Source organism: Apodemus sylvaticus, chromosome 6 (assembly GCF_947179515.1).
Source record: "Apodemus sylvaticus chromosome 6, mApoSyl1.1, whole genome shotgun sequence".
NCBI classification, from domain to species: Eukaryota; Metazoa; Chordata; class Mammalia; order Rodentia; family Muridae; genus Apodemus; species Apodemus sylvaticus.
The window spans coordinates 19,171,123-19,232,070 of record NC_067477.1 but is presented as its reverse complement, the minus strand read 5'-3'; the positions used below and the strand labels follow the sequence as shown (position 1 = coordinate 19,232,070).

Genomic DNA, 60,948 nt, shown 5'->3' with positions numbered 1-60,948 from the left:
AGTAAAAGAATAGGTCATTCATTCCAGCCCAAACAGATTTAGAAACAGCAGGGGGAAAGGAAAACTCTCTCTTTGGCTGCCTTCCATCACTGAATGTATTTTCAATCTGAGTAGATTTGTCAGGCCTGGAGAGAGCTGGGGAAATCGAAACCTATCTCATTGGCTGTCTTCTGTCAGGTGTGTATCTTCAAAGAGAGTAGACTAGTCAGGCCTGGGGAAATGGAAACCTATCTCATTGGCTGTCTTCAGTCACTGGGTGTATCTTAAGGGAGAGAAGACTTGTCAAGCCTGGAGAGAGCTGGGGAAATCGAAACCTATCTCAGTGGCTGTCTACCGTCACTGGGTGTATCTTCAACTAGAGTGGATTTGTCAGGCCTGGAGGAAACGGAAACCTGTCTCATCCTCTAGTTTACATTACTGGGTATGTCTTCTTCAACCACAGTAGAATTTTCCACTCTGAAAAGAACTAGATTTTCCAGAAACGAATGCGAGATCCAGCTGGTAGTGGGGGTGGGGGGAGTGTCAATTGGGATCTTCAGGAAGGCTTCAGTGGGTAGGGCCAGGACAGAGACCCTATTCAGATGCCCCTAGGCCTAAGAGGCAGAAGTCCTCGGACACTGAGGGGAGGCCAATGTACTGGCTCTCTCAGAAGTCCTCTAGTTCTCACAGAGGCACCTATCTTTGAAGGCAATAAGATATTTTTCCTGAGCTGATGCAATGAGATAATTCAAGCCAGACTAATTATATATAGGAAGATTTATTGGGAAGCAGTTCTCAGTCAAGATCACTGATCCCAAGGACCAAGTTCAGGGACCTTACTATGGGGGTAGGAGGATGAGACAGAGAGAAATGTGCATGCACCACTAGAGATCAGAAGTCCAGAAAGAGGCAGTTAGACACCTGAGTGTCTGGATAATATAGGGAAGAGGCCTAGGTGAAGGGCAGCCTGACTTCTGGGCTGGGCAGCTCAGGATTTGGGGGAGGGTATGTCAGGGAGGGACTGAGGGATGCTGGGAGAACCTGGAGGCCAGGTCTGGAACCTGGAGGTCAGGTCTGCTTGTCCTTGGGTCTGAAACCAAACTGTAGGTGTGTTCCTAGAAGGATGGGACCCCAGGCCCACTAGTCCCTGCAGGCTAGAGGGTAGGAGAAGTGAGCTTCAAGTTTTAAGAGTATCAGAGCTTGCCCCTTGAAAGCAGCTGGACCATGCCGGTTTGGTGCCTAATATCTTTGCTATGGCGCCTTCTGCCCTGGAGCAAATGACTTGCCCTGTATGAAATGGCTCCTTATTCCCAACCAGAAGGAGGATCTGGGATCCCATTGCTAGGGCCTAGCCCACAGTGCCCAGCGACTCTGAGTGGCCTCTCTCTCTAGCCCGGAGCCATTCAGTGTTTTCAGGTTGGTTGGTGGAATCCAGCTCTTGGTCTCCAATCTCATCAAAACTCCAATTCATTTCATAGGTTTGGTTGGGAAACTTGACTGTTCCTCATGGTGTTGTCTGGCACAGGGACACTGGTGGCTTCCATTGCCTCCAAAATAGCATCTTCAGCAGCCATGGTCAAAGCTGGAGGGGCAGTCTCTGGAAGCATTCTAGCTGGATCACAGGGTGAGTGCCCGAGGAAGAGTGGAGAGGGGCTGGGAGAGGGACCTTTTCAGAGCATGCAGCAGCCTGACCTCAGAGCTGCCCACTGGCTCACATCCAACACAGCCTCAACTGTGAGAAAGCCCCGAGGGAGGCAGGACCAGTGGATGTGGCTGGGTCTGAGTCCCTAAAACCTCAGACCTGCATGCTTCCCAGGGTCCTCCTCTGAGATTTCAGTCCCTGGTCTCTGGAGCTGGGCCCTTGTCTCGACCAGCAGGACAGTCAACAGGGTCCCTGGAACTACCTAGGGAAAGGTGAGAGACAAGAGACACGAGAGATGGACAGCAAGACAGAGTCTGATCAAGCTGTCAAATTTTATTTTTTTACACAAGGCAAGCAAGCAGGTGTGGGAAGGGGTGAAGGGGGGAAAGTCATTGTATTCAGAGAACAATCTTAGGGGGCTAGTATCATTTCTCAGGAACAGTTTCTCAGAATTGTTCTCAGAATCTCAGGGAGGAGTTGGCAGATGCTGTAGGAACTTGGCATCATAATTTGATTATGAGGAGGTAAGGTAGAAAGGTGTTGCTATGGTAACCTAACCACTGGTGAGCCTCATTTGTTCGAGGCCACTCAGGTGAGCTCTGTATGTACTGACCATCTAGCTTACTTGGCTAATCTTTAAACTAGTACATTTCCTTCTAAAAGCAGCCTAGAGAAAGCAGGCTAGAAATGGCTGAGAGGAGTGGGGTTTGAGATCTCTGTGAGAATGGCTCCTGGCAGGTCCTCCCACCTGCTCTCACGGACTCACCCCTAGAGTACACTTCTTGTGGAATTGTTGGTCCTGCTGCCTGTACAGGCCATGGTATTGACTTAAAGTTCTCTCCTTCCTCCAGCTTCAAAGGCCTCTCTGTTTTTATTCATTAATTTCCTTTGCACAAATCTCTCTCTGCCCCAAATTTCCAACCTGCTGTGGAGATTTTCTTTATTATTTGCCTCACTGAAGAGGCAATGGATAACATTCTCAATGGATAACATCAGGTCATCATATTGGTTCTCCCCCACCCTCACCTCACCCCCCCACCCCCCACCCCACCCCCCACCCCCACCCCCACACTGAGAACAAGGCTCTTAAAAAACCTCCATTGTCCCTAGGGGAGAAAAAAAAGAAGAAAGACTAGGCTTCTAAATCTATACAGAATCTTTGTGTAGCTTCTTTTCCTTTCTGTATCACAGGGCAGACACTGTCAGCCCCACAGCAATCTCTTCATGAGGGTTTGAGTCCCTTCCATGAAGGGTGGGTTTCTGACCCCTCTCTGATCTGTGGTTTCACCCTCTAGGGCTCAGCGTGTTAGCCCAGACTGCCCTGGGCTCTGGAGCATCTGCACTGGGATCTGCATTGGGAGCACTGAAGGTTGGCACCGTTTTATCGGGGTTCCCCGCCTCTGCCTTGGCTGTTTCCCCCATTGGAGGTAACTAGCCCTGCATGACACTCCTGCTTGGGAGCCCAATAGACATGGAGATCTATCATGCCACCTCTCTACAAGCCAACTCTCACATTCCTTTGTGCTCCTCAGGGATTCAGAACGATAGGGAATCCGCAAGAGGAGGGAACATAAGATCGGTAGGATGTTAGTGAGCAGAATTGTATTGCACGCCTTTACATCTTAATTGCTAGCCTATTTACATTGGTTAGTTTCTTGAGTTTTTTTAATGGCCTCAGAGGAAGGTAACATTCTCCCAAGCCCTCTCCCATACATAATTGGGGCTCACTCTATAGCCCAGGCTAGCTCAGAGAGCACTATGGAAGTAGCCCAGGATAATTGACCTTAAGCTTAAGACAATCTTTCTGAAAAATTTGACTGGCCATCAGTGGAGTCTAGCATGCTGGCAAACTGGCAGATAACACCCATCATTAGGGGACGACCTTATTGTCTCATGGGTCATGTGCAATCAGTTACCAGACAGACAGGTAACCTCTCCTGCTTGCCAGTCAGTACCAGTGAGCAGAAAATGCCTTCTATCGTCTGGCCACTCAGCACCTGATTTGGTCCAGCCTGGATTCCATTCCCCTACCTTTTACCCCGAGGCCACTGGAGACCTGGCTAATTTCTCCAGGTTTCCTTTGGACTGCTGGCCCTTCGAGCTTCAGAAAATTCAATCTGGCCCCAGTGGCTGCAGGGGATCAGGATCCTCAATGGCTCACACTGTTGGGAACTGAGCCCATATGTCCTTAATATGACTCAATGTGGAATGTTGGTGTCTAGTTAAGGAGTTTTGCTCAGGGGAATCTAAGAAAACTTCTTGAAGGAGTAAACAATGACATGTCCCCTCAGTTCATTCACTCATGGATCTCACATAGCAGTCAGATAAAATGTTTGTATCACTGGATCTGGTCCTCTGCCTGGCTGCAAGCAGACCCTGCCATGAAGCCCCCATCCCTGCTCTGGAGAGTTACTGCCTGGTGTGGGGCCAAGGAGTGTGTCTGACAACCTGCACTGGCAAACACTGACCCTACTTTGAATCAACTAGTACTCCTATCTTGTGGGAAGGAACCCATCATGTTAGCTAGTGTGGTTTGACTGAGAATGCAAATCAAAGCTTGTCTGTTTGAATGCTTGGTCCCTCATTGGTGGGCCTGCTTAGGAAGGATTAGGGAGTGTGGCCTTATTGGAGAAGATGTGTCACTGGGGGTAGCCTTTGAGTTTCCAAGGCAACATGAGTACCTGCCCGCTGCCCTACAGCCTGTCACAGTGGTGGCTTATCCCTACAGTCAGTCAAGTCCACAGCTCTAAATTATAGAGCCAGTACCCTGTGCTCACAGAGAGGCTACACACATTTTCTAGCGACACCTACTCGCCTACTGGTCTTTTTTCTTTTTTCATAGGAGCCAGGGCAGTCACCCTATTACCAATCTGTACCCCGAGCCTCTGGCTTTTGTTTGTCTTTTGTTTTGATTTAAAGGAGCCTGCTTTTTGGGACAGGGAGAAGAAAAGTAATTTCAGACTTTTCTTCTCCACGGCGGGCAAAGCAGCCAGTAGACAGATAAAGAAAGGACAAAGCAAATTCTACCTGAAGTGTTTTGAGTTCTCCAGAGATATGTACTGGGGTCTCCCTCTTAGGGAAGTCACACAGGCCTCATTCCTTCCTGTGAGCTCAATGGGGTCAGGGATAGTGACCATTCTCATAGGATTTTTTTTCCTTTCTAGCCAAGGCTGCTGCTGCTGTGCTTGGGGGAGGTAAGTGATTTTATGCAATGGGTGCAGGTCCCCTCCTGCCTCTCCCTGTAAGCATTGACCCAGGACACCCCCAATCTGGTCCCAGTAGGCTTTCCCAGAGGTAGTGGGGCAAAGGTGGTGATGAAATGAGGGAACTGCTTGAAAGAAGGAATTAGAAAGAAGGAAGGAATGTAGTAGTGTAGAGGCAGGAGAGGCCATATCTCCCTCAGTACTCAAGTCCTCCTTTGAGAGCAGTTACCTTGTGACCTGGTACATGATTTGAATTCTTTTGAGCTCCTATTTATTACCTTGAAAGAAAAAATGGGACTGTTTCTCCCATTGAGTATTTACCAAGGGGGCTCTAGGAAGGAGTAGAGCACTTGGAATGTACTAGAGTTGTGTTGGGGTCCCGGAGTCGCTTCACATACCACTTGGACACTGATCTCACTCAGAGAAGGCTAGTGTGTTGAGCATTCATCCCAGGACTGATTGATCATGGCCTCAGGCCAGACTCAGGAGCTGGCTGATACCCTGAGACAGAATTGTACAGAGCTCTCAAGTCTGAAATACACAAACATCTGTTCCAAGTTATTTTACCAATCAGGATTTAGGGTTAGGAGACTTCCCTAGGAACATGTGTTTGTTGTACATTTATCCCTTTCCCATTGGGTATTGGTAATGAAGTGTGGTAAGGGACTTGCCTTGTCTAGCATTCATGTCTTAGTCTGCCATCCTTAGTAACGCATGTTCATGACTCTTTCTGACAGTAGGATTTCAATTCTCAGGGGGGTCTTGGGACTTAAACTTTATTTTACTCACATTCAAGGGGGAAATCTTATTTCAAATGGCTTCTTATATTGGTGTAGATACTCCTTTTATGTTGGGGTCTATTCCAGAGACAACTTGTATTGGCAAAAACCATAAAAGCTCATAGGCATATACAGGAAGTATATATTGGTTTGGACTGAAGCTTATTGAGGCTACATCTACAAAGCAGTACTAACTGACATCTATTGTGAATGGTTTCTAAGAACACCAAAGCACAGAACATTACCGAATATGCAAAAATTGGGTATGAGTAAGCTTCCTCCTAACAGTAGTAACACCATAGAAGAAAGTAACAGTAATCTGTTACACTGTTACATATTACTGTTAGAGTGTTCCCTTGTAACAGTAATCACAGCATAGGAGAAAGTTCCCTTGTAACAGTAATCACAACTTGGAGAAAGTTCCCTTGTAACAGTAATCACAGCATAGGAGAAATTTTTCTTGCAACATTAGTAACAGCTTAAAATGCCTAGGTAGACAAGACCCAGGCCTAAACACTCAGCAGGCACAATATGCTTGATGGCTTCTGACATGCTCAGTGAGGACCCCGCAGGGCTGTGAGATGCCTCCTCCAGTCACTCCAGTTGGGTTCCACTTAGGTCCAAGGCCAGGCAAGATGTTCTCCTGTAGAAACACTTACTCGGGGCTGCTCTCTTACCCCAGCATTAGGCCAAGACAGACACTGAGCCCAGCAGCAGCCTTTCTGAAGGTCTTGCTCCCAATCATAGCCAGGCAAGAACTCCACCCTCAATGACTCCCAACCTCTCCTCCTGTGCTCCCAGAATCCTGACTACTAGCGCTCTAGTTCAGAGGGGGCCTGTTGCCTTGCCCTTTTCCTTCACTCTCCAGGCTTCTCCTGAGGAGGAGTTACAGGGAAGAGGAGAAGCCCTGGCTCAGTCCCCTCTGCCCATTCTCTCCTTCTGTAGACCCCTGGAAGTCCTTCAGTGTTAATGGAGTATATTAGGCTGGAGGGATCCCGATCCCCAGACTACTTGACATAGCTCCTCTTCCCCCAGCCATGACAGTAGCTGCTGTACCACCTGTGCTGAGTGCTGTGGGCTTCACTGCGACAGGAATTACAGCCTCCTCTGTAGCAGCTAAGATGATGTCCTTGTCAGCAATTGCTAATGGGGGCGGAGTCCCAGCTGGTGGCCTGGTGGCCATTCTGCAGTCTGTTGGTAAGTGTCATGGTAGGAGGAACACAGCAAGGACAGGTCACAGCCCATTCTCTCAGTTTCTTTAGCTTCTTTCTGGTGTTTACCAGGGGAGGTGGAGGAGGGAGAGGAGGATTGTAGGATGGTTTACCTGGGCTTAACTCTCCCCTTAGGTCTAGCCTTTTCCCTGCAGAGTGAGATGGTATCTAAATGGACTATTACCTAGTGTTTGGTTATGGAGTTTCTCCTGCAAAAGTAATAGTGCTAAACACAGATCCTAAAGACTTTGGGAAATAGCATGGGTACTGTGGAGATCCTGTTCCTCCAGACATCCAGGGTGATCCTGGCAACTCTGACCCTCTCTGACCCCATAGTTTTATTTCATCATACTTTGGTCATCGTTTGTTTCTTCCTAGGAGCTGCTGGACTCTCCACACCAGCTACAGTCCTCGTGGGCTCTGCAGGGTCTGCTGTTGTGGCCAGTGTGATGGGCATCTGGGAGAGTATTTACCCTTCTCTCATGGTAACAGAGGTGGCAGACATAGTGACAGAGGTAGCAGATATGGCAACAGAGGTGGGAGACATGGGTACAGAGGTAGCAGACATAGTGACAGAGGTGACAGATATGGCAACAGAGGTGGGAGACATGGGTACAAAGGTGGAAGACATGGCAACAGAGGAGGCACCACCCAACTTGTCTAACACAGAGAAAGATTAAGTACCCCTAGGGGACAATCTGCTAACACAGACAGCCTAAGTGGAAATATGAAATAAAACCAAGTCCTTGCCAGTCTTACTGTTTCCATTCCTGTGTGCTGTCTGTACAGTAAAGGTAGGGACCTGAGCTCTCTGCAACATGGGCTTGGGATGGGTTAGGCTCGACTCTTCCTTCCACCATGTTGTCCCATTCCCACCTGGTGTAGGTGTGTGCTCAGAAGTAATGAATCTAAATATGAAGACAGAAGCTGCTCTTTGCCCTGCTACTGATCCATAACTCTAAGCACGCCACCTCCTCCTTGTGCCTCTCCCTAAATGAGGAGTTGACCCCACTGACTTCTCAGAGTCCAGCTAGGATGGGGATCGCTCAGATCCTATGCAGAGTTTTTCTGCAGGATCCTGCTTTGGGCCGCTCATCTCAAAGCCTGAAGCTGGTCTGCATTTATACCCTCCTCCCCACGGTGTGTCCAGGGCTTGTTGATGGTGGCCTGGATCAAGACCTCTGTCTGAGTCAGGTAACCCAAAGCAATGAAAAACCTCTGCCTATACTTCAGGCCCACTAGGGATATTGCATGTCACCCTTTGTATGCCCCAGCACAAGCTTTCACCAAGCTTGAGAAGAAGAACCAGTTTAGCAGTCATGCTAGTAAGTGGGAAAGAGGTAGTCTCTTACCCATTGCAGCCTAGCTCCACTCCACACATGCAGAATGGCTCCAGCTCTGGGAGCTGTGGGAGGAATTTCCCTGGGACAGGCACAGTCTTCATCTTTACTCTAAGAAACCCATCCTACCAAGCAGTGTCCCAAGACTCAAAGGTTCCCACTCTCCCTTTCATGATTTATGCAACCTTTTCAAGCAGTGGTCAGTATAATTGGTCAATTCATAACTCACCATTCTCTGAAAATCCTCAGGCCCTCATCAGTTTCCTCCAGCTGGTTTTTATACCCAGCTGATCTAGAATGACTGCCCACAGATACTAAATACAGACCACCCTTGGTTTGGCTGAGCATCACTGACAGACAGTATGGCCAAGTTAGAGTGGCTTTTCCCTTGTGTGTGTGCTGACTGCAAGGTCCTCACTGGCCAGGATAAGGAGGCTCCAAACAGGTTTAGCCAGAATCTTGTACAAGGATTGAACCAGCTTCTAGGCAAACCCCTAGGATGAGAAAGGTAATATAGGGGCCCCAGGAATCACACACTAGTCTCCCAGAGCACCTGTGTGAGACTCACCCCTTCTTTACTCCCTCAGACTCAGACACCAGGCAACTCAAACCAACAAGCAGGCATCATTGATTTTTGCCATTCAGGCATGCCCAGATATTAGGAGGAAACTTCTGAAGTTAGATGGGTATGATCCTATGAATAGGTCAATGGAGATAGAGTAAATGTATCCCCCTGCCACAAGACTTCTAGGTGTCAGTGTGGATCCTGCCCAGTTCTGCAGGATGCATCACATGGTAAGGACTGCAAGCCTTGAGTGAGGGTGTGGCCAGGTTCCTAGAATATAAGGCACTAATTTATGCCTCCTTTCCATTTTATAGACATTGCAGATGATGGTGACCTTTTTTTAATTCCATCTTGTTCCTCGGGTACCAGTGTATTAGCTAAGTGCAGTGAATTCCCTGGTGGTTTTCTGTCAGCCTCTCAGCAGTACAGTGGGGTAGCTATAGGCTGCTCATAGCCCTGGATATCCACAGCCATTGAAGGGGAAGGACCAACAGCTCAGGGATCACGGTGTTGGCTACCTCTCACCTTTGTCTCATGACAGAAACCTCATTCTGCTCTGCCTTGACTAAGGGATAAAATGAGGCCCATAAATCCCCTCAAAAGCCCTCATACCACAAAGACTGTTTCTGTTAAGGCAGAGGCCACCTAAAGCCCTCTGCCTACTGACTGTGTTGGTCATCCTGTCACCTCCCTCTGATCTCCAGGCTGAGGCTGCCTGGGAAAGTCTGAAGAATTGAAACTCCCAGCCCACAACCCCAATCAAACAGTCAGCACAGGCAAAGCTAGGCACCCCAGCCCATAGACTTTATTTTCATCCATCCTTGACATCAGGGAGGGTTCAGAAGGTGCATTTTGGAACTTCATCTCCTGGGTAGTCTGTATAGGCTTTGGGCTGAGCTCAGAGAAGTGTCATCTCCTAAGTTCAGAGTAAGGTTTCAGCAGCTACAGCAGCTGCCCCGACAGCCCCCGTGATGGCACTGGCTGTGGTGGAGAGTCCAAGGGCTCCTGGGAAGGAGACAGTGCAGTGTCAGGCAGTGGCATGGGATTCAGAGATGCCCACCCAGTTTGTCTGTGAACCCTGGGGCTCTGCTCCAGCCAGAGATATTTCAAGTGAACCAGAAGGAGAAGACAGATGTAGGTAAACTGAGATACAGGACAGAGAGCTATTCACAGAAATGTCCTTTCTATATTGCAGGACAGAGGGGCACCCAGTGTAGGAAAACACTCACTTAGGAAGGATCCAGAGCCCAAGTAGCCTGTGCTGGGCTCTTCCCTAAGTTGGCCATCCAGCACCCCTCACCCCTGGCCACACCCCCACCTCATTCAGAATAAACCAGAAAGTAGGGGCAGAACTAGAAGACATAGGCCACTTAAGAAAGAGGGACTGGAGGGAGAGGAAAGGATTCACTGTCCTTGGCTAGGACTCTGGTCCTGTTGCCTGGCCTGACACCCACTGACTGGAGTGTGGCTACCAGGCTTCCTGCTGCAACTCCACCCCCGTTGGCAATTGCTGCAGCAGACATCATCTTGGCTACTATGGACCCAGCTGCAATTCCTGACCCAGTGAAACCCACAACACCCAGGATGATGGGTGCACCTGCCACAGCCAAGGCTGTAGGGAGAGGAGCTGGGTGAGGTAGGGTCAGGGAAATGGAACCATGAATTCCTTGACTGTTTCTGGGGTATTTCTATTCTGAGGGGCATGGAAAGGGGTCACAAGGTAAAGAAATAGAGGAGGGCAGGGAGCCAGGTGGAGGCAAAGAAGTCAGTGCAGGATGTGACAGAGCCATGGTGTTGCCAGGCTGTGACAGTTGAGAAGCAGTATCCTTCACTGGGCCTGGGGTTGTGAGGGCAAAAACAACCCTGTAGTGTTCAGCAGCTCCCCTCCCAGCCTTCACCAAACCATCTACTTGCTGCTCAGCATATATCAGGCCCGGGGAAGCAGCTGCACAGGAATCCTAAGCTCATCCCTGGAGGAAAGTTAGCACAGCCCTGGCCCTCGCTCTGTGCCCAGGCATATCCAGAATCCAGTGGCCAATAAGTGCAGGGAGTGGCACCCGAATCAAAAGCCCCACGACCTCACCAGCTGGAACAAGAGACAAACCTCCTCCTAGTGCAGCGCCCACCAGTTCTCCTAGGGAGAGATGGGTAGACAGAGAAGGTTACATTCTGTGGATGGCCAGGAGTTCTTGGTGGCTTTGCTCAGGCATCCCTGTTCCCAGCTCGCCAGGGGGCTACTCACCCAACATGCTGAGTCCTCCTGGTAGCTGCTGAGTTTAGGAAGAACTTAGTGGCTTAAATCTAAAGAGAAGGACAGGCTCTCACTGGGGACCAATAGGAACAGGGCCTGCCCCTTTGGGAGGTTTGAAAGCAAAACAGGAAGTTTAAAAGGAATGTGGGGGAGGAAGTTTGAAACCAGTCCTCCATCCACCTGCTTAACTCTTTCTTGGTCTTTCTGTCTGTCTGTCTGTCTGTCTCTCTCTCTCTCTCTCTCTCTCTCTCTCTCTCTCTCTCTCTCTCTCACACACACACACACACACACAGAAGAGGAGAATGAACAATATTACAAAGACAATACAGCTGTTTTCTATTAAATCAAAACGGAAACAGACAATACCCACAGAATACACGAACTCAGGAAGAAGAATGTGGGCTCAAAAATCAGTATTTCACCTGACAGATTTTGAGAGATCATGGTGGAGCTGTGTATGGCTGAGTTGCTGCGGGCACCCAATATGTCATGTTCCCACACAGTAAATGTTTTGATGTGGTTTTTGTTGTAGCAAAACAAAGACAGTGATGAATCATACACACACACACACACACACACACACACACAAATATAGTAGATGTTTGTGTATTAGTAGAGCATTAAGTGGAAGGGTTAAAGCCAATGGGGAAACCTTTGCCATGCATAGCCGCATAGCCTGGGATGGTAACTGAAGGTATTCTGTGTTTTGTTGGTTGGGGGCCAAGTATTTGAATATTCTAGAGGATGTGCCTAATGCTCACCAAGATTATAGGTTGGGTACAGACAGGGACATTGAATGGCTGAAAACATCCCAGAGAGTTCAGCTCTGAATTGGCAGCATTTGCTATTCTCACAGTTATTCATGTTCTGATGAGGTAATTCCACTCAGGCAGGAGTCATTCACAGGTGAAGCTTCTTTCCTGGAATAAAAAGGTATCCTGACTGTGTCATCACTGTCCCACAGAGGGAACTGTTTGCACATCCAGAAGCAGTTACCTCCATCTAGGTTCCCCTTGAGGAGGAACACCACCAAGCCACTCTGACTGCCCAGGGCACACTTCACTGCAAGCAGCAGCTTTTACTGAACTGGCTACTTAGACAGACGTGGGGTGTTCTGGGCATCAAGTTCATGGACGCCTAATTTAGAGGAGATGTGACACTTTTAGCACCATCTTCTCTGACTTCAGATGAAATTTAGTTAATCAAACATTGCCTCATCTAGAAATTTCCGTGACTTCTCTTCTCCCCTAAATTGAGATTCTCCTCAAATCTCCCCCTCCCCCATTGATTCCCCCTTGGTCTCCTTATACTTGCCCTCCAGACTGCCCATGTTTACACATTACATTCTGCTCTGCGGGCATCTTCTGGTTTACCGTCCCAGCCTCTCCTTTAAGACTGTGACTTCTAATTCTGGCTTTTGTAAGTTAGCAGGGCTGAATTGCTGACACCATGGTGGTACACCTTTTGTTGCTGGTAATGTAGTTGTCTAGGGAATCTGTATCTTAGCACCCTTGTTCTTCAGAAAATGTGGTAAATTTCTGTCTTGGTCAGGGTTCCTGTTGCCGTGATGAAACATAATGATGAATAAACACCTGGGGAGGAAAGGGTTAACCTTGCTTGTACTTCCACATCTTAGTTCATAACATAGGAAGTCAGGACAGGAAGTCCTCTAGGGTGGGACCCTCATGGTGAAGCTGATGCAGAGGCCATGGTGGAATGCTGCTTACCAGCTTGCTCTTTTCCCTGCAGACACACTGTAGAATGTGCACTGGTAATCATGCAACAGGATCAATATTAGGCTGTCTTGAAATCTCCTCTGCCAGTGATATTAGTTCAAAACTTTGCAGCTATGACCTTAGGAATGTTCTTAGAACAAGGGGAAGAAGTGCTTACATCCTTTGCCACAATAGCACAAGAATGGTCTCCTTCCCAGCTCTTACTATCATTCCTCTCAGCACTACTGTCTTCCAAGCCTCTACTGCAAAGGATCCTTACCCTGCTGAAAGCACTCAAGAGCTTTCCTAGGCCAATGTCTCAAAGTCTTCCCCATTATTCCCATGATAGCCCCTTCAGCACTGTCAGAACAGTGAGCCAGGTTCTGACACCAACTTCTGTATGACTTACTTTCCTATCTCTGTGAAGAAACACCATTATCAAGGCAATTTATAGAAGAAAGAATTTATTGGAATTACAGTTTCAGAGATGAGCTAATGACCCTCTTGTCTGACCAGATGGCAGAAAGCAGGCAAGCAGGCTTGCAGATAGGAATGCAAGCAGGCAGGCAGGTAAGAATGTAAACATCTGGCAGGCAGGTGTGAAAGCAGTATTCATGCAGGTATGTAGACAGATAAGCAGGCACACATGCAGGCAGGCATGGCATGAGAGCAACAACCGAGAACTTAAGTCTGCTCCACACAAAGGAGGCAGAGAGAGGGAACTGACTTGGCTAGCTATGGGCTTTTGAAACTTCAAAGCCCATCTCCAGTGATGCACCTCCTCCAACTAGGTCCTGTCTCCTAATCCTTCCCAAACTGTCTGGGAAACAAACATTCAAATATGTGGACCTATACGGGCCATAGACCTCAATTGCCTTTGTCATCAAATAAAATTGTATAAAAGCATTTTAAAAATGCTAATTTTTCTCTGTCTTGGCAAGCTCCAAAATAAGTGAGACAGAGACTATGAGATTCATTTGATAAGCTTTAGAGTTCACTAGCTAAGCATTTCTTAATCTATTCTATTCCTCTAAGATAATCTGGCTACCTCTCAACCAAAATCCCCCACTTGGATTGTGAGTGTTGGTCTGCCTCTCTCTGCTGCAGGTGCTTTTCCAATGAGGCCTCTGGGATCCTCACCACAAGATGCCCCTATCTTCCTCTCTCAGTGTCTCTGTCTCTGTCTCTCTCTCTCCTCCTGTCTGTCTCTGCAAACATAATTCTTCTTTCCCTATTCTTTTCTACAGTACAACACCTGTGGTAGGCTTCTCAGCAAGGCCTGTAACTCCTGCTACAGGTGATCTGACAACCATGTCTGTCCCCTTCAGGCACTGGCACACATGTGGCTCATACACACATGTACATGGAGGTAAAACTGTTAAAATTGAAGTCGTTTTCTGGGTTCACCAGTTTTCATTGTCTGTTTTGGTTGTAGTCATTGTTTTGTTTTATTTTCTTTGATTTGTAGGCAGTGTTTTGCAAAGTAGCCCAGGCTATCTTGGGAATTGAGATCATCTGATGTCAGTCATATATGTGCTGAAATGATCAGTGTGTGTCCCAATGTCCAACTTGTGTCATTTTAGTTTGTTTTTGGTTTTGTTGTTGTTGTTAACACAGACAAATTTATAATAAGTTTACAAACTGACAATGATTTTACTCTATAATTTGGCTCCCAATTAAAAAAAAAAACCTGTTCCTGCTAGCTATCAGGTACACCAAAACTTGTATTTTCTGTACAGTTTTTATAGGTGGTATCATTTAATGTTGACTTAGTCATCTGGCATTTAATTTGGCCCATATACAATATTTTTTTACATTGCTCTTTATGTCTTACTCCATCGGTCCAATACAACTTATTAAATAATCCTTACCATACATTTTATGTTTCATTTTCCTGCACAAAATCATGTACTTATGTGTGTATCCATACACAGGGAGTGTATACACATATAAGTATGTAATGAATGTATACATACATATGTATGTGTATTATAGTGTGTTTATGTAATAAGCATTTCTATATATGCATTTACATATATATAAATGTGTGTGTGTATGCTTGTGCATGTGTACCAGAATACTAGTTTTGACATTTCCTGTGATACTCCAAGGAAACACTTTATTTTTGTTTTGCTTTGTATCCAAAATTCTTTGTTTTATTGGATATTATCTTTATTTAAATTTCAAGTGTTACCTTCTTTCCCAGTTTCCGCTCTGAAAACCTCCTATCCCATGCTCCCTCCCCCTGCTTCTGTGAGGGTGTTCCCCCAGCCACCCACCCACACCTGTCTCCCCACCCTGGCATTCCCCTACACTGGGGTATTGGGCCTTCACAGGACAAAGGCCCCCTCCTCCAACTGATGCCCTACAAGTCCATCCCCTGCTACATATGTGACTGGAGTCATGGGTCCCACAGCCCCACCTAGGAAATGAAATTTCCCTGTCTGTGTGACTCAATGCAGCCCTTGGCCATGCTTGGAGAGAAGAAACAATTTACTAGTTATGCTAGTGGAGGGGGGCGGGGAAGAGGCAATCTCTTCACATTGCATCCTGTCTCTACTCCACACATGCAGAATGGCTCTAGCTCTGGGGGCTGGGGGAGGAATTTCCCTGGGACAGACGCAGTCTTCATCTTCCCTCTAAGAAAGCAGTCCCACTACAGCAGTGTCCCAAGACGCAAAGGTTCCCACACTCCCTTTCATGATTTATGTCACCTTTTCAAGCAGTGGTTAGTATAATTGGAAAATTCATAACTCACCATTTCTAAAAATCCTCAGGCCCTCATCAGTCTCATCCAGACAGGTTTTTATACCCTCCCACTAACCTAGAACGAGTGCCCACAGACCCTGAGCACCCACCACCCTAGGGTCTGACAGAGCATCACTTCCAGACAGCGCAGCACAGTTAGAGTGGGTTTTCCCTTCTGAGTGACCTGACTGGGAGGCCCGCACTGCCCAGGATAAGGAGGCTCTGAACAGTTTTTGCAAAAACTTTCTATAAGGATTGAACCAGCTGATAGGCAAACCCCTAGTGTGAGAAAGATAATAAAGGGGCCCAAGGAATCACACACTGGGCTTCCAGAGTGCCTGTGTGAGGATCACCCCTTGTTCACTGCCTCAGACCCAGACACCAGAAAACCCACCAGCAGCCATCATTGATTCTGTCATTCAGGCACGTCCAGATATTAGAACTAAACTCAAGCAGTTAGAAGGGTTTGAGTATATGAATGGGTCCCAATTAATGGAGATTGCTCAAATGTTTACAATAACTGTGACTTGTAGAAAAAATGCAAAAGAAAATATTCACTTGAGCAGTAGTGGCATTTCTCTGAGAGACTGATCAACAAGAAGCCCAAAGGGGAGTCCAGCACCCCAAGAAGGAATAGCTTGGAAGATGGTCTTGTCCTATGTAAATGATTACAACTGGGAGGGGCCCTAGCTTAGGTATTGGTAGCCTGGAAGATTCAAATGACCTATCTGTCAAAGTCCTATTTCTATCAGTTAGCCACTACAGCTATGCTAATAAAAGAATCTGGCAAACTGTCTTTGGGCCAGGAACTATTTCTAACTACCACATACTGCCACATAGTCTTGAGGCTCTCTTGAAATGGTGAACACAGGAGAGGAGGATGTCCAACTCCCACAAAATACATTATCAAGAACATATCCTGGCCATGCCCACAAATAGTTCTATAAAACTTGAGTCATCAGTGCAGAAGGCAAGCTGTCAGACAACAATCAGATAGAGCATCTGTCAAGTGGCCTGTACTTGACTGATGTGTTCCAACCCATCAGACCCTACCTAACAGATGCTACACACAACCTTCTCTCTGAGTGTGCTCCCTGATAGACTCTGCATGCCCTTCCATGTCCCATCCATGTGCTCCTCTTCTAGGAAGTCTTTCCAGATCTTCCCCATGAGATCATGTCCTTGCCTCTCTGTTTTACATAGATGGGCCTGGTACCTGGCACTACAGTGAACCATATATTTTGTATCACAATTTTCTCATAAATGCCGCAATCCTTCAGCTGCAAAGACTTCTAGGTGTCAGTGTGGACATGACTGCATAATGCATCACATGGGTGATGATTGCAGATCTTGACTGTACTGTGCTTAGAGTCCTGGAACACAGGGCAGGAATTTGTGTCTCCTTTCCATTTTATAAACATTACAGATAACGGTGACCATTTTTGATCCATCTCCTTCTTCAAGAACATTAGCTAAGTGCAGTGAACTACCTCTCTAGTGGTTTTCTGCCAGCCTCTCAGCAGTACAGTAGAGTAGTTATAGGCTGCTCATAGCCCTACACATTCAGAACCATTGATGAGGAAGGACTCAGAGCTCTGTGGCCAATGGTCCTGGCTTCCTCTCACCTTTGCTTCATGACATAATCCTCTATCAACTTGACCTTGAAAAATGGACAGAGTCTGGTCCATGGACCCCAGAAAGGCTCTCACACCACACAGACTGTTTCCACTAATGTAGGAATCACATAAAGCCCTCTGCCTACTGACTGTGCTGGCCGACCTGTCCCCTCCCTCTGATCTCCAGGCTGAGGCTGACTGGGAAAGTCTAAGACATGGCACTATCAGGCCACAGCACCCTTCAAAGAGCCACCGCAAGCAAGACAGCCACAGCAACAAGCCACCTTTATTTTTCATCATTCAGTGAGGGTTTTGAAGGTGCATCTTCTTCCTTCTTCTCCTGGGTAATTCCTATAGGCTTTGGGATAAACTGGTAGAGATGTCATCTCCTAAATTTAAATATTGCCTCTTGCAACTATGAGGCTCCCATTCTCTGGAGGTTCCTGTAGCTCTTCCTCCTCTTCAGAGTCTCCTATGGCTCCTGCAGCTCCAGCTCCTGCAGCTGCCCCAAGAGCCCCCAGGATGAGGTTGGTTGATGTGGAGAGTCCAACGGCCCCTTGGAAGGAGATAATGCAGTGACAGGCTTGGCCTGAGGCTCAGAGATGCCTCACCTCTTTTTTGTCTAAACCCTGGGCCTCTGCTCTAGACAGAAATATTTAAAGTGGACCAGAAGGAGAAGATAGATGTGGGTAAAGTGGGACTCAGGACAGAGAACAATCCAGATTGAAGCCCCCTCCCTACACAGCAGGACAGAAAAGGACCCAGTAGAGGAAGACACCCAGGCAGTAAAGATTCAGAACCCAGGGAACATTCATCAGGCTCCTTCCCACTCTGCCAATGAGCAGCCCTCACTCCTGAGCCACACCCTCACCTCACCCAGAATGAACCAGGAAGTAGGCACAGAAGGAGAACACTTGGGTTACATAAGAAAGTGGAACTGAAGGGATACTAATGGAGTTACTGTGCTTGGCTTGGTCTCTGGTCCTGTTGCCTGGCCTGACACTTACCCACTGACTGGAGTGTGGCTACCAGGCTTCCTGCTGCAACTCCACCCCCATTGGCAATTGCTGCAGCAGACATCATCTTGGCTGCTATGGACCCAGCTACAATTCCTGACCCAGTGAAGCCCACGGCACCCAGGATGACAGGTGTAGCTGCCACAGCCACAGCTGTAGAGAAAGGAGCTAGGTGAAGGAGGGTCAGGGAAATGAGCCACCCAGGAATTCCTTGACTGTTTCTGGGCTCTTTCTATACTGAGGGGCATGGAAAGGGGTCCCAAGCTAAAGAAGAGGAGGATGGCAGGGAACCATGTAAAGGCAAAGAGGCCATTGGTGGATGTGACAGAGCCTTGGTGTTGCCAGGCTGTGACACTTGAGAAGCATCATCCTTCACTGCGCCAGGGGTTGTGAGGGGCAAAAACAACCCTGCAGTGTTCAGCAGCTCCCCTCCCAGCCTTCACCAAATCATCTACTTGCTGCTCCTCATACATCAGGCCTGGAGGAGCAGCTGCACAGGAATCCTAAGCTCATCCCTGGAGGAAAGTTAACACAGCCCTGTACCCAGGCATATCCAGAACCCAGTGGCAGACATGTGTTGGGACTGGCACCCACCTTAAAGCACAATGCACCCATCAACTCACCAGCTGGAGCAAGAAACTAACCTCCTCCTAGTGCAGCACCCAACGCTTTTTCTAGGGAAGACATGTGTAGACAGAAGGTTAGAGTCTGTGCACTGCAGTGAGTTCTTGGCAGGTTTGGGTCAGGCAGGCAAGTTCCCAGTCCAACCAGGGGCCACTTACTCCACATGATAAGCTGTCCTGGTAGTTGGTGAGTTGTCCTGGTAGTTGGTGAGTTGTCCTGGTAGTCGATGAGTTGTCCTGGTAGTCGATGAGTTGTCCTGGTAGGTGGCACACTGCCTACTTAGTGACTGAAATGTGAAGAGAGCAGGAAAGACTCTTGCCTGTGAACCAATAGGGTCATGGTCCACCCCTTTAAATGAGTCAGCTTCCTCTTTGATGTTTGAAAGCAATAGGACCTGCCCTCCACTTAGCTGTTTACCACCTGCCTGATGAAACACACACACACACACACACACACACACACACACACACACACACGAGAAAGAGAGAGAGAGAAGTAACAGCTGTTTGATGGTAAATCAAACTGAAACAATATGCCCATAAATGGACAAACTCAACCAGAAGAATGTGGGCACAAAAATCATTACTCTTGGGGCTGGAGAGATGGCTCAGTGGTTAAGAGCACTGACTGCTCTTTAGTAGGTCCTGTGTTCAAATCCCAGCAACAACCACATGGTTGCCCATAACCATCCACAACGACATCTGACTCCCCCTTATGGTGTGTCTGAAGACAGCTACGGTGTACTTACACAAAATTAATAAATACATCATTAAGAAAATCATTACTCTCACCTGAAAGAGGATGAGAGTTTACTGTAGAGCCGTGGCCATGTTACCAGGTAAGGTTATCCAAAATGCCATGTTCCTACACAGAAGAGGTTTGTTGAGGTTTTTGTAGTAGCAGAACAAAGAACATCATAAATTAAGGCACTTAAAATCCATGGGGTGGTGGCGCGTGCCTTTAATCCCAGCACTTAGGAGGCAGAGGCAGGCAGATTTCTGAGTTCGAGGCCAGCCTGGTCTACAAAGTGAGTTCCAGGACAGCCAGGGCAACACAGAGAAACCCTGTCTCGAAACAAACAAACAAACAAACAAACAAACAAACAAATGTATTCCTGTTTTTTCCAAGACTCTTAACATGAAAGGATGCTGAGTTTTGTCAAATGCTTTTTCAGCATCTAATGAAATGACCATGTAGGTTTTTTTTTTTTTGAGTTTATTTATATAGTGGATTACATTGATGATTTTGAACCATCCCTGCATCCCTGGGATGAAACCTACTTGATCATGGTATTCACCATCGTTTTGATGCGTTCTGGATTTGGTTGGAAAGAATTTTATTGAGTATTTTTGCATTAACATTCATAACGGAAATTGGCCTGAAGTTCTCTTTGTTGGATCATTGTGTGGTTTTGGTATCAGCGTAATTGTGGCTTCATATAAGGAGTTGGGTAGTGTTCTGTCTGTCTTTATTTTGTGGGAATAGTTTGAGGAGTATTGGTGTTAGGTCTTCTTTGAAAGTCTGATAGAATTCTGCACTAAAACCATCTGGTCCTGTGATTTTTTTTTTTTTTTTTTTTTTTTTTTTTTTGGTTGGGAGACTTTCAATGACCACTTCTATTTCTTTAGGGGTTATGGTACTGTTTAGATAGTCTATCTGATCCTGATTTAACGTTCATATTTGGTATGTGTCTAGGAAATTGTCCATTTCATCCAGATTTTCCAGTTGTTCTGAGTATAGGCTTTTGTAGTAGGATCTGATGATTTTTTGAATTTCCTCATTTTCTGTTGTTATATCTCCCTTTTCATTTCTGATTTTATCAATTTGGATACTGTCTCTGTGCCCTCTGGTTAGTCTGGCTGAGTTTATCAATCATGTTGATTTTCTCAAAGAACCAGATCCTGGCTTGGTTCATTCTTTGTATACTTCTTTTTGTTTCTACTTAGTTGATTTGAGCCCTAAGTTTGATGATTTCCTTCTGTCTACTCCTCCTGGATGTATTAGCTTCTTTCTGTTCTAGAGCTTTCAGGTGTGCTGTTAAGCTGCTAGTGTATGCTGTCTCCAGTTTCTTTTTGGAAGCACTCAGAGCTATGAGTTTTCCTCTTAGCATTGCTTTCATTGTGTCCCATAAGTTTGGGTATGATGTGCTTTTATTTCCATTAAATTCCATAAAGTCTTTTATTTCTTTCCATATTTCTTCCTTGACCAAGGTACCATTGAGTAGAGCATCATTCAGCTTCCATGTGTATGTGGGCTTTCTGTTGTTTTTTTTGCTATTGAAGACCACCCTTACTCCATAGTGATCTGATAGGAAGCATGGGATTACTTCCATCTTCTTATATTTCTTGTGGTCTGTTTTTTGACCAATTATATGGTCAGTTTTGGAGAAGCTACCATGAGGTGCTGAGAAGAAGGTATATTCTTTTGATTTAGGATGAAATGTTTATATTTATATATGTATATGCATACATACACACATATATATGTGTGTGTGTGTGTGTGTGTGTGTGTAATAATATATATAGTCCATTTGGTCAAAAACTTCTATTAGTTTCACTGTGTCTCTGTTTGTGTTTCCCTGATCTGTCCATTGAGGAGAGTGGGGTATTGAAGTCACCCACAATTATTGTGTGAGGTGCAACGTGTCCTTTAAGATTTAGAAAATTTTCTTTTATGAATGAGGGTGCCCTTGCATTTGGAGCATAGATGTTCAGAATTAAGTGTTCTTCTTGGTAAATTTTTTTCTTTGATGAGTATGAAGTATCCTTCCATGTCTTTTTTGATGACTTTTGGTTGTAAATCAATATTATCTGATATTAGAATGGTTACTCTGGCCTGTTTCCTGGGACCATTTGCTTGGAAAATTGTTTTCCAGCCTTTTACTTTGAGGTAGTGTTTGTCTTTGACACTGAGATGTGTTTCCTGTATGCAGCAAAATGTTGGGTCCTCCTTTCGTATCCAGTCTGTTAGTCTATGTCTTTTTATTGGGGAATTGAGTCCGTTCCATTGGTGTTAAAAGATAATAAGGAATAGAGATTGTTGCTTCCTGTTATTTTTGATGTAATTTTTATGTTTGTGTGGTTATCTTCTTTGGATTTGTTGAAAGAAGATTAATTTCTTGCTTTTTCTAGTGTGTGGTTTCCCTCCTTTTGTTGGTGTTTTCTATTCACTATCCGTTGAAGAGCTGGATTTGTGGAAAGATACTGTGCAAATTTGTTTTTGTCATGGAAAACCTATTGGTTGTCTATCTTGAAGCCTAATTTAGAGGAGACGTCATACTTTTAGTACAAGCTTCTCCAGCTTCAGATGGAATTTAGTTAATCAAACATTGGCTCAGATCTAGAAATTTCTAGGATTTTCCTTCTCCTCTAAATTGTCTCCTTCCTTCCTTAGTGCTCCTCCCCCACTGATTCCCATTTGGTCTCCTTACACTTTCCCATCCAGACTGCCCATGTTTACAATCTTAAATTCTGCTCTGTGGACATCTTCTGGCTTACTCTTCCATCCTCTCCTTTAAGGGTGTGACTTCGAATTCTGCCTTTTGTAAGTTAGCGAAGTTGAGTTGCTACCACCACAGTAGTTCACCAGTAGTTCCTGGTTATGCAGTCCTCTAGGGAATCTGGATCTTAGCACCCTTGTTCTGCAGAGTGTGGTAAATTTCTGTCTTAGCCAGGGTTCCTATCACCATTGGGTAGATTCGTGAAGGCTGATGGGAGCCTCTGTGTTTTCCATATTGCATGGAGAGACTGGGATTGAGGAATCCAGTCCTTCTGTATGAGAACTTTGTGTCCTCTTCATTAGAGCAACATTCCTGTGGACTCATGAAAGTCTCCATTTTCTGTGTCCGTTGTTGTTTATTTTTGTTTTGTTTATAGTCTGTATCTCCACAATGGTAGCTCATGTTGGCCTTGAACTCAGCCAGTCATCCTGCCTGAGCCTCCCAAAGTTCCAGGATCTCGAAGATGAACCCCAGGCTAGTGCTGATTCACTGACAGAATAACTTTGCTAAGCAGTTTCTAGGTTTAGGATGGCAAATAACTGGTGGCAGTTGTGTGTTGGAAATGCCTGTCACTTGTGAATACTTGTAGTGTTGGCTCCTAGGAGAGTCTGATACTGACCACAACTACAGCTGCACTCAAGGGAAATGTCTTCCCTTTATCATGTAGCAAGCCATGGCTGTCATTGGTGGCTATCTGCAAGTGACAGTTTTTCACCACCTCACCTTAAAAGCCTGTTCTTTAGGCTCAATGTGAAGATGCCGTCTTTGAGCTGGAAGTGACGAGTCTCCAAAGGTTGCCTATTCCAGGAACAACAGCCTGTATGTGGATGGGCTTGGGACACTGTGTGCTCGGTGTCTTTGGTTACCACACTCTGGAGAGAACATTCAAGGAGAACTAAGATGAGACTCCTTTTCCTGATGCCTAGTTTTTTCTGCCACATGAGGGTGCAGAGGAGCTTGTAAGAGCTTACCTTGCTCTGTGCTGACCCTCAGGATGCCAGCTGATGGGAGAATAGAACTCCTCAAGCACAATTCACTCCAGGTGGCTTCGTTTAAGGAAGGGCAGACAAAAGGATCTCTAGATTTCCTTTTTTGAGTTGACTCTTTAAAGTCTTTGAGAGGCTGGCAGATGGCTCAGAAAAACATTTGCTGCTGTTTCAGAGGACCCAAGCTTAGTTCCCAACACCCATATAGTGGCTCAAAATCATTTGTAACTCCAGTTCCGAGGCATCTGACTGTAGTATTACAGTCTTGATTTTGCCATACATTCCAGCCTCTGAATGTTTGAGGTATGATGGTTATGGTTGCCTAGGTTACTTGAAAATGCTTTCTGGTATTGCTATACATATCAGGCAGGGATTTTAGGTAGAGTAGGAAAGTCAAAAATGTCATCATGGTGTTTTTTTCCTCTTTGCTACTGACTGTTCCTTAGCTTGGCACACATTCATGATACTTATTATAAGGCTAACCTTGACTAAAATTCATTTTTTTTCTATCAATTTTCACAACATTTCTTATTGTTGACATATCCCTTGTAAGGGCTAAAGTTCTGTGTTAAGTTTAAATTACTGTGCTTCAGTGATATATGATACCAAATAATTCTGTCATCTATAAGCGCCACTTGCTCCAGGTCTGACAACTTCATAGAAGGCGTGGGGCTGATGTTTGTGAGAGATGACAAGTCACCTCTGTTTTTGCTTCAGTGAGAATGCTGGTTGCCCTAACTGTCAGTCATGCGCTCAAGGAGAGCTGAGAAAATCAAAACTTATCTAATTGGCTGTCTTCAGTCACTGGGTGTGTCTTCAAGCAGAGTGGATGTGTCAGGCCTGGAGGGAGTTAGGAAACTGAAACTTACCTCATCTGCTAATTTATATTGATGGGTCTATCTTCAACCACAGTAGATTTTTCCACTCTGAAAATAACTGGACTGTTGACAATGTTTTATCTGGACGCCCTGCCTCCACCTTGGCTGTTTCCCCATGGGAGGTAACTGGCCCTGCATATCCATCCCACACTCCTGCTTGCAACCAAGGTCTACATGAAGAAATATATAATAAGCTACCTCTCACATTTTGTGTGTGTGCTTGTCAAGGGATTCAAATAGATAGGGCATTTACCAGAGGAGGTAACATAAGATCAGTAGAATTTTAGTGAGTAGAATCTTATTGCACCAATTCACATCTTAATTGCTAGCCTAGTACATTGGTTAGTTCCTAGAATTTTCCTAATGAACTCAGATGAAGGTAACATTTTGTCCCCACTTCTCAAAGGGATCTCACTGTATAGACCAGGCTAGCTCAGAGAGCACTATGGATGTAGCCCAGGATAATCGACCTTAAACTTGTGACAATCTTTCTGATAATTTTGACTAATCAAAGAGTTGACACCACCATGCCAGTTATTACTATTCTTCAATGATAGAATAAACCATTCTTCCAAGGTCCTGGGCAGGAGGGATTGTAGGGCCTTTCCTTCTGCCAGGGACAATAAAGAGAAAGGAAATTTAGAGTTGTACCATCAGCATGTATGTGGGAGTGATGGTGGAAAGAGGCCCAAGGCAGAACTTCTGAAGACTCACATGAGCCTATGCTCTCCCCGTTGCCATCAGTGGAGTCCAGCATGCTGGCAAACAGACAGATAACACCTTAGTTAGTGGAGGACCTTTTTGTTTCATGGATCATGAAACAAACGGACAGACAGGTTGCCAGACAGGCAGGTAACCTGCTCTCCTGTTTACCAGTCAGTACCAGTGAGCAGAAAATGCCTTCTATCCTCTGGCTACTCAGCACCTGATTTGGTCCAGCCTGGTTTCCATTCCCCTACTTTTTACCCCGAGGCCACTGGAGACCTAGCTAACTTCCCCAGATTTCCTTTGGACTGCTGGCCCTTCAAGCTTCAGAAAATTCAATCTGGCCCCAGTGGCTGCAGGGGATCAGGACCCTAAATGGCTCACACTGTTGGGAACTGAATCCATATGACCTTACTATGACTCAGTGTGGGGTGTTGGTATCTAGAGTGAGGAGTTCTGCTCAGGGAAATCTGAGAAAGTTTCTTGAAGGAATAAACAATATCCTGTCCCCTCAGTTCATTCACTCATGGCTTTCATGCACCATTCAGATAAAATGTTTGTATCACCAGATCTGGTCCTCTGCCTGGCTGCAAGCAGACCCTGCCATGAAGCACCCATCCCTGCTCTGGAGAGTTACTGCCTAGTGTGGGGCCAAGGAGTGTGTCTGACAACCTGCACTGGCAAACACTGACCCTATTTTGAATCAACTAGTAGTCCTATCTTGAGGGTAGGAACCCATCATGTTAGCTCTGAGCTCTGGTTTGACTGAGAATGCAAATCAAGGCTTGTCTGTTTGAATGCTTGGTCCCTCGTTGGTGGGCCTGCTTAGGAAGGATTAGGGAGTGTGGCCTTATTGGAGAAGATGTGTCACTGGGGGTAGCCTTTGAGTTTCCAAGGCAACATGAGTACCTGCCCGCTGCCCTACAGCCTGTCACAGTGGTGGTTTATCCCTACAATCAGTCAAGCCACACCCTAAATTATAGAGCCAGTACCCTGTGCTCACAGAGAGGCTACACACATTTTCTAGCGACTACTGTTCTTTTTTCTTTTTGCATAGAAGCCAGGACTGTTACCCAACTACCAACCTATACCCCAAGCCTCTGGCTTTTGCTTGTTTTTTTTTTTTTTTTGTTTTGTTTTTTGTTTTGCTTTAAACAAAAGACCCAAAGTTTCCCACTCTCCCTTTCATGAATTATGTCACCTTTTCAAGCAGTGTCCCATATGATTGGAAAATTCAAAACCCACCATTCTCTGAAAATCCTCATGCCCTCATCAGTCTCTTCCAGCTGACCTAGAATGACTGCCCACAGATCCCACCACCCACCACCCTGGGGTCTGGCAGAGCACCACTGCCAGACAGTGCAACCCAGTTAGAGTGGGTTTTCTCTTCTGTGTGACCTGACTACAAGGTCCACACTGCCCAGGATAAGGAGGCTCTCAACAGGTTTAGCCAGACCCTTCTGCAAGGATTGAACCAGCTGCTAGGCAAACACCTAGGGTGAGAGAGGTAATACCGGGGCCCCGAGAATTACAACTGGTGATCTGGGGAGTGCCTGTGTGAGCCTTACCCGGTGTTCACTCCCTCAGACCCAGACACCAGACAATCAGCAAGCAGCCATCATGGGCTTTGTTATTCAGGCACCGCCAGGTATTAGAGTGAAACTTCAGAAGTTAGATGGGTTTGAGCATATAAATGGATCCCAATCAATGGAGATTGATTACATGTATTCTCCTGCCTCAAGATTTCTAGGTGTCAGTGCATACACTGTCAAGCACTGCAGAATGCAACATATAAGCAATGGCTGTCAGCCTTGAGTGAGGATGTGGCCAGGTTCCTAGAATATAAGGCACTAATTTATGCCTCCTTTCCATTTTATAGACATTGCAGATGATGGTGACCTTTTTTTAATTCCATCTTGTTCCTCGGGTACCAGTGTATTAGCTAAGTGAATTCCCTGGTGGTTTTCTGTCAGCCTCTCAGCAGTACAGTGGGGTAGCTATAGGCTGCTCATAGCCCTGGATATCCACAGCCATTGAAGGGGAAGGACCAACAGCTCAGGGATCACAGTGTTGGCTACCTCTCACCTTTGCCTCATGACAGAAACCTCATTCTGCTCTACCTTGACTAAGGGATAAAGTGAGGCCCATAAATCCCCTCAAAAGCCCTCATACCACAAAGACTGTTTCTGTTAAGGCAGAGGCCACCTAAAGCCCTCTGCCTACTGACTGTGTTGGTCATCCTGTCACCTCCCTCTGATCTCCAGGCTGAGGCTGCCTGGGAAAGTCTGAAGAATTGAAACTCCCAGCCCACAACCCCAATCAAACAGTCACCACAGGCAAAGCTAGGCACCCCAGCCCATAGACTTTATTTTTATCCATCCTTGACATCAGTGAGGGTTCAGAAGGTGCATTTTGGAATTTCATCTCCTGGGTAGTCTGTATAGGCTTTGGGCTGAGCTGAGAGAAGTGTCCTCTCCTATGTTAAGAGCAAGGCTGCAGCAGCTGCCCCGACAGCCCCTAGGATGGTGCTGGTTGAGGTGGAGAGTCCAAGGGCCCCTGGGAAGGAGACAGTGCAGTGACAGGCCTTGGCCTGAGGCTCAGAAACACTCACCCAGTGTTTGTCTGAACTCCAGGGATCTACTTTCCCCAGAGATATTTAAAGTGAACTAGAAGGAAAAGACAGGTGTGGGTAAACTGAGATACAGGACAGAGAGGTAACACAGAAATACCCTTTCTATATAGCAGGACAGTGGGGCACCCAGTGTAGAAAAACACTCACCTAGGGAAGATCCAGAGCCCAAGTAGCCTGTGACAAGCTCCTCCCTACTTCTGCCATCCAGCACCCCTTTCCCATGGGCTACACTCCTTCCTTACTCAGAATAAACCAGAAAGCAGGGATAGAACTAGAAGACACAGGCCATTTAAGAAGGTGAGGAAGGGAGTTATCATCCTTGGCTAGGACTCTGGTCCTGTTGCCTGGCCTGACACTTACCCACTGACTGGAGTGTGGCTACCAGGCTTCCTGCTGCAACTCCTCCTCCATTGGCAATTGCTGCAGCAGACATCATCTTGGCTGCTATGGATGCAGCTGCAATTCCTGACCCAGTGAAGCCCACGGCACCCAGGATGACAGGTGTAGCTGCCACAGCCACAACTGTAGAGAAAGGAGCTAGGTGAAGGAGGGTCAGGGAAATGAGCCACCCAGGAATTCCTTGACTTGTTTCTGGTATCTTTGCATTCTGAGGAGCATGGAAAGGTGTCCCAAGGTAAAGAAGAAGAGCAGGGCAGGGAGCCAGGTGGAGGCAAAGGGGTCAATGGTGGATGTGACAGAGCCTTGGTGTTGCCAGGCTGTGATACTTGAGAAGCAGCATCCTTCACTGGGCCAGGGGTTGTGAGGGCAAAAACAACCCTGCAGTGTTTAGCAGCTCCCCTCCCAGCCTTCACCAAATCATCTATTTGCTGCTCCTCATACATCAGGCCTGGGGGAGCAGCTGCACAGGAATCCTAAGCTCATCCCTGGAGAAAAGTTAGCACAGCCCTGGCCCTGCTCTGCTTGCAGGGAGCTCCAGAACCCAGCAGCAGGGAGCGGGGATGGCACCCACCTCAAAGCACAAAGTCCCCACCACCTCACCCCCAGGAGCAAGAGACAAACCTCCTCCTATGGCAGAGCCAACCAGGGTTCCTGTAGAGAGAAGGATGGTAGACAAGGTTAGAGTTTGTTGATGGCCAGGATTCTTGGTGGCTTTGGTCAGGCATCCCTGTTCCCAGCTCACCAGGGGGCTACTCACCCAACATGTTGAGTCCTCCTGGCAGCAGTTGAGCATAGGAAGAACCTGGCTTAAATCTGAGGAGAGAAGGACAGGCTCTCACTGGGGACCAATAGGAACAGGGCCTGCCCCTTTGGGAGGTTTGAAAGCAAAACAGGAAGTTTAAAAGGAATGTGGGGGAGGAAGTTTGAAACCAGTCCTCCATCCACCTGCTTAACTCTTTCTTGGTCTTTCTGTCTGTCTCTCTCTCTCTCTCTCTCTCTCTCTCTCTCACACACACACACACACACACACACACACAGAAGAGGAGAATGAACAATATTACAAAGACAATACAGCTGTTTTCTATTAAATCAAAACGGAAACAGACAATACCCACAGAATACACGAACTCAGGAAGAAGAATGTGGGCTCAAAAATCAGTATTTCACCTGACAGATTTTGAGAGATCATGGTGGAGCTGTGTATGGCTGAGTTGCTGCGGGCACCCAATATGTCATGTTCCCACACAGTAAATGTTTTGATGTGGTTTTTGTTGTAGCAAAACAAAGACAGTGATGAATCATACACACACACACACACACACACACACACACACACACAAATATAGTAGATGTTTGTGTATTAGTAGAGCATTAAGTGGAAGGGTTAAAGCCAATGGGGAAACCTTTGCCATGCATAGCCACATAGCCTGGGATGGTAACTGAAGGTATTCTGTGTTTTGTTGGCTGGGGGCCATGTATCTGTTTATTCTAGAGGATGTGCCTAATGCTCACCAAGATTATAGGTTGGGTACAGACAGGGACATTGAATGGCTGAAAACATCCCAGAGAGTTCAGCTCTGAATTGGCAGCATTTGCTATTCTCACAGTTATTCATGTTCTGATGAGGTAATTCCACTCAGGCAGGAGTCATTCACAGGTGAAGCTTCTTTCCTGGAATAAAAAGGTATCCTGACTGTGTCATCACTGTCCCACAGAGGGAACTGTTTGCACATCCAGAAGCAGTTACCTCCATCTAGGTTCCTCTTGAGGAGGAACACCACCAAGCCACTCTGACTGCCCAGGGCACACTTCATTGCAAGCAGAAGCTTTTACTGAACTGGCTACTTAGAGTTCTGGGCATCAAGTTCATTGAGGCCTAATTTAGAGAAGATGTCACACTTTTAGTACAAGGTTCTCCAACTTCAGATGAAACTTTGCCTCAGATCTAGAAACTTCTATGACTTCTCTTCTCTCCTAAATTGAGATTCTCCTCAACTCTCCCCCTCCCCCATTGAGTCCCCTTTGGTCTCTTTATACTTGCCTTTCCAGACTGCCCGTGTTTACACATTAAATTCTGTTCTGTGGACATCTTCTGGCTTACTGTCCCAGCCTGTCCTTTAAAAGTGTGAATTCTGTCTTGGTCAGGGTTCCTGTTGCCGTGATGAAACATAATGATGAATAAACACCTGGGGAGGAAAGGGTTAACCTTGCTTGTACTTCCACATCTTAGTTCATAACATAGGAAGTCAGGACAGGAAGTCCTCTAGGGTGGGACCCTCATGGTGAAGCTGATGCAGAGGCCATGGTGGAATGCTGCTTACCGGCTTGCTCTTTTCCCTGCAGACACACTGTAGAATGTGCACTGGTAATCATGCAACAGGATCAATATTAGGCTGTCTTGAAATCTCCTCTGCCAGTGACATTAGTTCAAAACTTTGCAGCTATGGCCTTAGGAATGTTCTTAGAACAAGGGGAAGAAGTGCTTACATCCTTTGCCACAATAGCACAAGAATGGTCTCCTTCCCAGCTCTTACTATCGTTCCTCTCAGCACTACTGTCTTCCAAGCCTCTACTGCAAAGGCCCCTTACCCTGCTGAAAGCACTCAAGAGCTTTCCTTGGCCAACGTCTCAAAGTCTTCCCCATTATTCCCATGATAGCCCCTTCAGCACTGTCAGAACAGTGAGCCAGGTTCTGACACCAACTTCTGTATGACTTACTTTCCTATCTCTGTGAAGAAACACCATTACCAAGGCAATTTATGAAAGACAGAGTCTATTGGAATTCTTGTTTCAGAGATGAGTTAATGACCACCTTGGCTGGCAGGATGGCAGCAGGCAGGCAGTATGCAGGCAGGTATGCAGCTATGAATGCAGGCAGACATGCAGGAAGGTATACTCGTAGGCAGGTATGCAGGAATGCAGGAATGCTGACAGTTATGCAGATAGGTATGCAGGCAGGTATGCAGGTGTGGCGAGCCCCCTGACCAGCAGGGGAAGAAGACCACCGACACAAGGATTCTTCTCTGATCACACTTTATTGGAGCGCTTCTTGGTTGTGGGAGAGCTGGAGGCAAGGGGCAAGGGGCGAGGGAGGAGGAGAGGGAGCTGCATATATAGGCAGGGCAGGGACTTCCCCCTGTTGATAAGCTAGTCAGGCTGGGATAGGTTGCAGCTGTTGCTGGGCAGACTCGTGCTGGAACATGGGCCAAAATAAAGGTGTTTACTGCACTCCTCGGCACCATCTTGTAATGGCAAATGGTGTGGGTCGCCACATGCAGGCAGGCAGGCAGGCAGGCAGGCAGGCAGGTATGCAGGCAGGCAGGCAGGCAGGCAGGCATGTATGCAGCCAGTGAGGCAGGCAGGACACCAGAGGAACAACTGAGAGCTTAAGTCTGGTCCACAGGCAGGAGGCAGAGAGAGGGAACAGCCTTGGCTAGCTATGGGCTTTTAAAACTTCAAAGCCCATCTCCAGTGATGTACCTCCTCCACAAGGCCACGCCTCCTAATCCTCCCCAAACAGTTCAAATGGAAACAAACATTCATATATATGAGCCTATGGGCGCCATTTTTATTCAAACACCACATTTACACTCTTCCACAAGTATGTGGGAGGCCTTTTCTTCTTTATTTCTTACCATCAATTAGCTTTGTCATCAAATAAAAGTGTAAAAGCCTTTTAAAAATGATAATTTTCTCTGTCTTGGCAAGCTCTAAAATAAATGAGACAGAGACCACAAGATTGATTTGAGAAGCTTTACAGTCCACTAACTGAGCATTTCTTAATCTATTCTCTTCTTCTTAGCTGATCTGGCAACCCACCAATCAAAATCCCTCAGATACTTGCATTTTTTGTATTTATCTGCCCCTCTCTGCTCCAAGTGCTTTTCCAGTGAGGCCTCTTGGACCCTCTCTACAAGATGACCCTGTCTTCCTCTGTTTCTGTCTCTGTCTCTGTCTTTCTGTCTCTTTTTATGTCTCTCTCCCTCTCTCCCCTTTCCGGTCACACACCCCCCCAAGCCCCCCCACCCCTGTGCTTGCTGGTGAATGTCCAGGTCTACCTATTCTCTCGTTCCAATCCGTTGGCTGATCAGCTTTTATTGACTAGTCAGAGAATCAATGGGGGCAATGCTGACACAACATCAAAGCAGGAGATATGTAGAATAAGGAATACAATGTCATGTCAGGATTGAAACAGGACCTGTGTGGGACAGAAAAATCCACATTTAAATAATATAAGGACAATCTTCTTATCCTGGTCACAAGCATTATGTTTACACACTGCTGTTGTCTGGATGCATAGCTCAGTAAAAGAGCACTGATTTAAGCCTGTTAAGGCATTGGGGTCCATCTCAAGCAAAGGGAACTTTAAAATCAACAACAATCCCAACATTTAGTAACATGTTACAATTGAAATGGGTACTGGGTTACATTTCTGTTTGCCTCTAGTGAGATTAAACAGTTCTTTAATCGTATTAGAACTATGCCTGAACTTACTTTGTGATTATCTTTTATTTTTTTAAATGTGTATGTATGTGCATTTTCATACAGATGAGAGACGTATCAGTTCCACAAAGCTGGAGTTTGAGGAAGTTTTGAGCTGCCTAATGTGGGTGCTGGGAATTGACATCAGGTCGTGTGCAAGAGGAACCCTAATATGTGTCTTTAGCCACTGAGCCATTTCTTAACCCAGTCTTTTTTCTTATTCTTGTTTTCTACAGAAATAGTTTTCCTTGGCGGCTGGAGAGATGGTAAATGTCTAAGGAGACTTGCTCATCTGGAGGCTCTGAGCTGAGCTCTCTAAACGTTGGCATTTAGTCTAGGCTCTGCCCCAGTTACCTGGCAACAGCTTGACTCACTAAAAAGAGGCTACCTGCCCCTCCTCTCCCTCTCCTGCTCCCACTCTCTCCACGTGTTCATGGCCAGCTTCTACTACTCTGTCTCTCTGTCTGTCTGCTCTGTCTCTCTTTCTGTCTTTCTCTGCCTTTCTCTCAACTCCCCTCCCTATGCCCAAATAAACTCCATTCTATTCTATACTGCTCTGTGGCTGGCTCTCAGGAGGACAGGATGCCTCAGTATGGGCCCACAGAGGCACCCCCTTCCCCCACACCTGACTACTCATCCAAACATGTTTCTTCTCTCCTTATCTTTTTATACAGCACAACACCTGTGGCAGGCTTCTCAGCAGGGCCTGTAACTCCTGCTACAGAGGATCTGACGACCATGTCTGTCCCCTTCAGGCACTGGCACACATGTAGCTCATACACACGTGTACATGGAAGTAAAAATGTTAAAGCTGAAGTAGTTTGCTGGGTTCACCATTCATTATACATACATGGCACAAACTTATTTCCCAGTTGTCATTGTCGGTTTTGGTTGTTGTGGTCGTTTTATGTTTGATTTGTAGGCAGCATTTTGCAATGTAGCCCAGGCAATCTTGGGAATTAAGATCATCCTATGTCAGCCATACATGTGCTGAAATGATCAGTGTGTATTTCAATGCCAAACTTTGGTTATTTTTGTTATATTGTTGTTGTTAACACAGAAAGGTTTATAGTATGTTTACAAACTGACAATGATTTTACTCTATCATTTTGGCTCCTAATTAAAAAATAACTTTTCCTGCTAGCTATCAGGTACATTATAACTTGTATTCTCTAAATAATTTTTCAAGGTGGTATTCTTTAATGTTAACTTAGTCATCTGGCATTTAATTTGGCCCATATTCAATGTTTTTTTACATCACTTTTTATGTCTTACCCCATTGTTCCAACACAACTTATCATTCATTTCATGTTTCATTTTCCTGCTCAAACTTGTGTAATAGTATGTGTGTGGAGGGAGTCTGTGTGTATCCATACACATGTATGTTTGTATATATATGTATGTAATGAATGTATATATACATAGGTATTTGTATGTATACATATGTGTATGTAATACATGTGTATAAATGTGTTTGTGTACCAGGATACTAAGTTTGATATTTCCTGTGATATTCCAGGGACAAACTTTTTAAAACATGAAGTTAAAAGGTATATTGTAAGGGGCCATACGGATGGCTCACCAGTTAAGGACACTGGCTGCTATCCCAGAAGACCTGGCTCAATTCCCAGCACCCACACAGCAGCTCATTATCTTCTGTAACTCTAATTCTAGGGAATCCAATGTTCTCTTCTAGCCTGCGGGTACCAGGCATACACATGGTGCATAGACATACATGGAGGCAAATGACCCACACACACACACACACACACACACACACGCATGTGTGTGTGTATGTGTATGTGTGTGTGTATGTGTGTGTGTGTGTATGTGTGTGTGTGTATGTGTGTATGTGTGTGTGTGTGTATGTGTGTATGTGTGTATGTGTGTGTGTGTGTATGTGTGTGTGTGTATGTGTGTGTGTGTATGTGTGTGTGTATGTGTGTGTGTATGTGTGTGTGTATGTGTGTGTGTGTGTGTGTATGTGTGTGTGTGTGTATGTGTGTATGTGTGTATGTGTGTATGTGTGTATGTGTGTATGTGTGTATGTGTGTATGTGTGTATGTGTGTATGTGTGTATGTGTGTATGTGTGTATGTGTGTATGTGTGTATGTGTGTGTATATAAAACATAGTATTGGAATTAAAAATTGAAATTATGCTTTAATTGCTGTCATGTGACTTTTCTGGGGACACATAAAATACATATCTATTCACCACAAATAGACTGTGTTCTGACAGGCCAGAGCAGGGTCTGTCAAGTTCGGCTTAGTGCAAAGTTCAGTTTACTGAGGTATTTATAGAACCATGGGCAACTGATAGGCAGATGTGCCAAGGAAAAGGTTCATGCACTCCCAGGCAATGTTCTCCCTCATAGATCCCTCAGTCCTGCTAGGATTGCACTCAGCTGGGGCAGGAGTGGGCAGAGCCAGCTGCTGGAATCATCAGTCTTCAGCAATTCCTGAACCCTCACATAAAAAGTATCAGAGCTGACGGGGTGAATAACTCTTGGGACAGTGGGAAAGAAACTGAGATACAGCCTTTCCCTCTCTGGCTATATGGCATTTTCTTTCTTTCAGGAAAATTCCATGGGCATGACAATTACACAATGGGTAACACCTGTAATCAGCTTACGGTCTATGTTCTTATCTGCTGAGTCATCGAACCTGCCTTCAATCTCTGCTTGAAAGCCAGCAGAGAGCCCCGAAAGTAAGATCGGAGATGCCCAAACTCTGGAGAATTAATTCCTCCTTAGCATTGACAGCCTGTATCTATTTAAAGAAAATTAGAGGCTAAAGAAACATAATTCATACTCGTGAAAAATACTTGATAGAAAGTTTCACCAATGATCTACATGGCTGAATTATCAAAAACTTTTGAGCAATTATTTGCAACCTATTAAAAAGAACGTGTAAATATAATGGTTAGAGAAATTAGGAGCCACAGAAGAGGGGACGCTACAACTACTAACTCTAGGTGAAGAGACTGAGCCAGCGCCATCTTGTCCTGACTCATTTTGTGTTTGTCAACACACTTCTCGACCTTCTATACCCTGACACACTGCCTTGGCAGCACATTTAGGATTTCCATTACTCTGAGGTGACCACTGTTATTGACCAGAATAATCAATGTCTATACAACCTAAACATAAACTATGATATCTGAAAAAGGGAAGTCTGCTATCAGAGACCAAAACTGCCATGGTCCGCACAGTCTGGAAGCACAGGATGCCCACGGTGTCTCCTAGCTATGTGTCTTCGGGGAAATTTAACTCATAATTAAATTGTGCTTGGCAAAGGAAATTCTAAGCCCAGGGAGATAAACACATGAAATGTACCAGACACTTAGGGAAGAACTCTCCCACTTGCTCTATGTGTGCTCTTTCAGAAAGTGAGAATGTTTCTAGTTCATATTGTGATGTCAGTATGAGCCTGACACCCATATCAGACACCAGCCCTTCAGAAAAAGAGAACTACACTCTGAGATCTCTTACAAACACACTCATAGCCAATCAAATATCATGGATACAGAATTAGCAGGTAGAACCTGTTATCTTAGGGTTTCTATTCCTGCACAAACATCATGACAAAGAAGCAAGTTGGGGAGGAAAGGGTTTATTGAGCTTACACTTCCACGTTGCAGTTCATCACAAAAGGAAGTCAGGACTGGAACTCAAGCAGGTCCGGAAGCAGGAGCTGATGCAGAGGCCCTGGAGGGATGTTTCTTACTGACTTGCTTCCCCTGGCTTGCTCAGCCTGCTCTCTTATAGAACCCAAGAGCACCAGCCCAAAGGTGGTACCACCCATAAGGGGCCCTCCCCACCTTATCACTAATTGAGAAAATGCCCCACAGCTGGAACTCATGGAGGCACTTCCCCAACTGAAGCTCCTTTCTCTGTGATAACTCCAGCCTGTGTCAAGTTGACACAAAACTAGCCAGTACAATTGACCCCTTGTCAACTTGACACACAAACACATCACTATTAAGCCTCAACCCTTACTTTCTTATTCATCCCAAAGATCTAAATTACTTTAAAAGTCCCACAGTCTTTACATATTAAAAGTTCAATCACTTTAAAATGTCCAATATCTTTAAAATTCAAAGTCTCTAACTGTGGGTGCCACTAAAATACTTTCTTCCTTCAAGAGGGAAACATATCAGGGCACAGTCACTACCAAAAGCAAAACTCAAAACTCCAATGGTTCAATGTCTGGGATCCAACTCATGATCTTCTGGGATCCTCCAAGGGCTTGGGTCACTTCTTCATCTCTGCCCTTTGTAGCCCACAGCTTGTCTTCTAGGCTCCAGCTGCCTGTACTCCAGTGCTGCTGCTGTTCTTGGTGGTCATTGCATGGTACTGGCATCTCCAAAACGCTGCTATCTTCCACTGTAATTAGGCTTCACCAATAGCCTCTCATAGGCTCTCATCAGGGTGACAAACCTCTGCTCCGATGCATGAACCCCTTCAAGTTCTGGGCCATCAATTGCAACTGAGGCTGCACCTTCACCAATGGCCTTCCGTGGCCTCTCACTGTGCCAAGAGCCTCAGCTGATCTTCATGACCCCTTCATGCCTTCAAAACCAGTACCACCTGGGTGACTCTTACACAGTACCAAGTCCAGCCACAGCACAAAATACAACTGTGGCTATCTCTGGAACACACTCTCTGTGCTCTCAGAAAACACTTCCAAGAAGATTTCATCTCAGTGATGCTGGTCTCTTCTTAATCACCGCTAAATTCTTAGCTCCAGCTAACCAGCATAAATAGTCCCAGTAACACAAAGGTTTGCTTTAGTGGTTCTGGTATCTTGTTACTCACAGCTGATTCTTCAGCCCCAGCTAACAAAAAACCACAGAATCTTCACAATCAAATCATGGCCACTGTAAGAGTCTTTAATCTTCCCTCTGAAATTTCACAAGCCAGGCCTCCATCTTTTGCACTGTTCTTAACATTGTCTTCCAAGCTCCTACAGAACTTTCCACTGAGCTCTTAATATTCTAATGGCTTTTCTAGCTCAAAGTTCCAAAGTCCTTCCACAATCCTCCCCAAAACATGCTCAGGTTGTCACAGGAATACCCCACTATGCTGGTACCAATTTATCTTAGTCAGGGTTTCTATTCCTGTACAAACATCATGACCAAGAAGCAAGTTGGGGAAGAAAGGGTTTATTGAGCTTACACTTCCACATTGCAGTTCATCACAAAAGGAAGTCAGGACTAGAGGAATATTTCTTACTGGCTTGCTTCCCCTGGCTTTCTCAGCCTGCTCTCTTATAGAACCCAAGAGCACCAGCCCAAAGGTGGTACCACCCATAAGGGTCCCTCCCCACCTGATCACTAATTGAGAAAATGCCCCACAGCTGGATCTCATGGAGGCACTTCCCCAACTGAAGCTCCTTTCTCTGTGATAACTCCAGCCTGTGTCAAGTTGACACACAAAACTAGCCAGTACACCTGTCAATGCATAAGAGAGACAGAACTCAGAGAGAAGGGCCATCCAGGATCTCCAGGCAGGCTATGTGATATGAGATTTGAGGGGCAAGCATTAGGGAGTCTTAGAGGTCAGGAGAATGTAGGGTAACTGTAGAGAGACGCATGGCCCAGGGTTAGACCCATTTCTCTCAAGACACACATAGCTCTGCTCCCCACCTGTTTCTGGCCATCCCAGTCACGGACCTGGGACAGGTTCTATTCCTTGAGGCAGAAGCTCTCCCCAGCTGCCGGTCCTCCCATCCTTACACTCTCCAAGCTGTGTGCATTCTGACTGAGAGGCAGAAGCTTTCCCACGTGAATCCACTCACGGTCAAGGTGTGGTATGAGAAGCCTCAGTTCACATGCTCAAATCCTAACTGAGAGAGTTCCCTCCATGTGTCTAGGTGGATGAACCTCTGGTGAGATGTTGGCAGTCCACCATACACACCCCTAGGGGGGCAGTCCAGGGAGGGGCCTTTCTGGTGGAGGGATACTCCTGGGGAGCAGTTCTGGGGCAGACAGACCTAGGGACTGTTCTTCCCATACATTGATTCTAGTTTAGACTTTGCCTTGACCTCATCTGTCTTGAGACTCCCATAAAACCTAGAGCCAGGGGTTTGGAGTACCGAGAGGCCATCCGGTACATAGCTTGGATGTCACATTGTGGCTGGCTTCTATTTGTGCTCTGGAGACCATGGAGGCTTCTCTGTGTTACAGCCTTTGATGTTTCTGTGTGACCCAAGGGATCAGGTCCTTCTGCCATTTAGGTTTCTCGAGTCTCTGGAGCATGTGTACATAAGAGGTGACCAGAGGCGCACAGGAGTGCCTGCTTCTGTCACCTGTGGCCCCGCCCCAGGCCCTCCCATGCTGAAGTGCAAGGATGCTGGTGGGAAACTGATCCAACGCAGCTCCTGTCTCCTCCCATATGATGCCGTTGTCTCATGGGCCAGGGACGAACTCTTCAGACTGTGAGTCTCCTCTTCTTGGGGAAGGAGATAAGTGAATGAGCCCTCGAGAAGCACTGGGCCTTCCTTATCTGTGAAGTCCTAATGTCCTTCTATGAGTCAGGTAAGTTTAGTCTCTTACTAAGGCGGACCCTTCACTTGTGGACACAGGTGCCTCAGTTTGTGTCACCCCCCCCCCCCTTGTCCAGCTCCTACAAACCCCATTCCCAGACACAGGCCCCCTCCCTCCAGGATCTTCCAAGGTTCTCTCCATCCCACATTTAAGCCGGCCATAAGGAAGAAACCTCTCCCATGCCCACTTGAGTGCCCTGATCCTACATAGCATGTCGTTCACGGCTCACAGTGAGCAGCTGGCACACTCTTTCCCCATGTTGGGGGAGCACAGCACCCTCTACCTCACTCAAGCTGCCTTAGTTTTTCTCCTTCCAGAGTGGGACATAGAGCAGGCTTTTGACAGTGCCTTCCTGCTGTGCGGGATTCAGCCTTCCTGTGAGGGACCATCTAGGATGCATGTATCTCCGTTACCTCATTTTGCCATAGAGCCCATGGCTGTGGACTCCTGAGAGCTGGGCCATGATTAAGGATTCTCAGGCTCAAGTGTTTCTACCCCAACGTGATCACCAGGAGGTTTGGTTCCCTGCAGCTGATAGGCATCAGCTGCTCAGGGAGCTTCCATCATCTGCTTGCTGTAAAAAGGAGCTCGATGAGTACTGGGTGCCCAGCCCCCTACCCCCATCCCCAACTCACTCTCACCTGGGGATCTGCACCAGGGTTCTTGCAGGTTCTTACCTGCTCAGTCTCCCAGGGGCTCTAAGCTGCCTTCCCCTGGGGTGCTTCTATCACTTCCGCTTGCACCTGCTGGTTTAGTTTTTCTTAAGCAGGTGAGGTATCCTTGCATGGACAGCTGGCTTGAGCCTGGCTCCAGGCCAGCCAGTTCTCTCCAGACTGGAGATCTGCCAAGAGTCTCAGGGAAGACCTGAATCCAGACAGCCTTAGCCAAGGATGGGATTTAGCCTGGCCAGTGGTAGGAAACGGACAGGCAGGCAGGCCTCTGAGGAGTTAGGAATACTGCATTTTGGGCTCCTTACCTAAGGATGGCTGATTCACCTGTGGTAGGCTAGACCAGTAAGCAACATCCCCCCATCCCCCCACCTCTTCTTTCTCTCCCTCCTACCCCATTCCCTCTGCAGCTTCCTTGGTTTCTGGGTGACTGTGACCTTGAGTAAACCTCCCTCCCTTCTTCCCTCTCCCTCCCTCTCCCTTGCTCTATCCCATTCTTTCTATTCCCTTCTTCCCTCTCTCCCCTCTCTCAGCCTCAGTTTCCCCCATCTGAAGTGATAGGAAGATCAGGTCAGTTTGTTTCTGGGACTGGTTTCAGGAACCCACTTAGATGCTCAGCTGGTCACTATGTCTGCTCTACTGCCATTTCTGGTTAACTTGTGATTTACAGTGCTGGCGCTGGATTCAACTCAGTGATCATCTGCAGAGACTTCTTGGACAACCCTGGGCCCCTCTTCTACTCAGAGCTCAGAGTCCACAAGTCTCCCAATTAAAAAAAAGAAATACTGACCCCTTGTTCTGTTAAGTTATCCAGCTGTTTACCTCTGCAAAACAGCAGCCGGGAACAACCTTGTATGTCCCAGGCCCCCTGCCCATGAGACCGATTGGCCTCCCCACCCCTGTACCTTGTAGATGGTCCCCCCTCCCTTCCCAGTAGAGCTCTTCCCACCCCTCTAGGATCATTTGAGCACTTTGAAGCAAGGACCTGCCTGAAGCTGTTGGGCCAGTATTTCTAAATTTGATATGTCCCATGCCCCTGCCCATGGAGCTGATAGGCTCCCCCGTCCTCGCATCCCATAGGTTTCCTGCCCTACCCATCCTGTTAGGGTCCTATCCTATCCTTCTCAATACTTAGTACTTATCTGTGGACTCAATGCACTCTTCTTGAGTGGCTTCTACCTCAAGTCCCTGGGCTGACCCTGAAGGCCTCTGGATCCTTATGGTAAGTCTGTGCTGAAGAGGAGAGGGGTGTGTGTGTGTGTTGGGGAGGGAGTGAAGTATCAGAGTAGAGGTGACGCTTACTCTCCAGATCCTCCTCAGACCATGGGTCAGCCCTCATCCTCAAAGCCCAGCCCGTGACCTTTATCCCTAGTGTCACAACTCTTGTGAGCTTTGACAGAGAGTCATGCCAAGCCTTATAGTCCTTTTAGCTTGAAGGCTTATGGGGACCCTAAATGAATTCTTGTGCAGAGAAACATGCTCCCAAGTGCCTGTGTGCTCAGGCCTCTGCTTGATGGAAGGAATGGAGAGAGCCAGCCTCTGAGGCATTCATGGCTTTGCTAGCCCCCAGTCCCATGACTAGATGAACAAAGCCGGTCCTGTGTAGACTGTGAGCCTTGGATTAGAGCAGTGGGTATCGGACTCCTCTGGGCTTTCTAAGGACTCTTTAACAGGGGTTGCATAACAGAGATCCTCCATACCAGATAGTTATAATATGAATCATAACCATTGCAAAATGACTGTTTTAAAGGGGCAAGAAGAATGACTTTATGGTTGGGGGGGTGTCACTGTAACATAAGGAAGTAGAAATTTGAGAACCAGGGGATTACAAGTCAATGGGGGGATGGTGTGAGTCTGGAGTTTTCCTTGTTCCTACACTGAGGGCAGGGGCTAGGCGGAATAAAGGTAGACCTATATAGCCCACTTGCTACAGGAATGGGAAACTGAGGCTCAGGGGCCGAGGTCTTACTCAAGGTCACATCATGGGGGCCCGTTACCCCTTTCCCTTTTCCTGTTACCTCTAGCTCCCCTTAAGCTGCTCCTCTCTCTGTCTATCCCTCCGTCCTTCTGTCCTTCTGCTTTTGCCATTCTCCTCAGGCCTCTCCTTCTCATTCAGTCAGGAGGATGTTCTGATGTTTGAGAGGAGGGGCTGTGTTGCCAGACCCCAGCTTACCTCACTGCACCTCTTCAGTCTAGAGGCAGGAAGCTAGGGTTGCTTGAAGCAGCAGTGGGCACTGGGGCTGACTGGCTTGAGGACTGTGACCCCGGTGCTCCTTGAAGTCAGAGGGGGCTGTGTCAAGCCAAGTTTCAGCTTGAGCCTGGGACAGTTAGAGAATGCCCACTCTGAGGCCTTCTACCTGTGTCTGTAGAGAAGCTCCTGCCCTGAGTCTGGCCCAGGTCCCCATCCCCTGTGGACACTCTCCCTCCTCTTTAGCACTCCTTCTATATCTTGGGTCTCCCTCTGACTTCCACTGTCCAATCACAGCTGTGACAGAGTGGTAGTAGTTCTGGAACTTTCCTAAGCTAATTTACTCTGATCCCAGCCTGATGTTGGCAAGACTTGGAGGAGACATAGCAGATAAGGTAACAGCCATCTCTTCCAGGAAGGCCTTCTGTGGTGATGATCTTGGAGCCCAAATTCTGAGGAAAGGAAAACAGACTCATTTTCAGGTTCTCTTCAGTCCGTCTGTCAGCTGCCATGTCTGTTGTCCAGGTCTGCTGTTCAAGTCTCTATTCCTGTGGCTCTCTGTGTTTATTTTCCCTGCCATTCCCTTTGTGGAGAGAACCCTGACTTAGTAACTCCCTGCCTTCCTTGCAGGAACCTGTGCCCACCTAAGTACTTTTTGTTGGGGGAGACCCTAGGCCCAGACTGATCAGGTGTCATGAGTTACCAGCATTGGGTTTCAGAGCATTCCTTGGACAAGTCTTCCTATCACGCTATTGTCACTGCCGGGGGTTGGACTTCATCATGGAGGACTTCATGGAGTAACCCTATCCAAGGCTCACATCTCAAGAGTTAACTGGAGAAGCAGCAGGCCACAGAGATGGACCACATGTGTGTCTACTAGTAGCCCCCCTCCCAGGAGGGCCATCGAGTACCTAAAGGGAGCCTTTGGCTTTAGTAGGAACTCTAGGAGCAAGTAGGTATGGGAAGGACTGCTCTCCTCTTCAGAATGCCTGCAGTAGTGTCTGACCCTTGAGGATGATGGCTGCTCTTGAGTCACCTTTTAGGTAGGAGGACAAGCACCTTCCCACCAGGTGTGCCACGGTTCATACTTTACGGCCCTGTACCTACCACACAGGAGCCCTGGTGAGCCTGAATCTCTAATCCCCTGTGAATACATCCCCTGAGCTGAAGCTGCATGTCTGCACTGCTTCTAGGCCTGCTGAGGTGGTATGAGGTCCAGGACACTGTCTGATGCTTGAGACCAGCTTTTCCCAGGTGACAAGAAATCCAGGGCTGGGGATTTTGGGGTAGGTGAGAATCGGGCCAGCCTCAGACCTGAACAACTTCTAAATCCCCATTGTCTTATATGGTCTGAGCTGGTCCTTAACCAGCTTTCTGTTTAAGAACAAGCCTTGGGTGCTTTAGAACACTTAACCTGCAAAATCCTGACTTAAAAATCAGTGCAATACCGCTGCCTCTTTCCATGGCAGCATGAAGCTGAAGTGTGTGCCCTGCATTATCTGAGCAAGGGGGTCTTGTTTATCCAGTGGGAAACCTGTCTATGAATGGTTTATACAAATGCTCAGTACATACACCTGGGTTATTGTGTCCCTCAAGCTTGTCCCTCTTTCAGGCTGGGCCTGAAAGGAAAATTGACAGCAGGTGGGACAGGGGAAGGAAGTCCTATTGAAAGGATAGAGGGAGGTGACTCACTGTGTCTCCAGTCTAGATCACCTCCTGCAGGAAACCTCAGTGGCCCAGATGGAGTGACATGAACCCATTGGCCCAAAGGGTAAAGCCTGGATGCTTTAAGTGTTAAGGTCTGAAGCACCATTTAGCAAGGTATTTCGTTGATTGTATTTTGGTCTTGTGTGATAATAAGGCAGAGTCCAATTTTGAGGAGAGGGATATTTTTCTTGCCTAGAGATAAATGAAATTTCTTGACCATAGACCCACAAGAGTGGGCTTCAGTTTCTTTCCATGGAAAAATGGTCCCAGCCCCAGCCAATGGCTCTTGTGTGCCTGTCTTTTGGGATTACCTCATTCAGCAGGCAGATTTACAAGGGTCTCTCACTTGACTTGCTGGCTGCCTTCAGCTGTAGGAGCTGGGGTAGGGATGTAGAGGCTCATGGGACCTTCTGTATTTCCCATAATTGCATGGAGGGATTGGGATTGAGGAATCAAGTGTTCCTGTATGAGAACTTTGTGTCGTCTTCTTTAGAGTGACATTCCTGTGGATGTGTGAAGGTCTCTATTTTCTTTTCTGTTTTTGTTGTTATTTTTGTTTGGTTTTATTTGTAGACAGTCTCTCCACAATGGTAGCTCATGATGGCCTTGAACTCAGCAGTCATCCTGCCTGAGCAGCCCAGTGTTCCAGGATCTGAAGGGTGAAGCCCAGGCTAGTGCTGATTCCCTGACAGAATCACTTCCCCAAGCAGTTTCAAGGTTTAGGATGGCAATCAACTGGTGAATGTTGTGTGTTGGAAAGGCCAGCCACTTGTGAATATTTCTAGTGTTGGCTGTTAGGAGAGCCACAACTGCAGCTGCACTCAAAGGAAATGTCTTCCCTTTAGTATGTAGCAAGCTGTGACTGTCATTGGTGGCTATCTGCAAGTCGTTGGTTTTTACCACCTCACCTTAAAAGCTTGTGCTTTAGGCTCAATATGAAGATGCCATCTTTGAGCTGGAAGTGAAGAGCCTCCAAAGGCTGCCTATTCCAGGAACAACAGCCTGTATGTGGGTGGGCTTGGGACACTGTGTGCTCAGGGTCTTTGGTCACCACACTCTGGAGAGACCATTCAAGGAGAACCAAGATGAGACTCCCTTTTCTGATGCATAGGTCTTTGTGCCACATGAGGGCTCAGGTGCTTGGAAGAGCTTGCCTTGCTCTGTGCTGACCCTTGGGATGCCAGCTGATGGGAAGATAGAACTTCTCAAGCACAATTCACTCCAGGTAGGGAGACACCACAGACCACACCCACTGGCTGTGAGAAGGCATTTGAAAATGTGGTATATTTACACAACGGAATACTACTCAGCAATTAAAAGCAATGAATTCATGAAATTCTTAGGCAAATGGTTGGAACTGGAAAATATCGTCCTAAGTGAGGTAACCCAATCACAAAAGAACGCACATGGAATACAGTCACTGATAAGAAGATATTAGTTCAGAAGCTCTGAATACCCAAGACACAATTCACATATCAAATCATTCCCAAGAAGAAGGAAGGAGAGGTCTCTGGTTCTGGAAAGGCTTGATCCAGCATTGTAGGGGAATACCAGGACAAAAGTAGGAGGGGGTTGATTGGAGACCAGGCGGAGGGAAGAAGAGTACAGGTGGAGGGAAGAGGGCTTATGGGACTTATGGGGAGGGGGGAACCGGGAAAGGGAAAATCATTTGGAATGTAAACAAATAATATAGGAAAAAAAAAAAGGGCAGACAGAAGAATCTCTAAATTTTTTCCTTGTTTGATTTGACTGTTTAAAAGACATGGAGAGGCTGAGAGACGGCTCAGAACACTTGCTGCTCTTTCAGAGGACTCAGGCTTAGTTCCCAGCCCCTGTATAGAGGTTCGCAGTCATTTGTAAGGCCAGTCCCAGAGCATCTGACTGTAGTATTAGTCTTGTCTTTGCCATTTCACCTCTGAATGTTTGGGGTAGGATGGTTATGGTGGCCTAGGTTACTTGAAAATGCTTTCCCACATGTGTATACATATCATGCAGCAATTTCAGGCAGGGTGGAAAAGTCACCCATGTCCTCATGTTTTTGTCCCCTTTGCTAGTATAGCCCTCTTAGCTTGGTGCACACACATTCGCCATCTGAGGAATCTTGATTCAGAATTATCAGTGTCAATTAATACCCCAAACCTCCCTATTTCTCCTCAGGTTGGCAGGATGGAAGAAATGGAGTCAACAGATTACAAGGTACCCAGGAGCTGAATGGCCTTGCAAAGTGTGTGTCAGCTGCCAGCTTTTGTGATGCTTCTGGATCTGGACCAAGACATTTACAACTGCTGGTCACCAGTGTCCCCGCTGGTCAGCAGGGGTCTTTTCTGCTTACTGAGGGGGATCTGGGGCTTTCTGGGTTAAGACAGTCTTTACTACGGTGATAGCCCTGCTATCTTGGTTTGCTGGCTTTCCAAATAAATCTTTTTTGTTTGTTTTGTTTTTTGTTTTTTGAGACAGGGTTTCTCTGTGTAGCCCTGGCTGTCCTGGAACTCACTCTGTAGACCAGGCTGGCCTCGAACTCAGAAATCCGCCTGCCTCTGCCTCCCAAGTGCTGGGATTACAGGTGTGTGCCACCATGCCTGGCCAAATAAATCTTTATACTTGCCCCAACAACCTGTCGTTGGGTTTTTCTGGTTTTGGATTTTTCTGACCTATGAGGACATGAACTTGACCTTAGCAACTGGGATAGTATGTCTAGCCAGATGGCTCTGTGAAGGCTTTGCCTAGCCTAACCCCACCTCCTCCCATGAGGCCCTGGCCTGGCCTCCTTTCTCAGGAGTTCTGGCACCTCTCCCTTCCCTTCACTCCCAACAGTCAGGGAAAGGGTCCCCAGGAAGGTGGCTGCAGACTCCTCTGGAAAGACGTCTTTGCTTCTGTGTAGAGCATGAATATCTCCAGGAGGAGAGCCCATGGGTGTAGGAGAGTGTCTACCCAGAATCCAGCGTGCAAAGGCAGAGGAGCACAGCTCGAAGACTCCCCTCCTAGCTGTTAAGTTTTTATGTCCATATGATTCTCTCAGCAAGGAAACCAGTGAGGTTAATTCCTTTTAGTCTTGATACTGTTGCTTAGTGAGGAGTCTAAAGTCCAGGTTAAATCATGGTCCCCCTGTCCCTGTGCTGTGGTTTCATGGTCTGGTTCTTAAGGTCAGTGGGTGTGTTCTAAGCAGAATGGGACTGCCAAGGCCCTGACAAAGCAAGCCCTTAAGAGAAAACACCTGGGAATAGCCTGGAGAGCTGGCCACCGGGAAACAGAAACCTAAGCCCAGCATTTCTCAGAAATCCCATGACTTGGGGGTGAGGGGAACTCTCATCAGCTAATCGCTATTTTTTAAAAGGTCATCCACCACAGGCCAAAGGACATCTGTCCATAATCTGGCCTGATTGTGGCGGACGTGGCTGGAAACCCTATTCTATCCAGGGCAAGAAAAAAAAAATCTGAGAGAAAAGGATCTGTCCTTTAGCTTTCAGGACCTGGCACAGCCATACCCTCTGGAGACAGAATCCTGTAGAGTCGGCTTTGGCCTGACAGCTCCAGCAAAGTTGAGCGGATTGCTATAATCGCTGTCCTTCAATTCTCTAACATGGGGTTTGGTTCCTTCATATTCCTACGTGTTGCATTCTTGGGGACTTCTTGAATCATGATTCATTTTGTTTCTTTTTCCTTAGGAAAACTAGGTCTGAGTCTTTTTAGGAAAATCCTAAAATTAACTTTATCTGGCCACTATTTGGAAATCTTCCTTGTGCCCTGGAGATCACTTAAGCACTGATAAGCACAGAGTTAGATGAGGAGGCCATTACTCCAGGAACCCCTCTTGGGGTGTCTGCCCCTGAGCTAACTCCAACAGTATAAATGGGGCAAAATAAAGACAAGTGACAAACTCTGACTGGCCAGAGTAATAGGTTCAAGGTCTCTCTTTGTTATGCACTTAGAGGTCTCTATAAAATATAGTTTAAAGGGTCGCACAGAGCACACTCCTAAAGGAGTAAAATGCAGTAAATTAGATTGGCTAAAGTAAACTTTTCCTACCTTATAGCATCCACGATGAAACATGCAGCAAAAGGAGTTAGGTGTTAATATTTTCTACTCATAAAAAGACCAGTTCCGATATCTTCTGTTTGTCTGGAGTGCTTTCCAACAGCAAACATTCCCAGCCTAAAAGCAGGATGCCATATGTTAAATATGTTTGCTTTAGAGGAGACATTCTTTAGATTCTTTACATTGGAGTTATATGGCAGTTATTAAGAATAATCCATTCTGGGCTGGAGAGATAGCTCTGTGGTTAAGAGCACTGGCTGCTCTTCCAGAGGTCCTGAGTTCACTTCCCAACAACCACATGGTGGCTCACAACCATCTCTAATGGGGTCTGACAACCTCTTCTGGGGTGTCTGAAGACAGCTACAGTATGCTCAAAAATTAAATTATTCTTTTTTTTAAACAATCTGTTCTGTTTGTGTTTTCTACTTGGGACTGAATTTGTAACCCTGGACATGTAATGAAAAGTCAAACACATATTCTGTACCAGTTGGATAGTCATTAGTCTTTGTTCTGTGAAACTTGTATGCATAAAGAAGCACCAGGTTGCTAGTGAGTTGCAAGAGTCTCCTGACCATAACACCTGGCTCCCTTCTGACTCCCCCCCCCCCCCCATGACTCCTTAGCTCCTCTAAGGTCAGGGCTGTCCTGTCTGCAAAGACCCTCCTGCTTTCCCCTCCCACGGCGAGGATCTCTGTATAAATCTTCATATCTCCCTGGCTAGATTGCTGTTCCCTACTCTAGTGAGACAGCCTGGAAGTTTGTTCCCCCAGTAAACCTTTTCTCAACCCCTGGAATGGTCCTGTCTGGTGGTTTTGCTGTGCTCACTTACACAAAGAAAAGGTAAGGGGGTCTTTGAGGTTTTGCTAGCAACACAATTTTCAACGTTTTGAGTAATATAAAATATCTGCAACTGAGAGTGTCCACATATAAAATTCAACAACATGAAGTTTAATGTAGATTTGCTTTAAGAACAGCATCATAAACCAAACCTCTTACACTCACCAACACAAGGTTGACTGTTTCCCATTGCCTACTGACCTGGGGGGCAATGACCCCACCACTGCTCCTCCTGTTCCTGCCCCCAACATTAGGTTTCTAATTGTCTCCCACAACAAGGACTTCTAGAGAAGTATTTTGTTGGAGTTTGAGAAAATTAGAGAGTCTCTGCTGATAATTTTTTTTCATCTCCAGAAGGCAGCCAAGTGGCTGGGGTTGGTCAAAGGCACCAGAATTCAACTAGAAGGTTCTGTATTCTGGGAAGTCCCAGAGGATGACTGCCACACTTGACAGATAAAAATTGTGTCTTCCGTGGACTGAAAAGATGGACACATGGATAATAGAAAGGGCCTGGAATTGAGGGGTTGGGTCAGATCTGGGAGGCGTTTCAGGAGGGAAGTGTGATTAGAAAATATTGTTTGAAAAAAGGTTTTTTTTTTTTTTTATTTAATCAGATTTTAAGCAGGAGTGTTGAAAGAGGTGATCAGAAAAGGAATGCAGTCGGAAGGCACTCTGGAGTATCTTTCTAGTAATCACACGCATTATTTTAGTGATTCTGAAGTTACATATGAAGAAGTTGCTAAAACCTTTTTCTCCCTCTTTGGCTAATGATAATATAGGGTAGCTATCTTTAGGGGAGGGATTATAATCTGAAGTCATAGAACTAGGAGCTTCTAGATTTGCACGATGGGTTAGATGACTCCTTTCAACATTAACTGGGTTTCTGGTAGTTTCTAGAAAACATCAGGTCTACAGCTTGGAAGGGAGAGAGGCCTTCGGGTGATCCAGAGTCCAGTGTAGCCCAGGGGAGACTTTGCGGGCATTCTCCTAGCTCTGGACTGTTATGCTTTCTCCATAAAGTAACATGCATACAAGAGGCCAGTGTCTCTGTCCCTTCCTGCTGTAAAAGACCTGGGACTATCTGGCTTATAAAGAGCAGCAACTTCTTAGAGTGCAGAAGCAGGATGTTTAAAACCAAAGTCTAATGAAAAGCCCACAATCATGCTGCATCTGTGTAACCCTCACCCCCTTTCTTAGCAGGGTGGAGGATGAGCTCAGCCTTAGGCAGTGGCATCCATTTCTACAGCCTTTCCTCAGGTTTGTCAACCTGGGTCCCACACCAGCTGAGACTGCTAACACCAAGGACCCAACCACAGCCTCCAAGGACACACAACTGGAAAAGCAATTGTATTTCCAGGAAGACATGGACAAAGGAGCCCCAAAGAGCCACACCATGGGGAAGGTGGAGCCATTAGCTGCCATCAGCACAATAGGCAAGAAAGCTGAGAGTGTTTCCAGGAGAGAGAATGAGTCAGCAGAGGGGACAGATCACAGTGTTGCACAACTTTCTGGAAGAGCTCATCTGCCTAATTTACCCCAATACACACACACACACTCACACACATACACACACTCACACACATACACACACTCATACTCACATGCACACATGTGCTCTCACACACTCACACTCACACACACTCACAAATGCACACACTCACACACACTCTCACACACACATATACACACACTCACATGCACACATGTGCTCTCACACACACTCACACTCACACACACATACACTCACACACACATGCAAACATGTGCTCTCACACACACTCACACTCACAAATGCACACACTCACACACTCACACACACATACACTCACACACACTCACACACATACACACACATGCACACATGTGCTCTCACACACACTCACACTCACAAATGCACACACACACTCACACACACACACACACACTCACATGCACACATGTGCTCTCACATACAGGCACTCACACACACATACACTCACATACACATACACACACTCACACTCACACACTCACATACACACACACATACACTCACACACATACACACACACTCACATGCACACATGTGCTCTCTCACACACACACTCACACTCACAAATGCACACACTCACACACTCACACACACACACACACACTCACAACAATAAAGTATGGCTGCATGTAACACTGAACTCTGTTGCTTGAAGAAGCTAAGAACAGTGGCCACCCTTAGGGAAGGGAGGGAAAGAGCTGGGAGGGAAGGAAGGGGAAGGGAAGAGATGGGGAGAGAACAGGAAGCAGCCTTTTGGGGACATGGAGCCTATGGCTTTATAAAAATGTTTCCAGGTGTTTGTGTATAATTTGTATACATTTGCAAACGTCTTTGCATGTACAATTATGTTTCTTCTTAGACAAATGGATGGAGCTGGAGAACATCATACTAAGTGAGGCAACCCAGTCTCAAAAGATCAATCATGGTATGCACTCACTGATAAGTGGATATTAGCCTAGAAACTTGGAATACCCAAGACATAATCCACATATTAAATGATGTCCAAGAAGAATGGAGGAGTGGCCCCTGATTCTGGAAAGACTCAGTGTAGCAGTATAGGGGAATACCAGAACAGGGGCGTGGGAAGGGGTGGATGGGGGAATAGGGGGAGGGAAGAGGGCTTATGGGACTTTTGGGGAGTGGGGAGCCAGAAAAGGGGAAATCATTTGAAATGTAAATAAAAATTATATCAAATAAATAAACAAACTCAAGGGGGCTGAAGACGGTTCAGCAATTAAGAGCTGAACATAACTGTTCTTGCCTAGGACCAAGTTTGGTCCCCAGCACGTGCATCAGACAGCTTACAATGGCCTGCAACCACAGCTCCCAGGGGTCCAGTCCTCTTCTGATCTTTGCTGTCCCCAGCACCGCCCCCACATACACACGATTACACATAAAACAAATAGGGATCATTTAACTCCCGCCTTTCTGTATGTGTGTCCATTTAAAAAAATAAAGAAAAAGAAAGTTTGGGGGAATTGTTAGTATTCTGTCTAAGCTCCACCCCACACTTACCTAGCAACAGCCAGGTATGCCCCGCCCCATAGACCTGGCCCACTATAAAAGGGGCTGCTTGCCCCTCCTCTCTCTCTCTCATCACTCTTGCCTCTTGGCACTCTCACCTCTCTGCCCCTCTTGGGCTCTCCTCCCCTCCCCCCTCTCTCCATGAGGTCATGGTCGGCCTCCACTCCTCCATTCCTCCACTTTTCTACTCTCTCTCTCTCTCTCTCCCCCCCTCTCTCTCTGCCTCCACTATACCATTAACTCCCATCCTCTGCCCTGAATAAACTCTATTCTATACCATGTCTGTGTGCGTGTGGTCCCTCAGGGGGAAGAGGTGCCTGGGCATGGGTCCGCCTGGGCACTCCCTTCCCCCACACTGCCGTGCCACACTCCCTAAACCCCCAATCCTCTCTTTTTATGCCCCTTCATATGGTGCTGAAACCTGGGAACAAACCCTTCAGGAATGTTTTGTTTTTTATTGAGGAAACATAGGTACAGGCCACCCAGCTGTAAACAGAAAATGAGAAATTACTTGTCAAAAGCAAAACAAGGGTTTGGAGAAGCGGCCCAGTAGGCAAGAGCACTTACTGCTCTTGCAGAAAGACATGGGTTTGGCTCCCAGCACCACACGGTGTCTCACAACTGTCCGTGGGCACTCAGCAAGCGCACATACATGCGCGCACACACAGGCAAAACACTCTGCTCGCGCACACGAAAATAAATCTAAAACATTTAAAAACAAAACAAAACAAAAACCCTTTGTTCACCAAGTGGCATCATCAAGAAAAGGGCCAAATGGAGATTTGAAAAAAAACATGGCTTATAAGGCATAGACCCCACAAAGACCTCAGAACTAGAAATATGGAAAGTGTTAAAAAGACAACCCGATTTCTAATGGGAAAGCCCGCGTGTGGTAGGGTCAGGCCTAGTATCCTCCCATGCAGGACATGGCGAGAGAAAGACTCTGGCCTTGAGGCCAGATGGAAACAAAGTGCATGTCTGTGTATGTACATGTATGTGTGTGTGTGCATGCTTGTGTGTGTGCTTGTGTTTGTGTGCACCTGTGTGTGCTTGTATGTGTGTATATGTATGCATGTTTGTATGTGGTGTGTTTGTGTGTCCATGTATGTATGTGTGTATGTGTGTGTGCTTATATGTGTATATGTGCATGTTTGTGTGTGGTGTGTTTGTATGTGTACATGTATATATGTGTTTGTGTGTGCATGTTTCTATGTGTATGCTTGTGTGTGTATGTGTTCATGTTTGTATGTGGTGTGTTTGTATGTGCATATATGTATGTGTGTATGTTTGTGTTTGTGTGTTTGTATGTGCATACATGTTTGGGGGGGGCGCGCGCGCGCGCTACGTGCTAGGCTAACATCCTCAGCCAGTCCTACAGACCACTTACCCCCAGGGGTTGGAGTCTCGCAGTTAACACTAGCCTGAGCCGTGGGGTTTGGAGAATTTGCTTCTTGTACTAAAGTGCCCTCTTGTGTCCATATTTGGAGCTGCAAGCACAGCAGCGGCTGTGTTGGACAATAGTCCAGGTTGGTTAGGTGAGGCGAGGCCGTTTTAAAGGCTGACCAGGTTTGTCCTCAGACTGAAATGGTTGCAAGGGTAGCTGTGTTCTTTGGAATACCTATTTTTACCAAGAGAGTAGAGATTTCAGCATCACTGCAAAATGATGCGTATGTTCCTCTAAGAAGTTTCTCAGTTCACACAGCATCCGCACCTGGGCTTTCTTTCCTGTTTGGTCCAGGCTTCTGGAAACCATACTGTGAACGTGACCTCACTTCTCAGACCACACGGATGGGAACTCAGAAAACCCACTCCAACCAAGGTTCTTTCCCTGGGAATCTAGAAGGAGAGAAATTACAGAGGCAATCGACAGCTAGCTGAATCTGCAACGAACCACTCAGCAGGGGAGCAGCCACAGTCTGCACTGAACGTGGGATGATGCGTCAGGGAGAAAGATGATCCTCTGAGGAGAAAGGCGGCAAACGTTCCCAGAGAAGCCAGAGTGCCGAGAGACCCTTCTCTGCCTTCTCATTGCTGGTCAGCCCTGAGGTGTGGCAGTGCAAGGCTTGTGGGGCCTGTCAACTTGACTGGATTGAAGTCACCTAGGAGACGCTATCCCTCGTGTGTGTGTGTGTGTGTGTGAGTGTGTGTGTGTGTGTGAGTGTGTGTGTGTGTGTGTGTGTGTGTCCTCGCGCGCATGCGCACACGGAAGCTTCCAGAAATGTCCGAGGGAGACAAGTCCTGAACATGGTGACGTCATCCTCTCACGGCCTGGATCCCACGCTGAATGAACAGTGGAAAGAGGAGAGCGTGAGCCGAGCACTGGTGTTTGTCGATCTGCTTCCCGACTGTGAGTGCCATGTGACCAACAGCCTCATGCTCCCGCCACCAGTGCCAACCCAAGCCGCGGACTGTGCCCTTAGCTTGCGGACCAAGCTAAACCCTTCCTTCCTTAACTTCCCGCTGTCAGACATCTTGTTATAGCAAGGTGAAAAGTAACGATCATGGATCCTCAACTATATTAACATCTCAGGCCACCGGAGCCCTAACAAAAGTCTTCTGGGTGGCTACCCTTCGTGCCTCGTTCATTCATTTAGTAAGTCAGTCAGAAAACACTTACTGAAACTTTCTACGTGTACAGTGTTGCCCCAGATGTAGAGAAAAGAGCAGTGGAGAAAGTGAAATCTTTGCTGTCACATCCGGGAGATTGTCACTAGACCAGCAAACAAAAACACAACCTGCCCGATGGTGCCAGGGCTCTGACGACAAGCCGAGGAAGACCATGTCTGCTGAAGTGTGAGCGGCTGTGTTAATAGCGTCTGGGTCTGTTTGTGCTGCTGTAACAAAATACCCGAGGCTGGTTTATTCGTTAGGAAGAGAAATTGATTTCTCCATCTGGGGAGTCTGAAGTCCAAGTCGGAGCCCACCAACATTTAGTGCCTGAAGCCTATACCTTAGAGGGGAGGAACATTGCCACCTTGTGGTGGCAGGCAGAAATGCAGGGGAGTCCAACAACTCCATTGAAGGAATCCTAGGGTCCCCATTGCCTGTGGAAGGGCCATTAAAGCTATCACAGTGGCAGCAGCTGGCTGACTCTTGAAGAAGACACATTCAAACAACATGTCCAGAAGGCTTCCTGCCTAAGTTAAGCCTCGAGTCAGAACCTGAAGAAACGACAGAGGCACAGGGAGCCATAGAAAGTGTTAAGGTAAAACATTCAACAGAGAGAAGGGCAGGCCCAGAGACCCTGAGGGAAATGGGGTTAAAGGGCGGTAGCAAGTGTGGCCAGGACATAGAGTGAGGCTCTGAGTGCTCAGGGAAGCATGGGGGGTCATGTCTGTCACATACAGAGTACGGGCACTCAAAAGGTTTAAGTTGGTTTTGGGCCTTGAGTTGCCAGCTCATCTTGGGTTTGGGGAGACCCATCTGGGACTCAGACTGCAAAAGCTCTCCCCGGGCTGCTGGGCGTCTGTGCTGGAGTGTGTGGGCCCAGGGGCTCAGCCTGCTTTGGCAAATGCTTCCTGGAGCAGGCTGGTTTGGGTTCAGACCACTCAAGTTGTTTTGTGAGTTTCGTCTTCTCCCTCTGCCCACCCCCCACCCACGTGAGACTGAGAGCTAGGCATTTGCGCTTAGAGGAAGGGACCTCCGGGGAAGCTGAGGCAGGAGAAAGCACTTGCCTAGGCTGGAGGCTTATACCCAGTCAGTAATCAATCATGGGACCTGCCCAGTGTCTACAAGTTATACAATGAGAGTTGTCCTCAGACACACAGTTCCAAACCCCCCCCCCCCATGTACTGACTCTCAGGACACACACACACACACACATACACCACCACCACCATCACCACCACCACCACCACCACCACCACAACAACAACAACAAGTGCATTGAGGGTGGTCCAACCTCAGAGAAACATGGCTTATAGGTCACCAGACTGGGACTCCCTGCCTTGAGAGAACAGCCCTTCCTGTATGCCCTCCTCTAAGCAGTGGGAAAGTACCTTTGAATGAGGCACACCCCTTACCTTTGGGCTAGGGAGACTGGCGTGTTTGATGGTTCTCTTTTGTGTCCCCTCTATCCTCAGCATCATGCAGTGCTCTCAGTGACTGTGGAGTATCTCGGGATGCCCTTGGGTTATTAGAACCCACGTCTTGTCTGCATCCATTTGCTCATTCAGCTACTATACAGGGATACTGCTCACACTCCGCCATTTTGCGTTAACCGTGGCACTGCACCTGTTTCATGAGCCTTCTCAGGAAGTGTGCGAAACAGCGTTGGCTAGGCACCAGGTGACCTGGAATAGTCAGTGGTGACCCATTTCCCCACTTTATTAACCTATAAAAGACGCTGTCATGGAAAGTGAATCCCAAGCCACAAGCCCTCATTTGCACAATGGTGGAACAGTCCCTCTCTGCACAGTTACCTACTCTGATGCTTCCACCCCTCTGCCAAAATACCTGCCGTCCCAGCTTTCCTGCGGGGAAAGTGATACTTGGCCCAGGACTATATGGGGGCACCCTCTCTCAACGCCACCAGCGTGGGTCCAAGGACTGCATCCAGGCAGGGAGCAGAGATGTCTGAGGCGCTCTCCTTTGCGATGTCTGTCCTGGCCTCCTTTTCTTGCTCCGTATTTCTTCCATCTTATTTTGTCCTACGGTGTTTCAGACTGTAGCAGCCACAAGGATGCAGATTGATCACAGTCTCCCGGCTGAGCCCGGCTAGGCTATGGCTCTGGTGATCAGCTCTAGCTGTGGGGTGGTGGCTTCAGCAGCACCAAGGCTCACAGATGTTCTGTGGAGCTGCTGAGGTGGCTCTGCCCACTGTGTTCTCAAGTCCAGCTGGATAAGAGTTCTTACAGAGAGACAAACGCGGCCTCTTCACATTAGCCATTAGGCAAGGCAGGCACTGTGAGGGAAATTCCTGTATCCACGCCCCTTCAAAGTCGCTGCTGCTTCATTCTAGCTGACGCTGTAGGATGCAGGCTGAGCACACCTGGAAGGGCTCACACTCAGCATCTTAGCCTAAAAATTGTGTGTGTGGGGGGGGGCGCTTGGGGGTCAGAGGATAACTAGTAGGAATCAGTTTTCTCTTCACTGACAGAATCCTGGTGATCCGACTCAGATCAGGCTTAATGGCAAAGAACTCTACCTGCCAAGACATCTTGCTAGTCAGCCAGTCAGTCAGTCCATCAGTATGTCAGTTAGTCAGTCTGTCTCTGACCACCCCCTTGTGTGCGTGTGTGTGTGTGTGTGTGTGTGTGTGCGCGCGCGCGCGCGCGTGTGCGTGTGTGCATGTATGTAAGGGGGTGGTGGAGAAAGGAAAAAAAGGAAAATGCTATACTTAAATTTTAATTTAAAAAAAGGAAAGAGAGCTGGAGAGATGGCTCAGTGGTTAAGAGCACTCACTGCTCTTCCAAAGGTCCTGAGTTCAAATCCCAGCAACCACATGGTGACTCACAACCATCCATAACGAGATCTGTCGCCCCCTTATGGAGTGTCTGAAGACAGCTACAGTGTACTTACATATAATAAATAAATATTTTTTTTAAAAAAAAAGGAAAGAAAAGAATTAAATGTCATAACGAGACATATTGCTTTGTATGCTAGTATAAAAAATAATTTTAAAAAACCCTTAATTTAACAAAAGGAAAATGTGCCTTAAGTAGCAGATCAAACGACTGTCAGAGAGGGCATCTTTAACTTGACTTCTTCGGCTTTGGAAAGCTCAGAGGGCCAAGCTACTCACAGTACTTGTGAAGATCAGAGGGCGTCTTCTGAGAAACAGTGGCAGCCCGGAGTTAGGCTTTCAGGGTCGGTTCTACCTCTAAGGACTTGAAGCATCCATCGCTAGGGCCATTAAGCCACAGCTGTCGGGGCAAGGCCAAGCCTGGGGAAGGGGCCTTTGGGCCGGAGTGAAGCTTTTGGTCCATCTGGAGCAGACAAATGAGCCTGTGCCAAGAGGACTTCACACATTATCTCCGTGATGCTCTCTGCTGCCCCATAAAGCTGGCGTTTTTAAACCTTGAAATGGAGTGAAGGCTTCCATCCCTGCAATTTACAACGACACCCTCACCCCTGTTGCTAATTACTTGAGTGGACTCCTGTGGAGGACATTTCCCAGCACTGCTGGGGAATTTGGGAGCACAGGTCACATAAGCACCCTTTTCTTCAGGCTACAGTGAGGAGAGTGTTTGGTGGGATAGCCAGTGTGCTGTGTGTATCAGTCAACGTATCTACCTGCGGCTCTGTACCTGGGAGGATCCGCGGCTCCCTGTGTCCCCCTTTCTCTCATTGACTCCAGTCTTAGGTTTCCAGCCACCATCTGGGAGACACTCTGTGACTGGGGACAGTGGCCGGGAACAGATGAAAGCCCTCCAGCTCTCCTAGTACCACTCTGAAGTCTGAGAGCCAGGCGCTTGCATGTTCGGCGGAATTTGGCCAACAGCTGGCTGGAGAATCTGTGCCAAGGAGCTCTGGTGACTGGGAGGGGCCGGCGTGGAGGCCAGCAGGGTTGGCAGCAGCAAGCCCTGATCTATTTCTGATCTTCTCCACCATCTCATCTTTCTCCTCTGTATCCATTTCCTGCCTGGCCACCGCCAGCCTTCCCCACCTCTTGCTTTTCCTTTTCCCAAGGGCTGTGTTCTACATGCTCGGCCTAAGGCAACCCTGTCTGTTTGTGCTGAAGGAAACCGAGTCTCTGGTGGTTGGTGAAGATCTTCTGCAGAGGAGCTGAATTCAAATTAAGAGTGTGAGACTTCAAACCTCACTTTCTGGGTCATAGCTGTGTGTGTTTGCAAACTGGTGGTATTCCTCACACAAATAGGGAGAAAGTGCAAATTCTGAATCAGTAGTGTGTGGGGTTGGGGGGTGGGATTTTACATCTCTTTTTTTCATACTGCTTATTTTTAAAGATTTATTTATTGTTATATTATGTGTGTGAAATATTTTGCCTGCATGCATATATGAGTACCATGTATGAGCGGTACCAGCAGAGGGCAGAGGAAGGCTTTGGATCCCCGGAATGCTATGTGGACAGAAGCCAGCAAACCCGGGTCCTCTGCAAGGACAGCGCGTGCTCCTAACCACTGAGCCATCTCTCCAGCCCCGGATTCTGCAGGTCTCACCAGTTCTAAGAAGTTTCTGAAATAAACTTTGACTAGCAAGTATGTGTTGCTCTATCTATATTATTTTTTTAAGATACATGTTTAAAAAATTGTTCTTGGTTCTTACTGTAACTCAGTGAGACTGGCTGGGTGGAGTGAATGCATTTGTGTCTTCTCTTCTTTTTTATTTATTTTATTTTATTTTATTTTATTTTGAGATAGGTTCTGTGATGGTTTGAATGAGAATGGCTTCCATAGGCTCATCTATTTGAATTCTTGGTCCCTGGCTGGTGGTACTGTTTGGGAAGGATTAGGAGGTGTGGCCTTGTTGGAGGAGGTGTGGTACTGGGAGAGGGCTCTGAGGTTTCAAAAGACCACGCCATTTCCAGTGAGCTCTCTTTCTCTGCCTCGTGAGTGGTTGCTGTCTCAACAAGTAAGCTCTCAGCCACTGCTCTGGGGCCATGCCTGCCTGCTGCCATGTCCCCTGTCATGATGGTCGTAGGCTTACCCTGTGCAGCTCTAAGCCCCAATAGACTCTTCCTTCTATGGGTTACCCTGGTGGTGCTACTTTGTCACTGTAGTAGCAAAATAGCTAAGACGGGGTCTAGTGTATCTTCGACTGGCTTTGAACTTGCTATATAGCTGAGGATGACCTTGAACTTCTGATTTTTCTGCCTCCTCCTCCAGACTACTAAGAAGTAGTCTACAACCTATAAGCCACTATGCCCAGCTTCCCCTGGGCTTTGTGCATACCAAGCAAGCAATCTACCAACTGAGCTATATCCCTGGCCCACATTAATATCTCATGGGCTGCTTGGCCAAAATCCAGAGAGTTCAACCGTGGCTGAAGCCCCCCCTGTGATCAAGCAACTTCAGGAGTGAGCATGAACAAATGATTCCGGTTTTTGGGCCTGGCCCATCACACTGCTGTCCCTGCAAAGATGCATAAAGCGTGGGCCCAGACTGCCAGATGCGATCCTGTTGCCGTTGCAAACCATCCCAAGGGTTTAATGTCACCTGAAGCCTACCTCTGAGACGCAGCCATGAGATTGTGACAATTGTTCTATTATTCTGAGGTTCCACTGTTCCTGACCTAGTGAGACACCCCAGTTCTTTTCTTTTTTAAAGAACTCTTGGAGACGTTGTAAATGTCTAGAGGTGGAGAACATGCACACCGCAGAGGGCAAAGCTTACTGTTTTCCTGAGCCGGATCGAGTGCACCCAGAGGCCTGGCCTTGGCACTGAAAGTGGACCAGATAGAAGATACAGCGAAAGGACAGAGGCTGCTGAGATCTGCCAGGAGCTCTTCGGTGGAAGAAATGACGGACTCCTTGTAGGAGAACTGTGGGCTGTGCCAAGCACAGTGAGTGTAGTCAAAAAGGGGGCCAGGTTGAAGCTGGTGTTCAACTTTTACATTTCCAATCAGGCAGAACCTGAGCTTTTATTTGCAAAGGCTGCTAGCCTTTGACAAAGGACCATGTGTTCAGGGGTTTAGATCTCAGGGAAGGAAAGAAGAAAGAAAAACACCGAGTGACAGCTAAGCCTCCAGGCATCTGAGTGTCTAGGTTGGAAGGTTGGAAATACAACAGACTAGCTGGGGAACAGAGGTGCTGGTCCCAAGGCTGAGGATGTTGGCCCAGACTCCCTGCTTGTTGTAGGTAGTTATGAAGTCACAGTTCGGGCCTCTGAACTGTAGTCTTAAGTCATCTACCTGGTGCTTTCCCTCTGTACCTTCTCATGGACCAGATCTTGTCTGACTTTTCTCAACTAGTTCAAATGGGGATCTGGAGTTAAGAGACCAGGGAGTGGTCTATCAAGTTTCTATTCAGGAGTGCTATTATCAACGGCTACCAAGGCCCACATGGTACAGTTCGGGCTGAGCTTATAGCAATACTAAGACCTGGTGGAAGCTCTAGATAGCGCCATTAGAGGGAATATGCTCTTGAAGGTGATATGTGGCCCCAACTTCCTCCACCCTTCTTAGCACCCATCACACAACCAAAGCAACATGGGCTTAACCTATTGAAACCGTGAGCCCAAAGAAACGTTTCCTATTTTTCATTTGATTGTCTCAGAGTTACTTACCATGGCAACCTCTGACGGACACAAGGGGCTACACGTGAAAGAAGGTCAAGCCTTGGACACGATCCCAGGGGTGGGGTTTAGCACATTCCAGCAGGCTGTCACCTGTTCAGTCCCTGTGTGGGACAGATTCTTTCTTGGGCCTCTATTGAGCTGTCATTTCTATCTGCCTTGTGTTTGTCTGGCTTTGAGTACATGTTTGCTGATTGAATGAAGGGATGGACTGTGCATGAAGCTCTTATTGTCTTTTCTGGTCAACTGGTTCATTTCTTCCTGTCTATAAAACAGGTGCTGGTCTTGGCACTGTGCATTTTTTAAAATCAGGGTATTTGTTTCCTTCTTGCTGACTGGGAGAGTGTTTTCTTTTCTAAATTATCTTTGTGGGTAATAGCACTCTGTGTTTCTCTTGTGGAAAATTTCCCCCACGGCCTCCCTGTCAGAGCCCTCAGATAGCAAAAG

The 60,948-nt window shown here is 46.9% G+C and overlaps 2 protein-coding genes and 1 long non-coding RNA gene across 4 annotated transcripts; 1 reads left to right on the top strand and 2 right to left on the bottom strand.

Moving 5' to 3' along the window:
• The first annotated feature begins 251 nt into the window (after positions 1–251).
• LOC127686994 (interferon alpha-inducible protein 27-like protein 2B) lies at positions 252–7,569 on the top strand. 2 transcript variants are annotated; one of them, XM_052185170.1, is made up of 6 exons: positions 254–421; positions 1,458–1,603; positions 2,917–3,048; positions 4,786–4,815; positions 6,639–6,800; positions 7,193–7,569. In XM_052185170.1, exons 2-6 carry the CDS (start codon positions 1,486–1,488, stop codon positions 7,492–7,494), a joined length of 744 nt encoding a protein of 247 aa, XP_052041130.1. In that variant the 5' UTR covers positions 254–421; positions 1,458–1,485; the 3' UTR covers positions 7,495–7,569. The 2 variants fall into 2 exon arrangements, with proteins under 2 accessions (XP_052041131.1, XP_052041130.1); XM_052185171.1 differs by lacking the exon at positions 4,786–4,815 and having other exon boundaries at positions 252–421.
• A 1,933-nt stretch (positions 7,570–9,502) lies between these two features.
• On the bottom strand, positions 9,503–11,074 carry LOC127686996 (uncharacterized). Its single transcript, XR_007978308.1, has 3 exons — positions 10,962–11,074; positions 10,824–10,853; positions 9,503–9,724 (listed from the first exon to the last, which is right to left on the bottom strand). It is a non-coding gene; the product is annotated as an uncharacterized LOC127686996 (long non-coding RNA).
• Positions 11,075–17,317: 6,243 nt separating this feature from the next.
• LOC127686995 (interferon alpha-inducible protein 27-like protein 2A) lies at positions 17,318–28,659 on the bottom strand. Its single transcript, XM_052185172.1, has 4 exons — positions 28,546–28,659; positions 28,410–28,439; positions 27,750–27,911; positions 17,318–17,605 (listed from the first exon to the last, which is right to left on the bottom strand). The coding sequence occupies exons 1-4, from the start codon at positions 28,550–28,552 to the stop codon at positions 17,445–17,447; spliced, it is 360 nt and encodes a 119-aa protein (XP_052041132.1). The 5' UTR covers positions 28,553–28,659; the 3' UTR covers positions 17,318–17,444.
• Positions 28,660–60,948: the final 32,289 nt, after the last annotated feature.

Bases quoted from the DNA above. Each gene is read 5' to 3' on its own strand.
- LOC127686995 (XM_052185172.1), bottom strand. The intron at 27,912-28,409 runs GTTTGTCTCTTG...CTTTCTCTACAG, and splicing joins TGGCTCTGCCATAGGAGGAG to TTGTGGCTGTGGCAGCTACA. The intron at 17,606-27,749 runs GTAAGTGTCAGG...TCTCCTTCCAAG, and splicing joins AGCCACACTCCAGTCAGTGG to GGGCCGTTGGACTCTCCACA.
- LOC127686994 (XM_052185170.1), top strand. From the start codon at position 1,486: ATGGTGTTGTCTGGCACAGGGACACTGGTGGCTTCCATTGCCTCCAAA. The intron at 1,604-2,916 runs GTGAGTGCCCGA...TTCACCCTCTAG, and splicing joins CATTCTAGCTGGATCACAGG to GGCTCAGCGTGTTAGCCCAG. The intron at 6,801-7,192 runs GTAAGTGTCATG...GTTTCTTCCTAG, and splicing joins GGCCATTCTGCAGTCTGTTG to GAGCTGCTGGACTCTCCACA.